Below are 72,089 nucleotides of genomic sequence, written 5' to 3' on the forward strand. Positions count from 1 at the left end.
AAGCAGTGAATAATTCAGTTCCTGCATTCAGTTCCTGTTTGATTACATGGGGGGGGGGAATCAGTTCAGTACTTCTGATTTGCTTGTAAAATGCAGCTGGAATCTCTGATTTGCTGGTGGCCTGTAACCCACCTGATGGGTCCCCCCCCCCCCGCCTGATTGCATCCTGAGGCAAGTCAAAAGCAAGGGAGGAGGCAGCTTCTCACATTTCCATCCTGCTGACAATTGCATGAAACTTAAAGCTGTTGATCCCCCCTGTCCTGAACAGCCTCCTTCACATGAAATCTAGGAATCTGAAACGGAGAACTCTGCTGGAGGCGTCTAGGAAGAGCTAAAAGCAAACTCTCCACAGAAACCTACTGCTGTTGTTCTCCTGCTGTGTGCCTTCCATTGATCAGTAACAGGATGACAAGGCCTCATTTTTTCAGGGCAAGCTTCCCCACCCCCTTAAAAAGTTGAAGACGTGTAACCTCAGGTCTTACACTTCCCTAATGCATTCATCAGATTAATCGTTTTGCTCCTTTAGTACCATATGCGAAAAGAAAGACTGCCTCTCTAAAGCAGTGGTTTGCTTTTGTCAAAGAAAATCAGCAAGATGGCTTGAAAACCTCTCAGCTGAGATTCAAATTTAATTCAATTCCAGTTAGGTGGGAAACATCTTTTGTCACATATAAGAACCGAAAAAGTTGCCAGAATTGCTCCATAATTAACAAAACAAACCCATAATAAGGATCTGGAAATTGAAGCAGATACTGTAGATGTGTCACTCCATAGAATCATAGAATGTTAGAGGCCGAAGGGTCCTTGGAGGCAAGAGTGGCTCTAGAGGGGAGGTTCACTTCTCCCCATCTCCTGCTCTCTCTTACCTTACTGGGCAGGAGGAGAGCAAGTTGCTCCCAGTGGTGAGGGACCAAGAGCTTCGGGACGTGCATGGAACAGCTTCGGGTGGTTCAGTTCAAATTTGAACTGAATTCTCTTCCCTGCCCCTCCTTTTCAACCCATTTATGTTGATAGGGTTCCGCCTTTGCTTGTAAAGGGGAATCCTTACCATATTCCTCTTTACAATCATGCCAAACCTGGCCTGGTTTGGCTCGAACTTGGACCGGTCTGGTTCGAGCTCAAACAGGTTGAACCGGTTTGGCACACCCCTACAAGAGCTATGACAACAAAGCTGCTCTTTCAAAAGTCCTGGAAAAGGTTTTTGCCTAGTTACTAGTTAAGATATAGGTTTCTAAAAAGTCTTTTTCAGAAGCCTCTGAAAAACTACATCTCCCAAGAAGCCCTGTACCTTTTCGAGGACTGCAGGTTTTTTTAAAAAAAAAGTGTGTGTGGGGAGAGTCTTCTGACAATGTAAACAAAGCAACACATATCACAGCTCCTGGTCCCTTACCACCAGAAGCCTCTCCTCCAGCCCAGTAAGATAAGTGCAGAGGCAGTGACAGGAGGATACAAGAGAAGGTCAAACTTAGGAGGCCAAACCAACTTTGCATAGATTATGCTAGCTTCAGCTTCAGCTAGACCTTTATCAGATGGTAGTTCAGTTTGGGTCAAATTGGACCAATTTGATTCAGAACCAGTTAAATCTATGAAGCTTTACACAGCCTTAGTTAATATTATCTTTGTCTCCATGCTCGCAATTCAGGTCACCCACACTCTGTGGCTACTATTTTCCCCAGGGGGAAAAACTCCGTTGATACCAGTGGCACTAATGGGATTTTTCTGCTGGGGCAAATAGCTTTGCGGGGCTCAAACTGAGGCATGTCCTCCTCCTCCACTCTTCCATCACCTCCCCTATGGAGAAACATAGTAGGAAGTGGCCTTATACCAAGTCAGACCATTGGCCTATCTAGCTCAGTCTTGTCTACTCCGACTGGCAGTGGCTCTCCAGGGTTTCAGACACAAGAGACTTTCCCAGCCCTGCCTGAAGATCTCAAGAACTGAGCCAGGGACTTTCTACATGGATGCAGATGCTCTATCACTGAGCTATAGCCTCATTCCCAGCCCAACGCCAGTTGCTTTCGACTTGTTGAATATTCTCAACAGCTGGTTGGGCAGACCAGAACCATATGAAACCAACATCAGACACTGGCATATCTCAACAATCTTGTTATTGCTAGAGTGAGGTCATTTTTTTGGTAGATGCTTTAAAAAAAACTGAGTGATGATCCTCAAGCTCAGGGCAATCATTACTTTTGGGATCTCCATCTGCTTCTGCTGTTGCCAAATGAGTAATTGAAAGCTTCCACAGTGAGTCATCACCTCCCATGCCAAGGCACCCCTTTGCAGTAGTGCTCTTGACAACTTGATATGGAGATCAGTGTGTCAGATAATGTCATGTGCTGCTGTGAAGTTGAGGAACATGATACCTGTTTTCGCATTCCGTTGAGAAAGCTTTTCAGAGCCAATTCTTGATTACAGGTGCTCCTACTCAGCCCAATTGTAAAACTTTAAGTGATCGTCACTCAAAATCTGTTTTAGTCTGGAAGTAGCACTTGTTGCTCCAAAAGCCTATAATCACAGCTCAAAGATTTGATAAGCTGCTGGAACAGAATAGCCGATTCCTCATTTCAGCATATGTGCCATTTTTGCAGTCTGCCACATCTTTGTCATTCTGTTTACTTAGAGAGCGCAAGACATGAATAATGAAAGGCTTCCATCACCTTTCTTTCCATTTCTGTGGTATTTCTGGTCAAAGTTTATCAGCCCCTGCTTTTTCTGGGATTTACATATTAAGGAAACTTCAGACTTAGTCATAAGATAAAGAAAGATGTCCATGTAAATGGGAAGGATTTCACCATCCTAAACCCTCCTGTCACCACCGCCTCAGTACAATCCTGCTGTCACCAACTTCTATTGATCCGAAATATCAATTCATTATTTGTCACTCCTTCCCGTCATAGGTGGTACTAAGGCATGGATGTGGTTTTACCCACTAGTGAGATGTAGGACTTACGTTAAAAACACACACACCAAGTAATTCAGTCCAGTGTTAATCAAACAACAATAATAATAATAATAAACCAAAGAGATTGAAGAGAAAAGCTAAATGGCAGGACTTAGTTCTACTTCAAATCAAATCTATGAACCAGGTTGCCTATCTTTTTGCCCAAGAACACTCACGCTTCTTTGGAGCCACCAGGGGCAGCATTTACAGTGCCAACCTACTATCCACTGCATCACCCCTTCATCACCCTACTGGGACTTGCTGTTCATTTTTCTCCCCTCCCCAACTTAAGCTAAGAATATCCATCTAACTAACTAACTAACTAACTAACCTAACTAACTACAGTAATGAACCTATTTATATGCCACCCCAAAACTTATGTCTCTTGTCGATTTTACAATAAAATGACTCAAATTGTTTTATATCCCTGTTGCCATGGCTTGGCTTAATGGCATAGTGCCATAGTCTGAGAGTATTCATGTGCTGCCCCTGATGCTTCGGCATCATGGGGTGAAAATGCTGATCACTCACCCACTGATGGGGTGGGAGTGTCATATTGCCTTCCATCTCATACCACAGAATATCCCAGACTGCCTGAGAGCCACTGGTATTTAAGCCCTTGAATAAAATAACCCATTTCTTCCTGTGGTTGGTTGGCTGTTCTTCTGACTGGCTCACATAGCCCTTCAGGACATATTCCTGGAAACCAAAAAGTACTTTTGGCAAGAGGGGAGAGCAGTGAAAACCTCACTTCCCTTGCACACACATTCTGCTGCTCAGCAACATGTTCACTGAGCTCTGAAGCAGCCTCTCTGTGAGTGCACACCTCCTACTCCACCCTCCTAATGCTTCTGTAGATGTCAGGCAATACATCTGCTCTGGTTCATCTGAATTTCAGATAAAACCATAACCACCCACCAACACAATCATATAAAACAAGCAGCCACAGGAGAAATCACCATGGTATTTTTTTTTCATAGGAGAAAATGTTTTTATGACTCAAGCCACTCTTCCATGGTGCCCTGGATGTTGGAATTCCCCTCCCAGACACCTGTGTGATATTGTGATGTCTCCAAAATTGTCCTTATCGAAATTTCTTTCCTTGGGTTATTTTGTGCTCTTTCCTAAGCCCTTTAAAAGTATCTGATATATGATGGACTCATAGATACATTGCTGCTAATAGGAAATCTCACTTCTAGACGTTTTTCTATGGGTGGCTTATATACACATCCTTCCTGGAACTAGACTGAACAGCTGCTGATAAAATGGATCTCCCATCTGAATAATGCTGTATATTTTATATCCATGGGACTGAAAAAATATTGTTGGAAGAATATAGTACAGCTCTCCAGAGCATCTCACATTCATTACAAGCTATAAAGTAAGTCCTTTCAGTAGTTCCAAGTTAGTGTTTTTAAATTTAGCTGCTTCTTCTTCTTTTTTTTGGCGTGTGCTTTATATGAAGCTCCAGACCGTTTCATTACTCCTTTTTCTGAAATGTTCTCGCTGTACAGTTTATGTCTATAAGAATAATGTACCTGCAGTTTTTAATCTACTCTACTATTTTTTTCCCCTAATAAAGGAGAATATGCTAGCACTCTGGGAAGACTATCCTGTCCTTTTTTTCACAGTTAATAATGCTTATTCAATTTATTTTTGTAATATCCTTTGTAACTTTCCACTTTAGATTAATATTGCTGCACCTTTAAAAAAGAGAGAGAGAGATTTCACATGACATTTTCACCAAATGTCAATAATCTACCACCAACTAACCTTTTTTTAAAAGAGCCTAAAACATGATGATAGAATAGTAATAATTATCTTAAGCAATGGTAGTAGTAATCTTAAGCAATGGTAATCTTAAGCAATGGGAGAGGAGAGCTGGTCTTGTGGTAGCAAGCATGACTTGTCCCCATAGCTATGCAGGGTCTGACCTGGTTGCATATGAATGGGAGACTTGATGTGTGAGCACTGCAAGATATTCCCCTCAGGGGATGAAGCCGCTCTGGGAAGAGCAAAAGGTTTCAAATTCCCTCCCCGGCTTCTCCAAGATAGGGCTGAGAAAGATTCCTGCCTGCAACCTTGGAGAAGCCGCTGCCAGTCTGTGAAGACAATACTGAGCTAGATAGACCAATGGTCTGACTCAGTATATGGCAGTGTCCTATCTTCCTATGTCCTATGTTCCTAGTGCTGTAATTCTGTTTCACTGTTAATCTACTCAGTGGCTGAAAGTTCCTAGCTACAGAATGGAATGAGAGATTCTCCCTTCCTTTGCAAGGAAGGCCATTTGGCAGTTAATCAATCAATCACATTTTGTAGAATGAGATTATAAAAATTGGGATTGTACCACTTTATGCTGTGAGTGGACAGGGAGAGACAATCTGTTTTTAACCTCACTGCCATTGCATAGTGTAGTGGCTCGAGTGTTGGACTAGGACTGGGAAGACGTGAGTTTGAATCACCATTCAATAATGAAACTCATTGGGTGACTCTGGGCCAGTCATGTATCTCTCAGCCTAACCTACTTCCCAGGGTTGTTGTGAGGATAAACATAACCATGTACACCACTCTGAGCTCCTCAGGGGGAAAGCAGGATATAAATGTCATACATACATACATACATACATACATACATACATAAAAAAGCTACTTGCACATGGTAAAACCCCAAACCCAAACCCTAGCACATCAGGGAATATGCTTCATAAGATGAGGCCTCAGGTGGAGATTTTGGAGCTGGCAGATGTGAGTGTCAACATGCCTCACCACCACACCGTCACTGCCATTGGAGAAGCTCTTCCAGACCAATCTGACCATTGCAAGATTTTCAAGGAGTGCCTATCCCAGTAGCCTTGTAGAATTGCAGGCAGTGGGACTTGGAATTTTTACTTGCTTTCAAAGGTATACTCTGTATTCCACTCCACACACACACACACACACACACACACACACACACACACACACCCCTTGCTCCAGTGGCCACAGGCCACCACTGGCCTCTCCCCACACTCCTTGCAATGGGTGCAAGAGCAAAAGGAGAGAAGATGAGGCCCTGACAATCTCCCTCCCTCCCCTTCTCTACACTACTGTAAAAGTTTGCAAGGGCTGGTTTTGAGAGGGGGCCACCCACCATTTGAGGCCTGAGGCAAGGCAGCATCTGGTGCTTTGCCTTGGGCACTTCAGTTTTTTTGGCTGCCGCGGCTCCTCATCTTAGGTTTTCAGATGTTGTTGGACTACAACTCCCATCTTCCCCAACCACAATGTCATTTGACAAGTTGGGGAGCCCCTGTACTATTCTATTGGTCAAAGTACACATCACTTTTAGATTAAGAAGGTGTTTTTTTAAGGAAATAAATAAATCTTGTTTTGTTTTCCTTTTAATTATGTAAACATTCATGGGGATTATTATTTTGTTGTTTTGTTTTCGTGAAGTAAAGGGGGGGGGAAACAGCTGCAGAGCCAGCCAAATGGCAGCCTGGATCCGGCCCCACTTGGCGGCCCTCTCCACATACGCCCTTGCGCATGATGTCACACACATGTGGGCATGGCTCAGGCTCCAGAGGAGCCCAGAGCAAACTCCCCCCTCCTGCCCGGGTTGCCAAGAGCCCAAGCAAACTCTCTGTCTGTTATTTCAGGCAGCACTGGCTGCCTGATAGGACATTTTTCCCTTTCTCTCCCTCCAGAGAGGGAGAGAAGGGGAAGACATCCTCTCAGGCAGCCGGCACTGCCTGAAATGATGAGCTCAGAGCTTGCTCGGGCTCTCGGCAGCCTGGGCCATGCCACTTTGCATGTGACGTCACTCCAGAGAGGGAGAGAGAGGGGAAAATGTCCTATTGAGCAGCTGGCAGTGCCTGAAATAACCGACAGAGAGTTCACCCAGGCTCTCAGCAGCCCGGGCATGGGAGGGGTGAGTTCACTCTGGGCTCCTCTGGAGCCCAGGCCATGGGGCTTCGGTGGCCCTTTTTATTGGTGGCCCAGATTCTTTGAACCTGTTAGCACAATAGTAGCTATTCCCCCGGGGGAAAATACATTAAACACATGATCTGCACACATGTGTAGGTTTTAAAACAGTAAATAACAGCAAGATCAGGACAGACTCTGGATTGCTACCATGGTGGGGAAAGGGGGCATTAACCCTACCCTTGCCATGGTCCAGATCATGCTCCCCTCATGGCTATTTGCCAGTTTTGCTTGGTGAATAACAGCTGTGAGAGGGGGATCATATTGGGATTACAGAACAGGGTGTGCTTAAAGCCTTCCCCCTCCACCGCCACTCTTCCACCATGGTCCATGGTGGACCATGTCACATTGTCACTCATCAAAATTAATGAGAAAATTTAGTCACAATTAACTCACTCCATTAATTTCAATGGGACTACCCATGAGTAATTTAATCTGGCTAAATTACTCCATTGTATGTGAGTGTGTGGGCTGTGTGTGAGCAAACTGTTATTCACCATTAAGAACCAAGCCCATGCTTTCAAAACACATGCCTAATGTATCAACTAGTTTGACAGTGCACCGTTCTGTGAAGTTATACCCAGAAAGTCCTGTATGTGTGGGAGCATTCAAAAATAAGACACCCCTTCCCACAGTCTTAGGTAATCCAGAATTCTGCTACCACATTATGTATAATGCGGAGATCTGCTATGGATGGATTTTGCCAGGGATGAAACCTTGACAAGTTTGTAATTCTAGCTACTACATCAGCTCTGAACTCTAAAGCAAGAAAAGCTGGAATAGTCATTTTATGCTGCATCATTTTGATATAACTTCATTTGAACTACATCCTCATCAAAAACTGTCTTTTACTCAAGCAGATCCTAACAGTGCTTAACTGAGCTACCAATTTCTCCCTAAGCTAACCATCTAACCCACTAATAGTTATTTCCACCAAAAATGCTTCGGTTATGATAGAACTGTGAGCAGCCGCAGAATCCCCCAGAGCATCACCAATCAAGGGAGGGCATCAGTCAATTTCAGGGGGAAAGGATGCCTCTTGCGATAGAGAACAGCTCATCTGAAAGAAGCATCAAAGCAAAGCAAAACCCTGGAGAAGATTTGTAGACAAACTCCACTTTATGTTAAAGAAATAAAGCTATCAAAACTTTCCAAGCAGTTGAATAATATACGCCATAAATTCTGTCTGCATTTCAAAGAGGAAACAAAAGTTGGAAAGTGCCAACAGCTATTCACTCAATTTCCTGAATTTCTTAACACACACACACACACACACACCACCTTACAAGATACTCTAGGAGGTGAGTCAAATGGGCAGTTGCTATCCAACACTTCACTGCACAGATGAACTCATACTGTGTCATTTCACACACTGATATTCATTCAGATGCACATAAACATCCACTTATCAGAGTTAAGGTCCCAACAAAGATGAGGTTATCCAAATTTCAGTCTCTCTCTCTCTCTCTCTCTCTCTCTCTCTCTCTCTCTCTCTCTCTCTCTCTCACACACACACACACACACACACACACACACACAGAGTCTCAGACCCATAGGCCCATTCAAGTACCCATTTATGTAGAACTGGAGCAGGGGGCAATTGGAGTTGTCTCCTCTAGCATTGTTTCTAACCTCTGCGCATTTGAGCATCCTGTTTGCATAGAGTGCACATCAGGGCTGCTCAACTTCAACCCTCCTACAGATGTTGGCCTACAATTCCCATAATCCCTGGTTATTGGCTGCTGTGGCTGGGGATTATGGAAGTTGTAGTCCAAAAACAGCGGAGAGGCCAAAGTTGAGCAGCCCTAATGCACATCCAAACACGCATAGCCTCCTGTACCCAGAATCTGATCCTTTCTTTTTGGAGGGTAAGAACCATGTGTATAGGCTCATTTGGGTGTAACTGCATTTGGGTATATCCATGGAGCCTCTTCAGACATTATCTCCACGCTTAGGCTGAATGCAGGGATAGGGGAACATAGGAACCTAGGAAGCTGACTTCTATCAAGTCAGACCATTGGTCCATCTAGCTCAATATCATCTACACAAATTGGCAGTGACTCACCAAGGATTCAGGTGGGAGCCTCTCCCAGCTCTACTTGAAGATGCCAAGGAGAGATCCTGGAACCTTCTGCATTCAGAGCAGATGCTCTACCACTGAACGACAGCCTAAGGAGAAGATTTAACAGCAGTTGGTGCTCACAGGTAGTCACTCATCTAAATTCAAGGCACAGCAGACCCTGCTTAGCAAAGGGGACAATTCATGCTTGCTACCACAAGGCCAGCTCTCCTCCCCAGAGAAAGGGGGAATAGGAGTGTGCCAGCTAGCCACTACCCATAGACCTTATGTGCTCCATAGCCATGTCCCCTGCTCTTACCCAGGCTCAGCATGTGTCTGCAGAAGCAAGCAATGAACTTGTGGTGAGTTTTCCTCCATGATTTCAGATGTTGGCCAGTCAGTGCTTGAGATCACAGAGAAAACTGCTACTCTGGCTCAGCACTTGCCTATGCAGCTAAATGCTGAAAATGGAGAGGACAAGGGGAATGGGCACTTGGGGCATGGTGACCTTCTCACTGAGGGACAGGGAGTTGAAGAGCCCTTTGCTGCATCCTGGCTCATGTGGCAGGGAGTCAGTGGGCAGCAGAGCCAATGTTGCTGACCGTTTAGGTCTAGCAAATTCAGCCCCTATTAAAAATGGATTGCCACACAGAGCCATGTAATGTTCTGTAACAGGAATGGGCTAACTTTGTTCTTCAAAAAAGACCAAACCTAAACCAAACCAAAAGAAGCTAGTATCCCCCATTGTCCAACCAGAGTGGAGAGCTGGTCTTGTGGTAGCAAGCATGACTTGTCCCCTTAGCTAAGCAGGGCCCACCCTGGTTGCATATGAATGGGAGACTAGAAGTGTGAGCACTGTAAGATATTCCCCTCAGGATGGAGCCACTCTGGGAAGAGCAGAAGGTTCCAGGTTCCTCCATGGCATCTCCAAGATAGGGCTGAGAGAGACTCCTGCCTGTAACCTTGGAAAAGCCGCTGCCAGTCTGTGTAGACAATACTGAGCTAGATGGACCTATGATCTGACTCAGTATATGGCAGCTTCCTATGTTCCTATGTTAGCTGGTTCCTCTGTCCGCTTCCGCTGAAGATCTTTAGGCTCTGTCCAAATGCAGAGATGTCCAGCTTAGGCCTTCCAGCTATTGGTGAGACAACTCCTATTAGCCAGTGTGGCTGAGGATGATGGGAGTTGTCGTTCAGCCACAGCCAGGGAGGTACAGTTGGGCACTCCAGGCACACAGGCTCTGTTGCCTAGCAACTGCAAACTGCCGGGAGAAAAAGGCTTGCCTCCATCAAAGGTTAAATGAGTTCCAGCTACTTTCCTGCCTTAGGGTCATCAGTCTTACTCCCTTTCTTCAGGCCAAAAGTAATGTTAGAGGAAGAACATGATTTGTACTTGCAAATTTGCTTTTTTATTTTTATTTTTTAATCATAAATAGCAGCTGGATCAAGTCCTGCATGGATCAGGAACATGTGGATTGCGTTAAAAATTTCCTCTCCCAATCACAGTTCTGATCCATGCGGGTCGTCCCCCCCCCCCCAAAATGCATCCAATCCAATCCGATTTGGATTGGATCGGCAAATTATCTGAGTTCTTCGATTTTCATGAGAAGCACTTGATAATTTCTGAATTAATTTGAGATAGCTTTTTTGTTGTTTCCACAACTCTAGTTCCAATAAGGAACACACATTTGCTGTGTAAATACATTACATTTTAAAATATACATAACCAATCTATTGGATACAAACCAGCCCATTTATGACTGAGGCTGAAAACATATGCAGTGAGACAGTCCAGACACACTTCTGCAATATAATGAACACAGAATGCAGCTCTGTCTCATTGAATGCAAGGGAAATAAGTATTTGCTTAACAGTCTGCTGGAAATTAATGGGACATGAAAGTGCTTAACTTTGACTGGATTATGCCCTGTGATACTAAATAGTTGCCCTGCCTTGTCATGAAAGCATTTTATTATATTTATCATTTTCTTTTTTCTTAAAATGTAACATTGCATTACATTTTGGATCCAGTGAATCTGGTTTACAGATTATTTTAAAAAGAGCTCCGCTGACATTTTAAAAGAAATAATTCCTCTTCAAGAAGGGCTGATAAAGTTGACCCCCCCCCCCTTGATCCCTATGTAAAAAATGAATTATGGCATGTAACAGCTGAAGCTGATTCTTCCTGGTTATTACTCTGCATTTTCCAGAAAACAAATATTACTTGACATTTAGACTTTTCCATGTATTCTTTTGCCTGCTGCATCCCCATTTTAAGATTCTTTTTAGAGAATCTTCTTAGAGAATCTTTTTCTTCACAGTGATCAGCACATCTGTATCTGGACTTTGAACTGCATTACAATAATCCTTTTCTCCATCAATTTGATAATATTTCACAGTAATCCATGCCATGCTGCAAGGCATGTGTTTATTAAATCTGGCCATCATTCATTGAATTTGTTTTCTCGGAGTGCGGATAATGTCCTTTTCCACATTAATTATTACAGGAATATTAGTCGACAATGTCCTTTCCAGAGAAAGAGAAGGGAGGGAGGAAGAAAAAGACTTTGCCAAGAAGCTCTTCTGTGCTTATCATTGCAACTCTTTTCAAAGTTTTTTTAAGGTGGAGAGCTGGACTTGTGGTAGCAAGCATGGATTGCCCCATTTGCTAAACAGAGTCTGCCCTGGTTACATGTGAATGGGAGCCTACATGTGTAGTGACCAGCCACCCATCCCCTAAAGAGTTAACTGGAAGTGAACCTTGTCCTGACTGACAGGCTGGTGAACTCCAGGGATCAACCAATCAGCACCCCAGGTCGGTGGGACCTAGAGAGCCATTGGGAGGAAGAGAGGAGAAGAAGCTGGGCTGGAGGTGCAGGGGGACACAAGTGGCCATGATTACTAGCTGCAGGAGAATGTCTTGGCAGCTCCTTAAAAGACAGTAGGGCAGGAAACTTGAATTCTCATCCAGGATTTGGCAAGATCAAGACAAACAAAGCCAGGACTATGGCTTTGGGGAGTTTAGTCTAGGGAAGAGCATCTGCAAACCTGCATGCAGAAGGTACCAAGTTCTCTCCCTGGTTTCTCCAGGGCTGAGAGAGACTCCGCCTGCAGCCTTGGACAGAGGAGGATTTAGTCACAGACCTTGGGGATCAGGTCCGTGGCCTCCTCTGTTGGGGGGGCTCCAAATTATTGGGGGGCCTCCCCAGAGCCCTACCGCTGTGCTCCTTTCCTGCTACCCCGTGCCACTGCTCCGTGCCTGCCGGGTCCCGCTGACATTTGTCATCCATTCCTCACCACCGGGGTGCGTGGGAGGTGAGTGGCTGAGCGGAGAAGGCCTCCCCCTGTTGGTAGTGACGGCATCAGGCCACAGATGCAGCGGCTGGTTGGCCTGTCAGTGGGCGTGCCTGCACAGTGAGTATTGAGCATGGGCATGCGATGCTTCTCACTGTGCAGGTGCGCCCGCCGCTAGGCCAGCCAGCCACTGTGTCTGTGGCCCACCACCACCAGCAGCAGTAGGAGGCCTGCTCCTCTCAGCTGCTCACTCCCCTCCCCACCCCGGCAGTGAGGAATGGATGACAAATATTGGCGGGGCAGTGGCAAGGTGGGCATGGGGAAGCGGCATAGTGGTGGGGCTCTAGGGAGGCCCCTTGGTCATTTGGAAACCCCCCTCCCCGGCAACAAAAGCAGCAGTGGTGGTAGCCACAGATTAAAAAAAAACAATGGGGGGCCTCGTGGTGGGGGTGGTGGGGCTTTGAAGCCCACCAGGGCCGGGCTCCTATTTGCCCTAGGTGCTCCACTGGTGTTGGAGAATCTGCTACCAGTCTGGGTAGACAGAGCATTCCAACTCAGGACTGAGCAAGATGGACTAACATTCTGACTCAGTATAAGGCAGCTTCCTGTGTTCCTCCTTGTGTCTTGTGTCATCTCATCTTCCCAGAGCATACTGTAACTGTAGTTATGTAACGGAGGGCTAAAGATTATTCTTGGTATCCTCACTCTTCCTAGGTAGAAGCCAGGAGACAGATATAGAATCCATACAGTGGGTGACCATTTTTCATCTATAACTTTATATTTCTCTAAAAGCCAAGATGGTGTAGTGGTTAGAGTGTTTGGCTAGAACCGAGGAGATGCATTCAACTTTCTATTCAGCCATACAACTCACAGGGTGACTCTGGGCTAGTCACTTCTCTCTCAGCCAAAACTACTTCACAGGATTGTTGTGAGGATAACCATGCACACTACTCTGGGCTCCTTGGAGGAACAGCAGGATAGAAATGTAGTGACTAAATACATAAATATAAATGGGTTGACTTACAGACCAGCGTTGTGCTAGTGCAATGAGAGAAGTAGTTTGCAAAGCTGTGTGAAGTTTCCGTGCTCCATGATGGTACACAACTGATACATGCAAGGTCACACAAAGTGCAACATGTCAGCATCTGGACAATTATTTGATATCTGGCTTGTCAGGAAGACCAAGATTTAGCACAACTTATGACAGTGGCTGCTGAAATATGGATAGCTAGCATGTGGAAGGAGCATAGTAACCTCAGTGAGAAATTGGTTGGTTGAAATGTGGGAAATAGCAATGATACAAAAGATAAGTAGTTCTATGAAATGGAGAAGCATGATTATACAAAGCATTTCCTTTCAAAGGAAAACATTTCTCCATGCTTTGGAGAAATCATGAACATAAGTATTATGTAATGATGCTTATATTGAGTAATATCTACTAAATACTGAATATTTTTGTGGGGTGCAATAGACCAGGGTTTGCCAATCTAAGGTCTTCCAACTGTTGTTGGACTATAGCTCCCATAATCCCCAGCTATTTGCCATTGTGTAGAGATTATGGGAGTTGTAATCCAACAGCAGCGATAGAGCATCAGATTGCTACAATAGATTTTTTGGACTCCATTTTCTATTTGTTTATGTGTGAAATACAACATCTTCTCTCTCCCCCCCTCTCACTTCTTTGTGATACTAGGCCATTTGCTGTATCATCCTAACCTGCCTCACAGGGCTGTAGTGGGAATAAGGTAGCTTAATCTCATATATACCACCCTAAACTCCTTGAAGGAAGAGTAGGATACAGATATGATAAATAATATTTGCAAGTTAAAGTACAACTTTGCTGTTTTTCAAAGCCTCAGCAGTATTGTTCGCAGCACACTTCATCATGTGAAATCAATAGCAACGAAGAATGAGAACATGTTTCTGTTGCTTGGCTGTTGTTAGAAATGATAAAGGAGCTGGCAGAATAGTCTTTGATTTATAAATATAGGTGGTTTCAGGTCAGCTCCTTAGTGAGAGTCCATATAGACTGCAGGACTGTAAAATGCACCAATAAAATTTTGAATTACAATGAACCTTGCTGTGAGGACAGCCTTCTTAAATGTAAGTTTGATGTTTCACAATTATAAAATATATTATACAGTATCCTGGTCCCCCCCCTTTCCCCTTTCAAGGGTCTTTTGGGGGCGGGGTATAGATGGACATTATTGTTAAAAATAATTTCAAAAGATTTTCACCCAAGTAGCCAGATGATTTCTAAAATATCCACGCTGTGTAATAACAAAACACCCACACTTGCCATTTCTAACAAACCACTTATTTCTTTCATATATATATATATATATATATATATATATATATATATATATATATTCGCTTTTCTCTGCTAAGCCAATTACCTCTGAAAGCATTTCATAGTGGACACATCACCTCTGCCTATTTCCTCTTTTCCCAACAACCTTTTTAGCCTACTTCCTTAAGGAAAGTACAGAAAGTACACTTATGAGATCACCCGGCATTGTGTGTGTGTACTTGTGTGTGTGCTTGTGTACATGCGTACATACGTCTGTGTCTCCATGTGTCCCAGTATCTACCTATGTGTTTGCCCTCCATCAACTTCGCAATGCTTGGACTAATATGAACCAAACTGGGTACAGTTGTAGGGACACATAGGGATAGCTCAGCGGCATAGTTTGTGATGATGTCATCCACCCCAATTCAAGATGGTAGACACATGAACATTTGAGGCAAAGGTGGGCTAACTTGTGAACTGCCTAACTGATTTGGAACAAATTTTGTCCAGTTGTAGCAATAGTGAAAGGAAAGTAGGCAGATTAGTTTTTAGCAGGAAAAACTGGTGTTGTTTTGACAGATACTTCCCTGATTTATAACTTTTGAAACCGTTGCCTGAACCTTTACTCTGTGCTAAGGCAAGTAAGACATGGCATTGATTGGCAATAAATTACAGCCACACTGGCTGAAGGGACGCAAGGATAACATTCTATTTCATGTTATCAGATGTTTTATGCTATTTTCTGGAGCCGTGTTCAGGCATGATAAGAAGCTTGGTCACATACAGCACCCCAATAGCACACTCTGAAGCTCTGTCCTGCATTGGTGTGTTCTCTGCCCCCTGCTGTCCACAGTTACAGTGTTTCTCTGCAGAGATAAAGAGCCTATCTAGATGGAAAATTGTGCCACCTTGAATGTGGATATTGCTGGCCATATAAATGATGTATGTGTAATTCCATATTTTTCTACCATGAATAGCCCTCAAATCCACAGAAAAGGTAGAAAAACAAATATGTTTGGATTTGCGATAGACATTGGCAGAGAGAGAGAGAAAAGAACTTTGATTGAAATGTCTAGAAGTATGCTTGTTGGCTGAGGTCTGGGAAATACATACTGGGGAGAAGCTGTAATGACTGCGATTTATTTGCAGAATAGACAAGTTCCAACTAAATGAGGAGTCTGAACTGTGGAATGGGACAAAGCCTAACTTAAAGCATATTAGAGTATGGATGCAAATCATATGCATATTTTCCTAAAGAACAAAGAAGAAAATTAGTTTGCAGAAGTGAAGAAGGAATATTCATAGGTTATGCACTGAATAGCAAAGGCTACAGAATACTTGATCCTATCACAGAGACTGTTACACTGCACAATGTTTTATATTTTGATGAGAGGCAAAAGACAAATGCCAATGTGATGTCTGATTCTGACCTATATTTTCCAGTAAGTAAAAAGGCTGAACATCAACCTTAAAAAAACATTTTAAAAGCAATTTCTTTAACTCCCCCCCAACCCAGAGTCCATAGGATCTTATCAGAATTTATATATGAAACAAAAATTAATCGCCCATATTTCCATTTCTTTTGTGGGTTGGGTGGTAGCACCCATCACACTGTACCACTTTGGTGTCCCTAGGACCTACCCATGGGGAACAATGGGGTGATTCAAGCTCCCCATTGTTCTCTATGGGCAAAACAAGCAGAGTGCACTGTGCACACATTTTGCAACCCTGCCTTGAAAAACAATACTGTTAAGCCGCACATAGTCCCTCCCAACACAGAACAACACATTTTGCCAAACACATAGTCGAAAGATGGCCAAAGAAGAATCATTGACCCAGAATCCACTGCCAGCCACAGTGTCTGCATTGCAGTAGTGTCTCTGGCACAAGTTGATCTCTTACACACAATTATGACTCTGTCCTTATTTGCAACAGCTGCCACAGCACACTAGCACCCTTAGTAGCCAGCAATCACAGCCATAAGCTCAATTACAGGAACATCTTCAGCCATATTTTGACTGTGAGTACACTTTGCAATGCAGAATGCAGATTTCAGAGCAGGCCAGAGCAGAAAGTAATGCACATGTTACTCTCAAGGACAGACATGGAGCTCATCACAGCAATCACCAAGAAATATCTCTCTCTCTCTCTCTCTCTCTCTCTCTCTCTCTCTCTCTCTCTCTCTCACACACACACACACACACACACACCTTTGAATACCTTTTGAAATCCCCTCCTTTCCCTCTCCTTTGTCAATCTGAGATTAAGCAAAATAATTATAGCAGCAATAATATACTCAGTGCTGAGAAAAGAAAACCACATAATCAAACCTTCCTACCTCCTGATGTATCCTCTTCTTGCATAAGGGCTCTCTCTTTCTGCCTCCCGGTCCCTCTGAAAACATTTTGAAATTACCTCCAAAAGTATATTCCCTCCTTCATCCCTCCCCCCAGCCAATGGGGGCACAGTTGCTTGCGCCAACACCAAGAAGTAAGGAGATCTCAAGCCATTCAGAAACCATGGCCAGAAAACCAATGAGCAAGGGGGGGAAGCCTGCCAAAATGGCTACACAAATGGTGTGAATCGATTTATGCTGAAATGAGGCTGATTTGATTCAACCTCTAATCAGCCTCTTCATTTAAGGTAGGGATGCACAACTTTGGCCCTCCAGCTGTTTTTGGACTACAATTCCCATAATATTCAGCCATAGTGGCCAATTGTCAGGGATTTCGGGAGTTGTAGACCAATACCTGCAGGAGGACCGAAGTTATGCAGTCCTGATTTAAGGGGTGATTTGATTCACAGCCAAATCCACGAATTGCACCTGATTTGGTGCAAATTATTTGCACACAAATTGAATTGCACATCCCAACTTTCTTTGTCTTATCATTTGCTGACTTGAATTCAAACTGAGAGGTTCACCCTCTTGCTGCATAATAGACTATTAGCCTGTTTATTGTTTTCTCAGCCTCTGTTTAGCAAGTAATAAATATCAAACTCTTATTTCTCAGTTACAGTTGGCTTCCTGTTCAATTACTTATAAAGGATAAGTAATTTCTCAGCAACAACATCAAAAACCTGGTTTTTGCTGTGTTGAATGTGCAGGTAGCGCCTCTGTGCATTGGATTTCAGCAGGAAGACACTTAGGTTCAGGTATCTGCGGGAGGTGTAGATGGGGCAATGACCTGTGGGTGGGGAGGGCCCCCCTCCTCTCACTTCTAGCCCCTCAGCTGCTGCTGCCACTGCCACTTCAAGTGCCCACTTTCTCCTCCCTGCCCAAGCAGTGCTCCCTAGTCCCTTGCTTTCTTTCCCTTCCTTCTTCTCCTCCTGCTGCTAGGGGTGTGCACAAAACCACCTGGCCCATTTCGGTTCGAGTGTGAACCAAACCCGAACTGCACCGGGCCTGTTTGGTTTGGGCCCCCTTCAAACCCCCGTTTGGTTTGGTTCGGGAGGGGGTCATCAAACAATTTTGGAATTTGTTTTCTTTTTTCTTTTTTCTTACCCCCTCTGGGGGGCTTCTTCGAGGTGGTGGTGGGGTCTGCGGAGGGTCCCCCCCACTGGTCTTCCTTTTTGTAAAAAATTCAGGCTCCTTCGGCCCTTTCCAGGCTTATCCCCTAGCATGATGGCCATTTGGGAGGCTGCCGCGCCTGTGCAGTGGGACCCTGTGCAGTGGAAATAGGCCCAGAAAGGGCCAAAGACGCCCAAATTGGGTGATTTTTACAAAAAGGAAGGCCAGTGGGAGGAGGGGAACCTCTGCAGACCCCCACCCCCACCTTGGAGAAGCCCTCCAGAAGGGGTAAGTTAAAAAAAATAAAAAAAATAAATGTTTTTCAAAATTGTTTGATGAACCACCAAATGGGTGTGTGTGTGTTGTTTGGTCTGGGGTTGAGCCGAACCGGGGGTGGTTTGACTCAACCCTGAACTTTCAAACCAAACTGGATTGATATCGAACTGGTTTGGAGTCGAACCTGTTTGCGCACCCCTACCTGCTGCCACTGTTGGCTGTGACTCCCGCACATACACTCTTTCTCCTCCTCCTCCTTCCACCACCAAGAGAGTGAGCAAGAGGCAAGCCAGGGGCTGGGGCTGACAGTGTGCATACAGCCTACACTCACTCTGGATTAAATAAAGTGTGGGAATCCATTGATCCAGCCACCACAAATGTTCCAATTTAGGGAGCTTAGAAAACTGTACTCTTGGATAGATTATTGCCACAATCAGAATATCAGTGCTCTCTCTGCAGACAAATGCTGTAACTATAGATCATGGGTCAATCAAGCATTAGCATGGGCATGAGGCTTTGGAGCCCCTCTTGGGGACATTGCACGTGGGTAAAAGCATCCCTGCTTTTTATAATTCCTGACAAGGCTTCAGTTTTCCTGATTACCATTTTGGTTTTGGACAATTCCATGTCAGTTTTGTTGAGCTGTTTCACCACACTGCACTTCATTTCTAGAGCCAGATTCAGACATTAAGCTGTTCGAGTGTGCAGATGTCCGTACACTCATACAAGTGTTTGTGTGAATGACTGTACCAACCTGTGTTCATTTTCAAAGTCAACCTGGATACAGGCCCTTCAGATGCATAGTATGGATAGGAAGCGTACTTCTGCACCTGCATTCAGCATAACATGTGAATGACTGTATCTGTGTACAGATCTGTACCTGTGTACACTGAATACTCATTGTACAAGTGTTGGATATAATGTGTGGATGGGCCTTCGGTCTTCAATTGAGTCTGTTGACTTCAGCAACAGCCAATGAGGGTTTGGGGTCTAGATGAAATCTTGAACAGCTGCTCTGTGGTGAATGAATAGGGGTGTGAGTAGAATGCCCCGTCTTTCTTTTAGGCACCAGGAGGCAGAGGATGAGGTGGGGGTGCAGCTAGCAGCATGCAGGAGCATGGTTGCTAAATGGACATTTGAATCAACATCTGAAAGTGGGATTTCAAGTCAATGACAGTTGTTGGGTTCCCTGAGGGAAGTAGGGCTGGATATGCCAAGATGGTCCATTCTGAAAACATGGACAGTCTTGACATATCAGAACCTCCAACGGATGTAGAGATTCACAAAGTGATGGGGGGGGGGAGCGTGCGTCGCTGAGGTGGTAGCCACCTGAGATGTTGCCGTGATGTCTCAACCCACACTTCTTGTTTTATTGTTTATTGATTTCATTTGCCTGGGGCCTTTTTGTGATGGAGAGGCATATAAATTTTCTAAATAAATAAATACATGTGTATATGTATATGTGCTGGAGATGTGACTCCATAGTAGTGACTTGAGGTAGAGAGTATAGGGCTGCCCCCTTGTTCTTTCCGTACGATCAATCACTAACTGTCCTGATTGGTAGACTGATACTCTTAGGCCACTCCCTTCTTCTTTGTTCCCTCTGTTCTTTTTTCTTCCTTCCACCATGAGCTAGCTAGTACTGTACTGTCACAGGCTTTCTATCTGTGTAAAGGTAAAGTAAAATGTGCTGTCAAGTCATTTTTGACTCCTGGTGCCCACAGAGCTCTGTGGTTTTCTTTGGTAGAATACAGGAGGGGTTTACCATTGCCATCTCCCACGCAGTGTGAGATGATGCCTTTCAGCATCTTCCTATATCACTGCTGCCTGATATAGTACCAGCGGGGATTCAAACTGGCAACCTTCTGCTTGTTAGTCAAGCATTTCCCCGCTGTGCCACTTAAGGTCACAATCTAAGTCTGTACCTTCTTAAAACATACCTTACTTGTTTTAGCCCTTAAGCAATTGTCTCCAGATCTACTCCCTGCATTCTGTTCTCATCAAACTGAGTTTCTCTGCTAAATAAGAGGTTGACTCAAATTCGCCCATACAATATGTGTACACACACACATTCACACAGGGTTGTGGGCCTTTGATTGTTATATTAGTACTAAGAGATGAGCTCATGGAAAAGTGCATCCCACAGCACTGACATAAAAATGCTTAAAGAGCATCTACAGGTTGCAATGAGTATGCTACAAACCTGGGGCTTGAGGAAGGGGGATAGGAATGCAAAGCACTGCCTTTCCATCACCTAAAAAGCCTCTCAAAGACCTGCAGAAGATAACACGAAGCAAAAATGTTGAAAGAATTTATTAACTCCCGCTATTTCTCTTGGAGATGACATGCCAGCATCAGCAACCAGTGGTGTGGAGAAGCCGCCGCCCGCTGAAGCCACGCCCCCTGCAACTGACAACAGACACACCCTGTATCTGACATCAGATGACATCAGGTGTGTGGCCATATCTGCAAACGGGTGAGCCCATTTGCGAATAAACTTGGGCCAGCGCCACAATTGCAGGGGCGCTTTTTCTCTGCTTGGAAAGGCAGAGAGGTGCATTCCTGGACAGGCTGGGAACCCAGCACTGTCTGCAGCGTCTCAAAAACAGCTGGGTGGCTCCGTTTTCGAGAAGCTTCAGCCCATGCTGGGTTCTTCGCCTGGCCGGGAACGCCCCCTCTCTGCCTTTCCAAGGAGGCAAAAGCATTCCCGGCTGGGCGAAGTTTACTTGCAAATGGGGTATGTGGCCCTGTTTGCGAATGTGGCCATGCCCCTTGCATATCAAGGGGCATGGCTGGGGTGCCAGGCATAGTCATTGAAGCATAGCAAACCAAGTTCTTGGGGGGGGGACCCCTCCATGCAATGGAGGGGTTTAAGTTATTCATAAATGATCTAGAAGTAGGGGTAAGCAGTGGCCAAATTTACAGATGATACCAAACTCTTTTAGGTAGTGAAATCCAAAATGGATTGTGAGGATCTCCAAAAGGATTTCTCCAAACTGGGTGGATGGGCAACAAAATGGCAAATGCGGTTCAGTGTTGGTAAGTGTAAAGTGATGCATTTGGGATGAAAAACCCAACTTTAAGAATATGTTGATGGGATCTGAGCTGTCAGTGACTGACCAGGAGAGGGATCTTGGGGTCGTGGTGGACAGCTCGTTGAAAGTGTCGACTCAATGTGCAGCAGCTGTGAAAAAGGCCAATTCCATGCTAGAGATCATTGGAAAGGGGATTGAAAATAAAACTGCTAATATTATAATGCCCTTATACAAAACTATGGTGCGGCCACACCTGGAATAATGCATACAATTCTGGTCACTACAGCTAAAAAAGGACATTGTAGAACTGGAAAAGGTGCAGAAGAGGGCAACCAAGATGATCAGGGGCCTAGAGCACCTTTCTTATGAGGCAAGGCTACAACACCTGGGGCTTTTTAGTTTAGAAAAAAGATGACTGTGAGGAGACATGATAGAGGTCTATAAAATCATGCATGATGTGGAGAAAGTGGAGAAAGATAAATTCTTCTCCCTCTCACATAACAGGGGTTCTAACCAGGAGTCATCCCATGAAACTGATTGCCAGGTAATCCAGGACCAGCAAACGGAAGTATTTTTTCACACAACGCATAATCAACTTGTAGAATTCTCTGCCACAAGATGTGGTGAGAGCCAACAACCTGGATGGCTTTAAGAGGGGTTTGGATAACTTCATGGAAGAGAGCTCTATCATGACTACTAGTCAGAGAGCTATAGGCCACAACCTGCCTCAAAGGCAGGGTTCCTCTGAGTACCAGTTGCAGGGGAGTAACAGCAGGAGAGAGGGCATGCCCTCAACTCCTGCCTCTACGTTTCCAGCGGCATCTGGTGGGCCACTGTGTGAAACAGGATGTTGGACTAGATGGGCCTTGGGCCTGATCCAGCAGGGCTGTTCTTATGTTCTTAATGGTGGCTGCACCCCGGCAGCAACAAGAGCATAATACAGGCACAGAAGAGGTGTGAAGCTAGGCTGAGTGCTAGGCAGTGGAAGCTAGGGTTGATATAGAAATCTCTCCCCCAATCTATAATGATGAATTTTCTCCAGTTTCAGCTCCATTTTTGTGCAGCCTTTTTCATTCATTTGAAGCAGCTCTGACCACAGATTCCTGTGTATATGTGGTGTTTCTCTCTCCCACTGAATGAAGCAGGAAGGCTTATGCAAGTCGAGACATACAGTATTGAATGCACCCAGAAGGAATGGTTGGGTTTGAGTGATGGCACGTTATACTGTATAGAACTAACATTTGGTTCTGAGGGCTGGGCTGTCTCTACTATCTGCACTTTTTAACAGATAATCATGAAACACAGCATGGAATTCATCAAAGGAATTATTCTCTCTCTCTCTCTCTCCCTTCCCTCTCTCTCCCATCCTGGTCCCACTAGTAATGGCATTGGCACCTGTTGTGTAGCTTCTCCCTATTCAGATCTAATCAGCACCAGTCTCATCCTACAATCTAATCTAATCAAGTAGACAGGTTATAGACTAAAGTGACAATTTGGCAATCACCTGCTGCTAAAGGTATGTATGCATTTGAACAATCCTATTGAATTTTTTTCTCCTTTACCTTGGGTAAAGCCTTTTCCATTAGCAACCTGCCTTTAAATCAACTTTCTAATTAACATGAGAAAAGATTCGCAGCACGGACTTCTAAAACCATTATAACAAGCTTCCGTCCATCTGTGTGATGGCAACTGCAGCCATGAGCACATGTAAGGCTACATTATCGCACCAAAAACCTCTTTTTGGACAACAGCTGAAGCCGGAAAACAGGCAGTATCAAGCAGTATCCTTGATTACTTAAGCCCTATTCAGACATGATGTTGTACCTGCGCTCATTTGACTGTACACACACACACATGTTTTTGTGCGAATGACTGTGCCTCCATACATTTTAGAAGTGCACTTGGATCCAGGCCCCCTGAAAAGCAGGATATAGATAGGAAATGTACTGCTGTAGAAAAGAACTCAACACCACATGTGAATAACTGTAGCTGTGTACAGATCTGTAACTGTGCAGACTGCACATAGAAGCCCTCTTTGGACATGAGGCAAAAGACGTCACCGACTCCCAATCATGAAAACACCCACCATCTGGCATTTGCCTCTTCAGATGTAAGTGTGAACAGTGCACTGCCAGGAATGAGTAACTGTGATCAGGAGTGACTTCTGGCCCCACTTTAGATGCTGTACTGCATGTACCGCATCGTTAGTATAACGTCTGAATAGGGCAAGGTTGTATGAGGGTTGTTCACTGTGGTTGAACACTCATGATTAGAGAAGGGGCTCTAAAGGGGCGAGGGGAGGAAGCCACAAAATGCTTACCACCCCTATACATGAGCAGCCCTCCTTTCTTGGGTGGGCGGATTGCCCACCCAGATGAGCACTGGCTGCTGCTGGTAGCTCAGAGGGTTGGGGTGCCAGGACGCGACTCCCCATGTCACCCACCCCCTGGAGCTTGAATAATGCACCCCATGAGTGCTTTATTATTAGACTTGACCCCTCCCCGAATCTGCTAGTTGTGGCTGCTTGCAACCACGGCTGATAGATGATCCCAAAAATGAGATCAAGGGAGCGCTTTCCCCCTCAATCTCGTTTTACTGGGTGGCTTCATAGGGGGGATTTGCAGCCATGGCGCCACCGGATCAGGCCCGATCCTGGTGGCACACGCATGAGTGCAAAGCCAGGCTGGGCTCCCTTAGCCCAGTTTTGCACACACTTGTGAATAGCCTCAGTGTGTGAAAAGGCTTAATATGCAAGGCTGCTCCAGATGTTAGTCTGAAGGCTCACCATACCCATGAAGGGGGGATGAAGAGAGAGGATGTCCTGCCCCCATTGGATCCCTCACCCCCATGCCCCATTGCTCACGGGTCCAATGGGGCTTGTCTAAAGAGGGAAAGGTCCTCTCCATGGTGGCAGTTGGAACTGTGATTGCGAGGGTGGATGAGTGACACAGCGGGGGTGGAATTTCCTCCTTCACCCCACCACTCATGGGTATGGTGAGCCATCAGATTAACATCTGAAGGAGACTATGGATGCTGAAGAAGTCTACAGCTCCCCTTAATAATATTTGGAAAGCTGTGTGTGTGTGTGGGGGGGGTCCTGAATCATCCCAGGACATTCCAGATCCTTTCCCTGAATGTTCAGCTTCCACTGGATTGTATCCTAAGTACTCAAACCATGAGTGGAAGAAGATCCACAAGCACAAGGGAAAAGAGGCCATTTCCCCCAATGTCTCTTTCCCTGTGCAGTCCCTTTCTCTCCTGAAATCTGTTCTTGGGGGCGGGGGTCTCTGAACAAGGATAGCAGATGGCACGGGGGGGGCAGTAGCGGGAGGGGTGGATTCATCCCTCCCCTTGCACGAGCGAACTTGTGCTGCAAACACTTTGGCTACAACCCAATTTTTTGAACTGTGTGCTTCTCTTTTACATGAAGAAATATGGAAAAACCCACAGGCGCCCAGCACATCAAAACTGGAATGTATCACAAGCAGGAGAAGCAATTAGGGATGTACACAAATAAATTGTTTTGATTTGCTTTGTACCCAAATCAAATCACCCCTGATTTGTTCTGGGTCTGAATCTGGCCCCCACCCGCCCTGAATCACACCAGATTTGATTTGTACCCGGATTTTCCGAATCTGAATCCAAATTGATTTGGGGGCAAAAAAGGGGTGCTGAGGGCAAAAGAGTAGGGTGGATGGTAGTGCCCAATGGCTGGAAGCTACCAACCCACAGAAATGGGGCAAAGGGGTGATTTTTAACATTGTTTTTGAAGTTTGTGCATCTTTAAGCTTTTCCCCATAGGGAATAATAATAATAATAATAATAATAATAATAATAATAATAATAATAATAATAATAATAGTTATTATTATTAATTCGATTTCTATACTGCCCTTCCAAAAATGGCTCAGGGCGGTTTACAGAGAGAGATAACAAACAAATAAGATGGCTCCCTGTCCCCAAAGGGCTCACATTCTAAAAAGAAACATAAGACACGCACCAGCAACAGTCACTGGAAGTACTGTGCTGGGGTTGGACATGGCCAGTTACTCTTCCCCTGCTAAATAAAGAGAATCGCCACGGTAAAAGGTGCCTCTTTGCCCAGTTAGCAGGGAATGTGGATTTCAGCAGCCTTATACCTCCGCTGGGTGGGGGGGGGCACCAGGGTGACCCAGAGCAGATTGTGGAGGGTGGTAGTGCCCAATGGGTGGAAAGAAGCTACCACCCACATTTCAAAGAAATTGGGCACAGGGGTGATCTTTTACAAATTGTTCTTCATGTGTCTTTTCCCCCTTAGGGATTAATGGGGATTTCAGCAGCCCCATAACTCAACTTGGGGAGCACCAGGGTGGCCCAGAGCTGGTTGCTGTGTAGTGCACATGGGGTGCCAACCACCCCCAAACCCACAAGCCCATGGGGCACTGGGTTTTGTTGTTTCAATTATGAAGTGTTCTTCTGAGAGTCTGAAGTGTTCTTCTGCGAGTGGATTCTATGGTAGGAAATGAGAGTGGATTCTATGTTCATTCCTCATTTTGCACCAAAGATGATTATGTATGAACAAAGATGTCCATTCATCATCTTTGTTGCAAAATGAGGAATGAACACAGAATCCACTCTCACTCATTTCCTAACATAGAATCCACTCTCAGAAGAACGCCTCAGACTTTGAAACAACAAAACCCAGTGCCCTATGGGCTTGTGGGTTTGGGGGTGGTTGGCACCCTATGTGCACTACACCACAACCCACTCTGGGCCACCCTGGTGCCCCCCAAGTGGAGTTATGGGGCTGCTGAAATCCCCATGATTCCCCCTGGGGGAAAAGTTTAAAGACGTGTGAACTTCAAAAATCTTTTAAAAATCACTCCTTTGCCCAATTTCTTTGAAATGTAGGTGGTAGCTTCCTTCCACCCATTGGGCACTACCATCCACCACAACCCTCTCTGTGTCACTCTGGTGCCCCCCAAGCAGTTATAAGGCTGCTGAATTCCCCATTATTCCCTATGGGTAAAAGCTTAAAGATGCACAATCATCAAAAAGTTGTTTAAAATCACCCATTTGCCCAATTTCTTTGAAATGTGGGTTGTAGCTTCCACCCATTGGGCACTACCACTCAACCCACTTGGACCACAAAATGGAGGTCTGAATCTCCAAATTTTGGCGGTCCAAATCTGGGGCGATTTGTTTTGTACCTGAATTTTGGCAATTGAGCACAGGGGTGATTTGTTCTGTCTACAAATCACCCAAACCAGCTAGATTTGGGTACAAGTCATTTTGTACCCAATCGATTCGCACATCCCTAGAAGCAATGCACTTGACGTTACAACCTGATTTTATTCACAATAACATTTACTTTGTTAAAAGAGCAAATACCTAAATACATGTAATACAATACATTTAAATTAATGATATTAACATTATACTTCACTCTGTTGAAATTATGTAATAAATAACTTTAATTTAAATATATTAGACTGCTTTTAATTAGGATCACGTTGACTTGAGAGACACTTCCACAGTGTCCTTCCATCATAAAATTTCTGGCTGCAGGCTTTGATTGGGCATAAGAGGGAGATTTCTTCAGCCATTCTGTTTCGCTGTGAAGATATTGCAGAAACCCGCACAGTGGCCCCATTAGCACATAACACCAAAATGGAATTGAATGGGACAGAGGTTGGAATTCATGTATGTCCGAATGTGTAAAACTACAGTTTCTCAGCAAAAGTGACATAAGGTTTTCCTCTCCAAACTCCAGTTTGAACCTTCAGTTTGTAGTGAGTCTTGCTGCTACATCTTGAGGTTTGAAGGCTGCAGTGTTATGTATGAACACAGGTGCTGCCATAATTGGTGTTTTGTGCTGTTTATGGAACCAAAATCATTCAGAGGGTGGTCCAGACCCACCCAGGAATATGCCTACTCCATGCTTCTTGCTGGCTGCCTCTGCTGAGCATTCTGAAAAGGGCAGTAAATTCCAAAAAGGCACAATCACGCTTGGCACAGCCTCTTGAAGATCGTGGCCCATAACTGCTGCCCTGTATATATTCTGATGCCTTTCCTGTAGTTTGGTGATGCAAATGCTACGGAGTTTGCTGGGATGTGGCCTCAACTGACCAGGAAGAGTGAGTAGCTCCCCTACCCTGCAACTGGAGGTTGCTGGGCTATGTTTGTAGGAACACCTGCAATGCGATTCACAGTTACAAAAATTAACCTCGGGTTCATCTACCTGCAGTTTGCCATTGCGTGCAAATGGGGCCAATGACAAAAGGCCATGGCTGAAGCCGTTCCTGGAGATTTTCCCCCACCCATTATTCCCCCCACCCCAATATTTTTCACAATATCAAGCCACTTGAAATCTTCAGGATTGCATTCAGTAGCCACCTGAAGATGGATACTGACTCCTGGAGACTTCAGGTCAATCTTGGAGAGTTTGCAACACTAGGCAGCCCAGGCAAAGTTGGTTAGTATTTACACACCAAAAATAAACACACCATAATTCTCATATAGTACATAATTAACCCCATGGGTGGTTGTTCCTAGCCCCCCGCCCCCACCACTCAGTGAAGAAATCCCTAATTTTCCAAGTCTTTGCAAATAGCAACACAAGTCCATTGATCCCTGGCCTTACTCACTTCTTAAGTTTAGTTTGCACCAGCAGCAGATGAAGTGGTAGAACCACTCCTGGACTGTGCCACTCCCTACTACAGAAGGATTGAGATCAAAGGGTGTGCAGGTGGAACCCATATTTTAAGTAATATGTTACTAATCGTTGCTTTCAGTAGATCCACGGCCAACATATTCAAGCTTCTGAAAAAAAAGTTTAAAAAGTAAACGTTGTTATCATAAACAACAAAAAAGGCAGCAAAATTGGTCTTGGACTTCAGACAAAAGGCAGGAGGCAGCATGTTTGCATGATCTTTAATATTTTCAACACTCCTTACAAAATGGAAAAACCAGATGTTAGAGAAAACATTTCTAGTTCTTCTCCTTGATATGCTAATTTTGTATGCCCAGGGATTGTTTTCTCCATGTGGAAATATTTGATATATTTGTACACATATATTATATGCTGCCTTTTGGACAAGTTCCCACAGGCAGCTAAAGGACAAAACAAAAACGCAAAGTTGCAGTAAGAGAAAAAGAGAAAAATACAGAAGGGGCAATCAGATGTTAAAAGCAGGGGAGGGCTCTTTTATGAGGTGAGATGAGATGGCCCCCTCAGACAGCAGATCACTGGGGCATCAACAGGCGGGCAAGATGCCATCAAACCAGCTCTTTGGAAATGATCTGACTCTTGTAGGTTTTGCAAGGAGTGCCCCTTCTCACACTCTTTGCAAAGCTTGCAAGGGCACAAGGGGAGCAGACAGGGATGCTGGCAACCTTCCTTCTTTCCTCCCTGCTCCCCCAATGCTACTTTCAGAGCTTACAAGTGTCAGTATTGAAAGGGGGATGGCCCCCCAATAGGAAGTGCAGCAATACCTTGGGTTGCTTCTGATTAAAAGCCTTGAGAAAGAGCAGAAGCTTTACAGCCCGCTTCAAAAAGGGAAGGTGGGGTCAGGGGCATAGTGAGGGGAGAATGGACCTGTGTTAATATGCAGAACACAGGCAATCTGTACATGAGCGATCTCTCCATCCATGGTGGTACCCACCCTCCCATGGTGATGCATGTGATTGCACATGCTCACACACACACACACACACACACACCACTCACTGCCACCCATGTTTGCCTGCCCCCTTAAGCTGGTCACCCACACCGCTGGTGTTCCTGCTGCCACTGCTGCCGCCATCCGCTGCTGCCTCCATCTCCTGCTGCCCGGCTCCCAGACCTTCCATTGGCCCATTGGGAGCATGTGTGTACCCTCCTTCCATTGGTTGGGATGGAAGAAGTTAATGGAAGGAGCTAATGGCAGGAGGATGAGCCTGGAAGCTGCGAGTGACTGAAGGAGGAGGCTGGCAGAAGCAGCGGGAGCCTCAGCCAGGGGGAAGGGAGAGCTCTGTGGCTTCTCTCAGACATTTGGCAGCTCCCAGGTGCAGGGCACGATGAGTTCTTTGGACTAATCTGCCCTATTATAGGTCTGCCCCTGACTGGGGGGAGCCCCCTGAGGAGAGAATTGTTCAATTGTGACACCATTACCAATCACAGAACCTCCCACTTGCAGTCTAAAGTGATGCAATCTAATTATCTATCTATCTATCTATCTATCTATCTATCTATCTATCTATCTATCTATCTAATTTATATACTGCCTGCTATGTGTATCTCTAGTCAGTGCACCAAATTTAAAACCACAAATGTAAAACAGAGTAAAATAATTAAAACAATTTCACAGAATAAAAAATTAAAAACAATTTCATAGGATAAAAAAGTAAACAGTTTAAAATTAATTTCAGTTAAGAGCCTGAGAAACAGGTGTGTCTTGAGGGACTTTCTAAAAGCAATCAGAGATGGAGATGCTCTTATTTTGATAGGGGGCATATTCCAAAGCCCCGGGGCAGCCACAGAGAAGGCCCGGTCCCAAGTTGCCACCAAATGAGCTGGTGGCAACCATAACAGGACCTCCCCAGGTGATCTTAATAGGTGGCTGAGTTCATGACAAAGAAACAGGTTTGTCACTTCATTTGTTTGTGTGAACAAGTCTAAAGTTGAAAGATGTGTTCTGAATCTGGAAGGTCACATTTTTGATTGTAGGTTGGTGGTAACTTTTATTCTCTTCCCTCACAAGCTCCCCACTGCTGCAAATGTAGGTTCCACCCACACAGCATTTGATCGCCCCTATCCCTAGTTTCTCCTCACAAATTATTAACCAAAAGACTTCAAATAACACATCAAACTTAGAATGGTACTCTGATAAGGAAGCATAGAAATATAAATAAACTGAGCTGTTTGCCTAGTCCTAATTTTGATATTCCTGAACTGGGGTTATATGTAAATAGGAACAGAAGTTTCTAAATCACACAGCCTCTGATTTAGGACTTAAAAGAGTGTTAGAAAAATCTTTACAAGAAATGATCATTAAGAGGAGCCTTGTCAGAGGGATAATGATCTGGTTTAAAGTTTTAAAAGCTCTGTAAGAAATTAAAGCTCCAAGTCTTCAATAATTAGATTATTCAGTTTTGAGGGAAGGTCATTTGAAGATGACCAGTGGAAATCATTGGACTGCAGGCTGCACTCATCAGGGAAAATTGGACAGTAGGGGAATGTTACATTTACTGTGACTCACTATGTGAAGAACGGGGAATAAAAGAAGAGTTGTATTCAACTCAATTCAAAATCACTACAAGAATAACGAACTTCTGGAGTATTGCAATGGCCTACACAGAATGTGTCATATTATCATATCAGTGTCTTCACCTGCACATATCTGAGTGTGGTGTAGTGGTTAGAGTGTTGGACGATGACTGGGGAGTTCTGTCAGAGGTAAGTCAGACATTAGCCTCATTCAGTTGTAAGCAAAAAGAGATGTTGTACCAGTGTGCAGCAACTCAAACAGGGCTAGAAGTCCCACCCATCACTGCAGCTGCCACTCATGCTTACAGCAGCATTAAACTGTTCAGACATCATGTTGTACAGCATATATATTTTTGTGTGAATTGCTGTAAAGGTAAAGTGTGCCATCGAGTCGGTGTCAGCTCCTGGTGACCACAGAGCCCTGTATTTTTCTTTGGTAGAATACAGGAGGGGTTTACCATTTCCTCCTCTCGCACAATATGAGATGGTGCGGTATAGGTGTTTTCCAAAGTCAGGGAAATAACATACCAGCAGTGATTCAAACTGGCAACCTCTGGCTTGCTAGTCAAATCATTTCCCGCTGCGCCATTAGGTTCTGTGTGTCTGCACCGGTGTTCATTTTAAAAGTGAACCTGGATACAGGCCCCTGAAATGCATGGTACAGATATGAAGTGTACTACTGTACCTGTGTCCAACCTAACATGTGAATACCTGTATCTGTGTACAGATCTGTACCTGTGTACACTGTACATTTTTACACGTTGTTGAACATAACATGTGAATAGGGCTGTTCAGACATTATGGACCAGTTCAAATGATACCAGCCCCACCAGCCCTCAGCACACGTGAAGAGGGTGGGAACTTGCCAACCCCAAAACTCTGTTTAAAGAGAGGGCTGTGGCACATGTAAAGGACCGATTCAGGTGAATGCCCCTCTCTCATGACTGAAGGATGCCCCAACAGTATGATGGGATGTCCTTCAGTGACGTCAGGGCGAGTGTGTGTTCAGTGCATTCCTGCCGTCTCTATGTGTCCTGAGGTTACTGGGTCCGATATTGTTTGAACCAGCTCTATGTTGTTTGAGTGGGCACATGTTTGTGTGAATGACTGTACCTGCAGTCATTTTACAAGTGAACCTGGATCTAGGCCCTTCAAATACATTGTGCAGGTAGGAGGTGTACCTGCATTCAACATAACATATCAATAACTGTTAACTTTTGCAGATCTGTTCAAGTTACATTGTACACTCATTGTATCAGTGCTGAACATAATGTGTGAATAGGGCTATAGTGAGTTCTGGTGTAGCTAGAGATGCTGCCAACATCTTATGGCAAATTGCAACATACTCAATGCCTTATTTTTGGCTGGATATTCCTTGAGATACTGAGGTGGGTCTCACGATCAGTGAGACCCGCTTTGGATGATACTGCTGGGAGAGCGGGCTAAGCGAGGCAGTAGCCCTGGCTGGCCGGATAGGCTGCCCAATCGATTGCCGGGTCTGTGACGGAGCTGGTGGGGGCTGGGGGGAGCGAGGGCCGATCGGCCCCCGCAAGCCCCTGCGAGCGCGCAGGGCATGCTAGCAAGACCCCCGGAGCTGGGAGGGGGCTTTCTGCCTCCCTTCCGGGGGTCTCCTCATGACTAGCCACGCAGTGGAGCGGTGCCGTGGCTACTCACGACCAGATAGCTTGGATTTGTGGAGCACTCACTCCTCAAACCTGGGCTAAGAGGAGAGCTACAGAAGCGGGTTACCCACTCAAGAACCACTGGGCTCGCAGCCGAGCCCAGTGGTTCTTATGATTGGGAAAGATCAGGCTAGGCTTTCCCAGCCCAATTTTCCCCGATCGTGAGAATAGCCCCACTTTTGACCAATACGCTTGAGATTTGTGATTTTATCCATGAATTTTGTCACTCCTGAACTGGGGTCTTAAGGGCTGAAATGAAGTAAGATAATACATAGTTAATGCTCAAGAAATATACTATATGCCTAAAGCATTTGCGTTTGGGCAAATGAGAGCTGATTTCATTCAGAGGCAAAGATGGATGGACTCAGCTGTGACTCTTATCTGCTAGCTCCCAAAAGACCTGCGGGCAAACTGACAAACAAACATTTGTCCCGCCACAACCGTTTCCTGCTACATACAGGTCAACAGAACATGAGTTTGTTAGTGGGAACATCTGGTTATTCCTGAATTATATATCAAAGTAGCCCATGTAGAGTCAACATTTTTTGGAATATCAGCACAAAAGAATGTAAATATACCAAGGCTTCTGACTTCTAGCCAGATTATAGAGTATTGCAATCTTGATTATAATTTATTTATTGTGTTGTGCTTTTTCTCCAAAGCACATGGACCAGCTTGCAAATATTTTCCAGCTGGTCTTCCCTCCAGGCACCTTAGAGGGCCAAAGATGCTTAGCTTCTGCAGCAGAATGACTTTGTCTCAATTCAGACCATTCTCTGGTCCCCCATGATAATTCCTAGCATTTATATGGTGATTTCAAATGTTCAGTGTACAATGGCTGACATACTGCGCAAAGTTCTGCGTGCATTTTAATGAAACATGCACACAGTTGTGCCAGAGTGCTGTTATGCAAACTGCCAAAATTGCACAAACAGTTGCAAGATGAGCAGCCAGCCCATTGTGCAACTGTGTTTGCAGAATTTTTCATTTTCCTCAAGGGGTCTCTTGCACATCTGCACACACATTCCACTAAAATGTTCATTGAGCATTGCGCAGCATGTCAGCCATCGCCCTGAAATCCTAAGAACAGTTCTACCAGGTAGGCCAGTATTATTACTACCTATATGAAAATTGGTAGGGTGTGTCTGAAAGACTAGTGTCTTAACAGGGCAAGCCTATGCATTTTTTAAGTCCCGATGGCCAAAATACTGACTGATGCAACACTTGTCCAATGAACAAAGTTGCACTAGTGCAAGGTTGCATAGCTGTGCAAAAACACAGGGATGCCTGAAATTGCATTCTTGCACTTCTACTCTCTTGCACTCTTGTGAAAGAGTTCCCTGCAGAATATATAGTAGGAAGCTTGCCACAGGTTGTGCACTTTGTTGCACAAACACAAACAAGTTTGCACTAGCACAACACTAGTCTGGAATTCAGGCTCCAGACTTAAACAACTAACTTGTGCAACAGCCTTGCACCTGCACAATGTCCTTGACCAAATGCAGCATTAGTCAGGATTAGCCACCACGTTTAAAGGGGTTTAGTCCTATGTATGTATCTATACAATTATGTCCTCAGTCACCCTTGTACATTTGTGGCTGAGGTAAAATTTGAACCCAGACTGTCCCACAGCGACCCCTTAGCCATTCTACATCAGCTGACTGAAAGAGTAAAATATGATAAAACATGTTTCTATTAAAAACTGATTAATCGGTCTCATAGATGACACAGCAAAGCTCTTACCTGATTACTGCTGATTAACAATAAAGATGTGTTTGCTGGGTTCATCTCGCCTATTTAAAGTTTTTTACAGCCTCTATTTCTGCTTTAGGCAAGGCCTGCAGAAATTGTGACACACCAAGCTAATCAGAAGCACCTATCCTAGTGATCTCTCAAGCCTGTGATGGACCATCATACAAAGACACTAATCAGACTTGAAGAGGGCAAGTTGGATTCAGTCGCATCCCTGCCAGCCACCGACTGCTGTAGCACGATAACCGATTACATGGGTGGCCCTTTAATGAGGCCCAGTAAGGCAGCTGCCTCAGGAGGTGGATTGTCGGGGTGGCATCTGGGCAGTGGGATTCCTCCTGCAACTGCTTCCTGCACTGCCTTGTCTCCTTCTTGCTGCTGCTGCTGCTCTCACTAGAGCTCATTACCAAGAGGTGGCACTGCTCTGAATCTTCCCCAAGCTGCTGCCTATGAAAAGGAGGGAGCACGTGGGAGTGCAAAAGGAAGTGTGGAGATGCTCTAGCTCAAGTGTCTCCCACTCCATATTTCCTCTTCCATCACTGCCTCCAATGTCTCACCTGTCTTCTTCTCACTGTCCCTAGTACCCGCTGTTACTGAAGCACCTTTTTGCCAAGTGGTGGCACTGTCACTGCTCAGCAAATAGTTGCTCTGTGTCATCATTGTCGTCGTCCTCCAAGCTGCTGACTATGAAAAGGAGGAGAGAGCAGAAGCGGAAATGTGGGGACTTATGGAAGCTTAGCATTACACCACTGCACTTCGGATTTCCTCTTCGGTTCCCTCCCTCTGCCCCTCCCCTTTTTGTAGCCTGTGATTGACATACAGAGCAAGGAAGTACCACAAATATGGATATGATGCACATTTATATACCACTTCTCAACAAAAGGTTCCAGTGCAGTGAGAGAGCAGATGAACGGAACTTCCCAACTAAATGCACTGGTGCAGTGGGGAAGGGGCAATTTTTGATGCCCTCTGCTTCTCCAGGAAGTGCTCTGCCCCACCCCAAAATATGTCCCCGAGGGCTGTGCAGCCCTTAGGAAGGGGAGGGTGTCAATAACTTCTCTGTTGCACGAGTGCAGTTAGTTGGGAAGTTCTGTTAGTCTGTTTTCTCACTGCACCAATCATTTGTGTTCTTTATATCAGTCAATATCAAGCTGAGTTAGGAGGTGGCAGTTACTGCTGGAAGGAAGAAGGCTGAAGAGGAAGGTGAGAAAATGGCAGGGTGTGTGTGTGTGTGTGTGGCATTTGGTCTGCTGCGACCCCTAACCACTGCTGACTGTTCCACAATCAGCTTTGCATGTGCTCGTACTAGCAGCATAACTGTCTACAAGGAATACTCAATAAAGTATTCATTAGCAGTGAAGAATCCAGATTCATTAGCAATGGAGAGCTTATTACAGAACACTTATTTGTGCATTCTGAAGCTAGCTGAACATATTGGTAGGCCGGTAACTGCTGTCATGCTGCTGGTCACACACAGGCCATTCAAAGAGGGGCAAGATGGTAGGCTGAATTCATTAGGTCCACCTGGGACTCGCAGTTTGCCAAGGAGCTGCATGAATTAGTTGAGTGGCCTAGAGTTAGCATGGTCATTAAGAACAAAGTGGCTTTTTGAGCACACTGTCCTGTTAAGTTCTACAAACTGCACTGTTGTGCTGTTTGATAGCAATTCTCCTACCAGATGGAGATTTGAACATTCTACTGGTATGCCCTACTGGCTTGTTGGCCTTGAATCCATTCACCCCTTCCCTTCCTCCAACAGCATTTGTTTACAGTAAGATGCCCAAGTAAGATGGAAGCATGTTGCCAGAATATGCCACCCTCCACACACTTTGAAATTTAGCCTCCACCTTGGCCTGCTCAACTAAGGCCCCCAGCTGTTTTTGGACTACTACTCCCATAATCCCCAGCCACAGTGGCTAATAGCCAGGGATTATGGGAGTTGTAGGCCAAGATCTGCAGGAGGGCCAAAGTTGATCAGCCCTGGCCTAGTGCCATGTGTACTTAGCTGGTGCTTTGAGGTTCAGTCTTTATTTCAGTATGAGTGTCTGGGAGTTTGTGCATGTGTGTGCCTATTCACAGTCATCGTTCCCTGAACTGCTGGTGCTTGGCGGGGCAGTGACGGGGAGAATGAAGGTATCACCTTGGTCCAGGCACCAGGGCCAATATTCCCTGCCCTGTTACACCATAGTGGAGGAGAGCTGGCTTTGTGGTAGAAAGTACAAACTGTTCCCTTTGCTAAGCAGGGTCCACCCTGGTTTGCATTTGAATGGGAGACTACATGTGAGCACTATAAGATACTCCCCTTAGGGGATGGGGTTGTTCTAGGAAGAGCATCTGCATGCTTGCATGCAGAAAGTTAGAAACATAGGAACATAGGAAGTGGCCTTATAATGAGTCAGACCATTGGTCCAGCTAGCTCAGTATTGTCTAATCAGACTGGCAGTGGGCTTCTCCAAGGTTGCAGGCAGGAGTCTCCCTCAGCCCTATTTTGGAGATACCAGGGAGGGAACCTTGAACTTTCTGCATACAAGCCTGCAGATGCTCTTCCCAGGGCAGCTCCATCCCTTGAGGGTAATATCTTACAGTGCTCACACTTCTAGCCTCTCATTCAAATGCAAACGAGGATGGACCCTCCCTAGCAAAGAGGTCAATTCATGCTTGCTACCACAAGACCAGCTCTCTTCCAAGTTCCAAGTTCTCTTCCTGTCATCTCCAGATAGGGCTGAGAGAGACTCCTGCTTGCAACCTTGGAGAAGTCTGCCAATCTGTGTAGACAATACTGAGCCAGACAGACCAATGGTCTGACTTGACAGAAAGCAGCTTCCTATATTCCTAATTTGTCCCAAATGGAGTCTTTTGCCCAGACCAAGCTCTGGTCAAATTTAGGTCTGCATGGCTGGCTGAGGCAAAATCTGGATGGGGATGTGCATTGGGCACAAGCAGTGCACCAGGCTAGATTGGAACCTACCTAAATTTAGCTCAAACCAGTTAACTAACCACAACTGGACCAGTGTAGGGTCAGGCAACACTGGCCCAGTTGCCTTGAAAAGGCACTCTTCCCCTTATGAAGAGTTTCAAACCCTGTTTGACAAAAGGGGTGGAAGAAATCACTGAAAGGAGATATGCACATTGGAAGGAGAATAACAACATTCACAACACACACACACATACCCTATTTTCATCGACAGAAACTGAAATTGCCAGCATGAAATATTATTTCATAAAGCAGTTGCATAACTCACCTTTCATAGTGAGTACATTGGCAGAATGAAGATTGTATGACCAAGTGGTATGTAGGCCAGCAATTGCACCAAACAGAGGGTACAGACATGTAGCAGAAAGCAAGCAAGCAGTGCCCAAATAAATGAAGAGATAATATATTTCTGCTCCCCCCCCCGCCCCTGCCTCATATATTATAGGTCCCATGGTGATCAGTTCCTAATGAGACGATCTGATGATAATTCACAAGGAAGAACCTTCCATACTGAATGATAGAGTCTGTGTCCAATACTGCCTCCCCAAATCTCTGGAAGGTCATTCTGTTGATGGCTCTTCTGTACTGTAGTCGCGCCCAGGACCTGCTACACAATGTACACTACCTTTAACCATGGAGCTTCATTTACTTTTCCAATGGCTAATTGCTATTGATTCTGTGGCCCCATTCGAATGTGGCACCAATGCTGTTAAACAAACCTGTGGTTAATTTCTGAACTCAAGAATCATGCTGCAGATAACTGAGCAACTCCAGTTTTGTTACTTCCAGCTGCTGGCCAGAATAATTCCTCCCTTTCCCTAGTCCTCCAAGGTTCCATCCCAGCAATCTCCATTCTGTTCGCATTGCCAGACTGTGGTCATTGTGTCAGCATGTCAGTCATCCAGCAACTATTGGCCACAATGTGAGAGGGGGTGTGCTCTGAGTGATCATGTCTTCTCAGCATCAATTGCCCACCCTTAGCAGGGAAAAGAAATATTAACTCTTTCCTGCCACACCGTATAGCAATGACTTTCTCGGAATCCCTGAATCACACAGCCATGCATATGCACAGTTAGTGATACACCAGGATGGCATGAGCTTTTCCAGATGCGAATGGGATCTTGGGGGAGAAACACAGAAGACTCACTGAGAAATGGGAAGGAGGGGCAGTGGTAGGGTGGGTGAGAGAAGGGATGGTTCAATAGAATTTATGCCGTGACATAACTGCACAGCTGCTACCAGCACCCAAGGCAGATCTCATGCACAGTAATTGTAGTGAGTGGTTCTTGGACCTGTGGGCTCCTGGCAAAGTCAGGTGAGCACCACTTTTGGTCAGGAGGATTAATCTGGATTCAACACAACATAGTTTAAAGAACAGGTTGGCTTGATGGAATTAGTGTCGGCTCTCTGGATTTGAAAGGGCAGTCATATCTAGTAGGGGTGTGCAATTCGGATTTTCAGTGATTCGGTTCAGGACCCGAACCGAATCACCCCTGTTCTGTTTTGTGCCCGAATATGGGCCACCCGAATCACCCTTGATTCATTTCGGATTCGGATTTAATCTGAATCCGAATCGATTCGGGGGGGAAGGGCCCAGGGGCAAAATTTAGGTGTGGGGTGGTAGTGCCCAATAGGTGGAAGCTACCAGGCAATTTCAGGGGGATTGGGCAAAGGGCGGATTTTGGGGGAATTTTTGAAGTTTTAGTGACTTTGGGGCAGTTCGGGGCATAGCATGGGATCTGGGCAAAAAGAGTGGGGTGGGGTGGTAGTGCCTAATGGGTGCAGGCTACCACCCCAATTTCAGGGGGATTGGGCAAAGGGCTGATTTTTGGGGAATTTCTGAAGTTTTCATGTCTTTGGGGCAGATTGGGGCCTGGGGCAGAATAGTGGGGTGGGGTGATAGTGCCTAATGGGTGGAGGCTACCACCCCAATTTAAGGGGGATTGGAGAAAGGGCTGATTTTTGGGGAATTTTTGAAGTTTTTGTGTCTTTGGGGCAGTTTGGGGGCAGAAAGTGTATCTGCCCCAAAAGGGTGGGGTGGAGTGGTAGTGCCTAATGGGTGGAGGCTACCACCCCAATTTCAGGGGGATTGGTCAGAGGGCTGATTCTTTGGGAATTTTTGAAGTTTTGGTGTCTTTGGGGCAGATTGGGGGCAGAAAGTGGATCTGCCCCAAAAGAGTGGGCTGGGCTGGTAGATAGTGTCTAATGGGTGGAGGCTACCACCCATCCCCAGTTTCAGAGTGATTGGGCAGAGGGCTGGATTTTGGTGAATTTCTGAGGTTTTTCTTCATAAGGTGCAGTGTGCTAGATTGATATTCATAGTAAATGAGAGTGTGAAAAAGTGAAAGTGGGGTCATGAGAGTTCTTTAATTGAAAAAAATCTCATTTGGTATCATTGAATGAAAATTCACACCTCAGAAGTTTTTCTGAAGGGATGTTCCCTTATTTTCTGAGGTTTGACTTCTCATTCAATGATAGCAAATGAGATTTTTTCAATTAAAGAACTCTCATGACCCCACTTTCACTTTTTCACACTCTCATTTACTATGAATATCAATCTAGCACACTGCACCTTATGAAGAAAAACCTCAGAAATTCACCAAAATCCAGCCCTCTGCCCAATCACTCTGAAATTGGGGACGGGTGGTAGCCTCCACCCATTATGCACTATTTGCCAGCCCACCCCACTCTTTTGGGGCAGATCCACTTTCTTCCCCCAATCTGCCCCAAAGACACCAAAACTTCAAAAATTCCCAAAAAATCAGCCCTCTGCCCAATCCCCCTGAAATTGGGGTGGTAGCCTCCACCCATTAGGCACTACCACCCCACCCCACTATTCTGCCCCAGGCCCCACTTTCTGCCCCAATCTCCCCCAAAGACACAAAAACTTTAGAAATTTCCCAAAAATCAGCCCTTTGCCCTATCCCCCTGAAATTGGGGTGGTTGCCTGCACCCATTAGGCACTACCACCCCACCCCACTCTTTTTGCACAGATCCCATTCTATGCCCCTGAACTGCCCCAAAGTCACTAAAACTTCAAAAAATCCCCCCAAATAGGTCATGAGCCAAATCACCCGAATTTTTCAGCCCCGAAATTCGGGTGATTCGGCTTGGCCCCGAAAAATATCGGGGGACATCGAGGGTGATTCGGTTCAGCCCCGAATCACCCGAAATTGCTCATTTCAGGCACAGATCGATCTGTGCCCAAAATTTTTTGCACATCCCTAATATCTAGCTGCTGTACTCTAAAGACATTTCCAGTATTTTCAGGGCCAGCCCACCCATTAAAGTGAGTGAAGTGCCTGCTTGGAGTGGAGACAGCCTGGGTCACGTGGGACTCAGGGCTGCTCCCCCCCCCCCACTCACCTGCCTGCTCTCCTGGCAACAGCAAGTGGTGAGCAGGAGATTGAGCACTCAGCAGGCACCAGGGAGCATGTGCCTGCCCTCCTCACCACCACCGGTTAGGGTTAGGTGATGGGGAGCATCCACTTGCTCGCCCATCCGTCCTTCTCACTGCCACTACCCCCACCTGCTGCTTTTGCAGCAGGGGCAAGGAGGGCAGGCAGGTAGGTGAGCGGGTGAGTGTTCCCCATTGCCTCTTCACTGTGACCTCCACCTCTGCTGCAAAGCAGCAGGGAGAGGCGGCGCACCAGGCAGGCACATGTTCCCCATTGCCCACCTGGCACCCACCCTCCTGCCTGCTACCTGCTGTGGTCAGGAGGGTTCCTTGCGTGCCTGCTTCTTCCTCTTCTTTCCATGGAAGCTTTCACATTCTTTTCAATAGGAATTCTAAGTAGGCGCCCTCCATGCAAGGTACCTCACTAAGGGGTGCATTGGAGGGTGCCCAAGTAATCCTAGCATCAATTGATTGTAGCACTAAAAATCCCCCAAACCAATCCCCTTCACCTCAGAAGCAACACAGGTTTTTCCCTTAAAACCTCTCTGAACCCTTAGTTCTCCTATGGCAATTCAGACAACAATACAGAACCCCTGGGTTCCTAGCCTCCCCCTACCTGCCAGTACGCATGTCCCACTGTGGATTTATCAGTGCCATTAACCGAAAGACACATAACACATATAAAGGAAGATTGTCTTTCTTTAATTAACTGAACAAGAACAAGGGTACCTCAGGTGTGGTTAAAATGGGATGTGCAAACCAGCTCAAAGTCATGCTGGTTCACCATTGAACTGGGCTGGCTTGAGGGTTCTCCCTCAAACCGGACTGGGCCCAGTTCAACCTTGAGCTGAACCCCACAGGCTAGCTTGAAGCTGGTGTGGGGTTCAAAAGCCTGGGGTAATTTTGCCGCCTTTGTGGGTGCTGCCATGGCTGTAGGGGGTCTCTGAAGCTTCCCTTCCTCCTTCCAGCCTCCCCCTGGTTTTTTCTGGGTCAGTTCAGCCCATTTTGGGGCCTTTCTGGCCCTCTCCCAGCTTGCATCGGCCATTTTGAAGGCCACCGCATATGTGCATGGGCTATTTGCATGCCCAGGGTTTGGGGGTGCACAAAAATGAAAATGCCAGTCTGGTCCGAGTCCATACATCTGTTTATGTATGTGTGTAAGTAGGGTTTAATATCTCCTTATCATAAAAACTGAAATCATTTCGTATCACTGAAATGATAACGTTTGAGAACTCTCTCCTGCTGTCTCCATCTTTTCTTCCCAGCCTTTTCTTACTCAGGAACACATTAGGTTGAAAGAAAGCAGGGGAAAGCAGGCTTAATTTGATCTGGCTCTGTCCCTGTGCAGGAACTCTAGGGATTCATCATCCCTGTTGCAAGCAGAAGCATCAGGAGGAGTGAGGTGATGCCAGAAGCGGAGCATTCACTCTGAGAGACAGCCAGTGAGAGATGCGGCTGCCCTAGAACTGATGCATTTCTGAGCTGCTGGGAGTTAACCTCTATGGTAGCAAGAGGAGCTTCCACACAAAACCCAAGGTAAAGTGGCCGCAGAATTTGTATGACACAATGGTGCCTTGGAAACTCCGGTTTCTATAGCAAAACTCACGATAAACCTAGACATTCAGGTTTGGAGGCAAGCACAGAGGTATGTTTGGGTGATGGAACTGCAGCTTCACACACTCGATCAGGCCAGGTTCAGACATAGCATGTAACCATGGGTCCATGTCCCCTTCTCCCTGTTCTCCCATCTGCATTTGGATGTTGGGGAGAGGGGCCTCCCTGCAGTCAGTGAGACTGCAGAGAGGCAGAGGAACTGGCTGTGCAGGCCTCCTTCTTAACAGAAAGACAGCCTACACAGCCAATTGGGCCAGAGTGAGGGAGGAGCTTCCTCCCTCAACTCCGGTCCCATCGGGCTGAAACTGCAGTGCCAGCCATCAAACATAGTGCTGGCACTGCAAAACCAGACTTAAGGGTGGTGAAACTCTACTCTGATCAAAGGTGCAGAGTAGAGTTTGGTGAGGGAAAACACAAGTCCCTTTTTGCCCTGAACTCCAGTTTGCTGAGTTTGGACATGCAGCTTTGGAAACTGGAGGAGAAGGGACCTCCAGTTTCCCAGTACATCCGAACTCAGCCCCAGAAACATCTCCCTCAGCTATGTTTACCTGAGGTTTGCCGTGATGTCTGAATTGGGCCTGTGAATGTGTCTCATTGTTTTTCTAAAGTCCTTAAAGCCAGTGGACATTTTGCAACACCTTATGGAAATATTATTATTATTATTTATTATTATTATTGATGATGATGATGATGATGATGATGATGCATCTGGCCTGCACCAACTGTCAGTGCATTTCTCTGGACAATTCTGAATTTAGGAATATGTGAGAGGAAAAGTTATGTTTATTTTTTAATGTTCTAAACTGCTTCTATGGTTTTGTTAGTTATCTGCACTATACATTTCCTCAGTCTCTCATCCAGAGGTGTGGGAGTTTTAATTACTTTCCTTTCACTGGATCAGTGTGAATAACATAAACCACTTGGCTACAATCCATTCCAGGCTTTTTTGCAGAGTGGAATAAAAAAATATTTCTGCTCTCTGCCAAAATTCAGCAGAACTCGGGGGGTTACACCCATCATTACAGATAAAATTTAATCGTGGATATCTCTACCAACCATTATATTGTTTGATAGTGTTGCTAGATTAATTTTTGCATTGGTTTGTAAGTATGCATTGGTCTTTAACATTGCATGGTTGCTATTAATTGTCTCTAAGGTCACAATCTTACAAATTGCCATATTTTAACTCTGACAAGTGGTGCCCACTTTCCTCTATGTTCTATCAAATTCCCTTTAACTTAAAAAATAATACTGCCCCATTCCTGGAATTTAGGTCAGGCAACTATTTAAAGCAATTACAGCTGGACAAAAAAGAGAATAAAATATCATGCATATAACTGACATATATACCATTTTCTTGTATAACTAAAGCGAAGTAAAAGTCATTTTTAAATTCAAACATCTGTTGGGCTGTGTGCGTAGTGGCAACTGGTAAGGCAATTCACTAGATGAAACTATCATCAGCATTTCATGGAGGGGAGGAATTCTTGCCCTTACCATCTGGTGCTATGAGGTGGTGCAGGAGGTAGGGGATGCTGAAACCAGCATCATGCAAACACACATTTCCTGAAAAGACAGTTGCCCATGCCAGGCAACTTCCTCTTGCCAACTCTCTACTTGCATGGTACTGGCTGCAGCATCCTCTACTTCCTCTGCCTCTTCATAGCACCAGATGGTAAGGACAGGAATTCCTCTTCCAAGTTAAATGCTTTGCAGAAGACTGCAACCAGTCTCAGTCTTTATTAGTACAACCAATGGCCAGAATCACAACCATTTTGCTGAATGAATTGCCACCGCAGCTGCTACTCTCCCTGCAACAGGGGCACACTCAAGCCCAATTAATACATTATGCTGTATGAGTGTACCTGTGTTCATTTAAAAAGTGAAACCTCATACAGGCCCTTCAAATGCATGGTACAGATAGGAAGTGTACTTCTGTATCTACGTTCAACATAACATGGGAATGACTGTATCTGTGTACAGATCTGTACACAGATCTCAATCTGTGTACAGATTGAGCATAATGTGTGAATGGGACTTCACTCTGACCCCAACTGTAAAAATAATGTCATACATTCGGTGGACACTCACGTAGATTCCCATTTGTGTTACTATTATGTCCCTTGCCAAAGGGGCTCTGTAACTAATGGGGACTTGGTGAATGGCAGATTTAAGCCCAGCCTTTGATCAAGTCCATGTGGGGGAAAGAAAATTGCTAATTAATTCCCTCCATGTTCGCTCAACAACGACTGTCCCTCTGGTATCGCTGCCACCACGTCCACTTTTTAACAGGGTTTAATCCTTCCTGGGGTGGGTGAAATTCCAGAAAAACCCTCTTTCTTTTACCAAATGGGAAAATACAAAACAACCTCCCACGTGTAGCCTACACATGAGGAGAAAACCTCTGTAGTGTGCTACTGAGCAATCAAACTTGAGGCATGTTTGCACCAGAGTAAGACCCCTTTCTAGCCCCCCGCTTCCCGAGTTGAAAATTCACTCAAAGAGGCTCGTTAAAATTGTAAAGGACCAAAAAGAAAAATAACCTTTATTCAAAATACTACAGACGGCTTCAGTTTGAGGCTCTCTCTCTCAGCTTCAGTTACAGGTAACAGCAAACACTCAGTACTTTACAAAATTACTTCCAAAAAGAGCACTCCAGTTGATAGATGGAGTGGTACACTTTAAAATCTTGGTTACCTAGTTGCAAAGGTAATTCAAAAAGCACCCCCAGTTGTACGGAACCTTTAGAAGCACCTTTAAAGGTTACAGAGACTTTTGCAGTGCCCTGGATGGATAAAAATGGCACAGGTACAACATTCTTACATTATAGATAGAACACAATAGACCAGTTGTAAGTATCTGCAAAGCACTAAAATAAGGAAATCTGATGCCAGCTACCTAACACATGGTTCCCTGGCTAAACCCTTCTCCGAAGCCAAGCCCTGACTTTTACCCTGAACTCACCAAAACCATGGTAGAGACTTCAGGCCCCTGCAGAGTTCCTGATTGCTTCCATGGCTTGGCCAGCCAACCTGTTGCTTCCCCTCCCTGCCTCCAACTGCACGAAAATAAAGGACCCCTTCACTTCCTGCCATCAGGCCCTCTAGGTCCCGGTCACCGTGTGCTGAGCGGCTGATCCCCAGAGGACAGCGTTCCCTTCTGGTTTACTCTTTAGGATAAGGGAGGGGCCAATATCTAAAGGCTCATATCAGGCATCTTCTCTGTCAGACAACTACACAATATTACCTGTATCGGGGAGGGGGTCTGCTTGCTCTCTACTGCATTTAGACTGTTATTAGCCCAATAAATATATGAACCAGTCCAAGAAGGTTTTGCTGCCCTTCCAGAAAGTGCTCAGATCCATTTATATCAGTGCAGGCTGCACCATTGGTTTCAGCTCTGGAGCTGATGAACAGGACATAGTTACCTCCTAATGGCCCTTCAATGACCCTCCCTTCATCACCCTTCTACAGTGGCTCAACAGGCTGTGATTATGGTATAAGAAATTAACTGGACTGAATGATAGCAGATGAATTGTACATGACCACTTCTTTGTGACACAAGACACATCATTTGAGGTTTTTCTACAGCATCAGATGTCTTGAGGTACTAAGGTGATTTGCCCATAAGCAAACATTCTGTCTATCCTGAAGCATGGCAATGCACCTCTTTTCACTTAGCTTTCAGGAGAACACTGCCCTCTTGTTTCGATGAAATATGGTCCTTCAGAACTTTGCCACCATCATCCAAGAAGGACATGCAATCTGGAACTTGGTAATACTCTTCACTGAAAGTGCATATTACCATAGAAGATATATGGCCAATATCAGTAAAAACCACCCTGCTAAGAGCAGCTGGTGCTAAAAACAGATTATTTTAGTAGCTCCTAAAAGCTCTCCTGAACTGGAGATAAGGATCTGCCAGAGTTTCCATTACACATTTAATGATACATTTCAAAAGGTTATAATTCATTCCCTTTGAGCCTCTATAACTCATTGGGCTAAAACTTGTGTAAGTTTTTAGATTAGTAACTTTTTCCTTGCCAGAAATTCTCCTCATGGTATTTACAGGGTATTTAAGGGAACACCTTCTCCATTACAAGCCCCACCACCTACTGAGATAATCCAGGACGTTTGCCTGCAGACTCCATCGGCTGGTCTGGTGGCTATTCAGGGGCGGGCCTTCTCTGTTGCTATCCCAAGGCTTTGAAATGAGCTCTCTGTTGAAGTAAGTACCTTCCTATCTCTGACCACTTTTAAGAAGATACTTAAAACACATCTGTTCACCCAAGCTTTTAAGTAGACCTTAATGTGAATTAACTAGATTTTAAAGTGAATGGTTTAAAATGTTTAAATATTTCAACTGCTGTTTTTGTTACGTTGTGTTCATTGTAAACTGCTCAGAGACATATGTTTGGGGCAGTATGCAAATATACTAAATAAATAAAAATATAAATGGTTACATATTGTTATGCACACTCTTCACTTCCTTGAGTGGCAAGAAAGCTTATGAGTGCTAATAAAATACAGTAGGATGAAAACTATCATATTTTAAATATGAGTTGATATCCATAGGTTTCCTGAAGACATCTGTGTGTAAAATCCCCCCAATATTGGTAACTTCAACATCTAAAAAACCAATACTATCCCTTTCATAGGTCAGCTGGAATTTAATGGAAGAGTGGATAGTGTTCAGATTCAAATCTTAACAATTCAACTTTCATCCCCAGAATATTTGTAAATAAAATATGAATTTCATCTATTTGTAAATGAATATTTACAAATATTCAGGCTGGACAATTGGTGAAAGTGAGTAACATGTACACTCGTATAGGAATATAGGAAGCTGTCTTATACTGAGTCAGACCTTTGGTCTATCTAGCTCAGTATTGTCTACACCAAGTTTTCTCATTGTTGGCCCCCCAGATGTTATTGGACTTCAACTCCCATAATCCCCAACCAAAGGCTGTTGGGGGTGGGCATTATGGAAGTTGAAGTCCAATAATATCTGTGGGGCCAACATTGAGAATCCCTGGTCTGCGTTGACTGGCAGTGGATCTCCAAGGTTTTCAGCAGCTGTATCTGGAGATGCCAGGGATTGAACTGTTGACCTTCTGCATGCAAAGCAGGTGCTCTATCACTGAGCTACAGCCCCATATAAAGTCCTACAAAATGCAGATGCTGTACTCACATACAGTGACCCTGAGAGTATGTTTGGAAGCTCCACCCAATGCCAATACTCTCCGAAACCCCACCTCCACTCTCCACACTTACTGAATTTTTATGAAGAGACAAAACACTGTATGTGAGGTGCAATTCCTGTTGTTTACTTATAGAGAATCAGAAGTTGGGAGCATGCACAACTCCAGAAGATGGGTGGAATGCTTGTCCTACCAGTTAACCATTGTCAGAACTAGTTTACAGAACTGCTACCATGATGTTGATTTTGGACCCTAACTCCATTCCTGGTTTATTCAGCCCCAATCACAGGTATCATATGAATTTGTATTGGAAAGATATATTAATCATACCAATGCAGATAACACTGTGCTTTTCTTGGGAGTGCTTGTATCTTTCAACAGAGGAAAATGTTAATGAAATGCATATATGATCTTTCCCTTGCAATCTGCCATTAAATACCATCTCCCTCCTGACATCCTCCAATACTGTGCAAAAAGGGTGATAATTCAGCACAGCAACCCATTACAACAGAACCTTTTCAGATAACAATTTCTTCTGATTTGCCACAGAAAGCTGAACATTGGGAGATCAATTTGCTTTCCCCCCCTTTTCAGTGATTATAAATGTCAGAAGATCTCAGACCTTGAATGTTGAAATGAAAAAGATATGATTGACTGAATACAAATACTTATAAATGCCCAGATCTTAGAGAAATAATGTCTTATTCATTTTTATTTTTGAGTTTGCAAACTGAGCCACATTTTGTTAAAACCAAAGAGCATGTCTTCCCACATGAATCATGGTGTGGAAACAGAAATCCACTAAGTATGTGGAAATAAGGTTGTCACCCAATGCAACAATTGGCTTGGCCTGCGCCTGCACCTTTAACAATTTATTTGATCCAAATAAATTAGCAGGCAAGTTTTTCATGACATTGAGACAAGTTTTTTAACTTACTATTGTTAGCTGTTGGTTAAAGGCACAGAAGCAGAGGCTTGTAAATTTTTTGGCAAATCTATGTGAAAACTGCTTAAAGATATATTGGCTGCATTCGGACATAGCACAACACTGGAGTTAAATGGGAGCAGAGGATGGAACTCCATTATGTTCAAACACATGCAACTGTGGTTTTGAGCCAAAAGTGACCCGTGGTTTGCCTCTCCAAACTCCAATTTGAACCTTTCGGTTTGCACAAAGGTTCATCGCTGAAACCTGAGGTTTGGCTGCCGCAGCATTAAATCCAAATATGGATGGCACCATAACCGCGGTTCCATGCAGTTTCTGGAACAGCAATCATAGAGACAGTGATGCAGACCCACCTGAGATAGCACTACTCTATGCCTGCAATGCTTTTCACTGGCTGCCTCTCTGAGCACTCACTCTGCTGTCTCTGGTCCAACAAAGTAGTTGCTTGGCAACAGGTACACCACTGTGTCCTAGCCTAAGCTTGTCAGCCTGTCAAATGACAAAGTCACACAGGGGCATTCTCTCTTCCTACTCTCTCCCTTGCTCCCCTCTCCTGGCAAGCAGGAGGGGGAAAGGGATGGGATGATAGGATGGAAACTAAGAGCTTTGCTCCCCAAAAATGTAGTGACAAAGATGTATCCTCATCAGCACAAGCACTCCAGGAAGAAACATAAGCAGGGCACCCCATCAGAGCACTGGGATGGAAACATATGACTGGGCGGGGATACCCAGGGTTGGGTTTAATGGGCAGTCCCAACTAGGGATTCTTGAATGGCTAAGGTCTATTTTCCCCCCACAATGATTTTGGGGGAGGTCCCAGCCCCTTCCACTGTGCAGTCCCTAGGCTTACTCATGAGAAGAGCCAGGCAGCAGGATCAGCATTGCCCCAGTGAATGCAGCGATTTTACATATGTGATGATGATGGATGCTGATCCTGAGTGGACCACTTACTCACGAGAGGGTAAGGCTATGGGGATACCACCTCACAACTCATGAGAAGAACTGTCTGTGGGGACAGGGGTGTCAAGCCAAATAGCTAATCATGTGCAATGACATCCCCTTCTCCCATGGACCGCTCGCTCATTAGAGTGGCAGGCCATGGGGGCTGGACGACAGATATCACTCAGTCAGGTTGATCTATATAGGAATGCCATGGGGATGGGTACCCCAGAAACTGCTCTCCCTGTCTTGGCGACTACCACCAAGAAGCTATCAAAGTATGCACTCTGCCAGGCCGTTCGCCCATTTAGACATGCCCACCCTTGCTTGTGCCCCCAAACAGTGACCCCACTCTCCTGGGGTCTCTGGAAATTGGGGCACCCCCTCCCACAACTACCCATGGTGGGAGATCTGCATATGGTGCAATGCCAATCTGATACCTGGAATTGTGAATAAGAGTAGAGAACTTTGCCTGCACTTGTCTGCACATGCGGTGAGGCTCTGACACATTGCATGAGAAAATCTCCTTTGGGTCCACGTGAGGAGGGGGTTGCAGTGCAAATAGTTCTATCATTAACAAGAGAGAGTGTGGGGCCAGTTAATGGGTTAGCTCAATTCAAGAGCGTGCAGTCTGATGGAAGACTGAGGGTGATTGACCTTAAGGTCCTCCCCATTAGACTGGCCCTCTCATGAGAATGCTAGTCCACTGCCAACAAGCTGCCAGGGGAGCAGGACTGTGATTTAGTCTGCATGGGCTGCTCTCCCAGAGTGAGCCCTCGCAAGAGCATCCTTGGTCACAGTGAGCCAGACCCCAGGATCCTTTGCCCTCCCGCATATACATATATACCCTGAGCCAGCTTTGGAAGGGCGATATAAAAATTGATTGAATGAATGAATGAATGAATAAATAAATAAATAAATAATAATAATAATAATATCCCCTCCTAGGAAGTCACCATATTCCCTTACCTTTCATGAGTAACAGGAAAATAGTTCCCTTCAAGACCCACCCCCCCACAAAAATTCATGCTTGTGTGGAACGGTTTTGTTTGAGGGCTCTTAGGAGGGCGGTATTAGGGGTTTGCAAAACTGGTTTGAATCTAACCTGTTTCAATTTGAACCAGCCCGGTTTGAACGTTCAAGCTCGAACCAGAATGGTCCTGCAAGAAGGGTGGTGGTGGTCTGCGTTCAAACCAAACCGGGCCTGGTTCAGATTGAACCAATTTGGCCCAGTTCGACTGGTTTGGGATGGTTGTAAAGGGAAATCCAGTGAGGTTTCCCCTTTACAAGCATTGGGGATCCCTACCCTAGTGACTAAAGTTGCATTTTGGGTTGAAAAGGGTGGGCTGGGGTGGCAGGCGGGAGGTCACCTTACCCACAGTGGCTCCACTGTGGCAGCTGCAGTAGGCTGGCAGTGGTTCCTCTAGGCCCCGCCAGTGCTCACCCCCATCAGCGCAGGCCAGCATGCATGCAGGTCACTATAATGGGCCAGAGAAGGCCTGAATTGGGCTGCCGTTGGCCCAGGCTACTCTGGGGAAAGCCGGTGGGGTGGAAGCTGCCCCTGTCCCTGCTACCGCTAAAAGTTGAGTTAAGTAGCTCTGACTCCCCTCCCACTCGCTCTCTAGCTTTAGGGAAGCCCCACTTCTACTTTACTGGTAAAGTGGAATTCTCACCAGATTCCCCTTTATCAGTAGACTCCTGAACTGGTCCACACTCTGGTTTGAACTGACCAGACCGGGTTGGTTTGTATCCAGTTCAGATTCAAACCAAACTGGAAAAAACGGTTTTGTGTACACCCCTGTATAAAAGCACATTCATTATGTAGGCTACAGTACTCCTATTCAACATTAATCTAAAACCACCCTGTACAAAGTAAAATGAAGGCTGAATTCCTTCTAATGAACACTTTCGAGAAATCAGGCTGTAATTTCCAGTTTAACATGTACTGTGCATCATGTTAAGTAATATTAACAATGACTAACCTTCTTTCAGGCATTGCTCATTGATTATGCAGCAGCACGCCGGGATAGGCTGGTGTGCCTTTTGTCAACACCACAATGTGCTTTCTTATTTTGCTCTGTCTTAAAATGGGAACCAATTTGTTCTAGCAGAAGCTCAATTGCTATTCTTTTGTTTCAAGAAGCACAATGACAAATAGCATCTTAGTTGGCGATCCTGGTCATGCCACGATTTTGTGGGGAATGAGGTCAAGCGTAGCATATGCAGTGGAAACTGAGACAGAACCCAGCCCTCCTCTGCATAGGGGTGTGCATGAATCTGAATCCAAATCAATTTGGATTTTTAAAAAAGGGTCCCGGGGCAAAAAAAAAGTGGGGGTGGTGGTAGCAACCAATGGGTGGAAGCTACCACCTAAATTTCAAAGGAATTGGACAAAGGGCTGATTTTTAATGAATTTTTAAAGGTTATGTATCTTTAAGATTTTCCCCATAGGGAATAATGGGGATTCCAGCAAATGTATAGCTTCACGTTGGGGGCACCGGAGTGGCCCAGAGTGGGGTGTGGTGGGTGGTATGGTGTGGGCCCTGTTGGACAATATTTTATTGGATTGGATCCAATGAAATATTGCCCTAAAGGGTCCAGTCCAATCAGAGAAAAGGGTATCTACCCTGTATCGGACTAGATTGGATCCATGTGGAGATGGGGAAGGGCTTACCTGGGAACAGTGCAGTTTACATTCCTTCTTTCTTGTAACTTAAAAATGCTGCTTTTGCTGTTTTAATTCTCCACTTTTCTCCCCGGCAGCTGGCCCATAATGTCCCAGCAGAAGGAAGCAAATCATGACATATTTTTCCCCAGTGCATTACTGGGGGCCAGGAATTGTCCACCCCATGAGTGCAAGTGAAAAGGAGAGCCCACCATGCTGCCACCTGTAGGGGTGCCTCCACACCCCCAGTTCATCGAATCAATCCAATGCACCTCCACTATCAGATCAATGAAGGCAATGCATTGTCAACTCTATGCACTTGGTCACAAAAACATAGAAAGGAACACAGTAAGTCAGACCCTTAGTCCATTTATTGTCAGTATTGTCAACACTGACTGGCAGTGGTTCTCCAAAATTTCAGAAAGTTGTCTCTCCCAGCCCTATTTGGAGATGCCAGAAAGTGAACCTGGGACCTCCTGCATGCAAGCAGATGCTCTAGCACTGAGCTACAGCCTCATCCCCTAAGGGGCATAAATTAAAGCAGACAGCGCTCACATGTAGCAGGGCAGTTATTGCCCTGGGTTTCAATTGCCCAGGGCATTTCAATACCACCTATTGAAATGCTATATAAATGGGCAATTCATGCATGCTACTGAGCCACTTAATGGTGCAGTGGGGAAATGACTTGGCTAGCAAGCCAGAGGTTGCCAGTTTGAATCCCTGCTGGTATGTTTCCCAGACTATGGGAAATACCTATATTGGGCAGCAGTGATACAGGTGGAGGCTGAAAAGGCATCATCTCATACTGCGTGGGAGATGGCAATGGTAAACCCCTCCTGCATTGTACCAAAGACAACCACAGGGCTCTGTGGTTGCCAGGAGTCAACATCAACTCGACGGTGCACTTTACTGCAAAACCAGCTCTCAGAATTGTACTGGACCCTTTGGCAATTCACAGCCCTACTGTTATCTGCTCCTGGCGGGAACAGTCTATGTATCCAGGATGTAGGACGCAGGGAGGAACGGAGGACCTCATGTTTTCATGCCATGGCTAGCATATTGCAGTGTGCCTAGCATGGCTGGCATCTCCACATCCTATCTTCCACACACGGATAGCAGGATTGTTCCCCTTTTACTTTTACAGCATTTGATTTTTAAGCCCTGTGCCTCCTCAGCAGAACAATCATCTTCCTGGGAAGTTCTCGGCTCTGTGGCCTTCAGAACTGCAGTTCACTTAAGTGAAATAGCGGCATTAATAATTACCTGTACTTCTGTGGAGTTTGCTTTAATATACCTAGTTAATAATTAATGTCACTCACTTGATATTTCCAAAGTGATGCTATGAAAGGTTTAATGATTTTACTTTAAATGGCCCACCGAGGTCTCGGGAGCTATTATAATAATTAATGCCTGGCTGTGAATTTGAACATGTTTCAGCTTACCTTCTTCTAACATGCCCTTCAGATAAATATTGTTTACAATAGCAATGATTAATCAAAATGATAACGACATCTCTCTGTTTGTAAAGCAGGTGCTTACAAAGGGAACTTTAGCTTCCCCCTGCCTGGCAATAGATAAGAGAAACTTGTGGCTAAGGCAAGCAGCACAGAAACCAGGTAGAAGTCACTCCTCTAAAAGCAAGTGCTATCACAGTGATGTATTTCTGCCTTCAGGGCTAAGGTTCTGCCATTATAGTGATATAAGATGCACTTCAGGGCAATGCTCATAGAAATGCAGGGATGCACGTTAGCTTTCCAAATAGGGCTTGTATTTTCTCAGCAAGATTTAACTGTGCCTCACATCATTTTGCTGATATAATTGTCCCATATGAAGCATCCCTAACCAAACGTTAATTAGCTCTGTGTCACATGGGGAAGTGAATCTCTTGTCTCATTCATCATGGCTGAATGGGAGAAAGTGTGTATCCTTTAGCTTTGGGCATTGAATTCTTGCATTTGTGCTGGAAACACTGCCCCCACTCCCCATCCCCATATATGAAATGGGGGATGGCATCAGCATTAATCCATCACTGGGCATTCATTCATTCATTCATTCATTCATTTAACATGCTATAGACCACCAAAACCTATGTCTCTGGGTGGTGTGAAAGGGGAAGGTAAGGTTTCAGGGGATTAACTAGGGATTTGGGGCATGCTCTCAAAAGCCACCATTTCATTCTACAGATATCAAATGAAAAACAAATGAAGGAGCACCTGCACCTATATGAACCTGGCTGGCAGCTGTAACTATAATTAGAAGGTCTGCAGAGGTTAGGCCGGTGTGGCAACCTTGTCTCCTGGATGGTCAATTGGCCCCTTTTTTGAGCTGACTGGCAGGGCCTCAGACAAGCAGCCGAGAGAGGGTTGCATCACCCTTGATTTCCTTCTGCTGGACAATGTCTCCTTTAGGGATGTGCAAACTGGCTCAAGTTAGAGCTGGTTTGAATTTGAACTGGCTGAGTTCGAAGGATCGACCTAGAACCAAACCAGATCCCATTCAGTTCTAGGTCAAGCTGAGCTGGCTGTCTGGGCCCAGTTCAAAGCCCCTACTGCTTTAAGTAAAATTGCTTGACAATTCAGTTGCCCTACTTTAAGTAAATTGCTTAAAAATTTGTACTCACAAAGGCCACGGTGGCTGGGGGTGGGCAGAGGCAGTTCCCCGGGATTCCTCCAGCTTCCCTACAGGTCCCAAGGGCTGGGCTGGGGCTAGTCTGGGCCTTCTTCGGCCCATTTTGGCCATCTTTGGGGCTCCGCGTGTTCATGGAGGCCATTTGTTTGACCTTCACACACGTGTATAGGCCATTCGCCAGACCCAGGTCATGGTAATGGCTTGTGCGCATGCATGGAGGTCAAACAAATGGCTGCCATGCATGCACAGAGACCCAAAATGGGTTGAAGAAGGCCAAAATGGGCCAAAGAAGGCCTGGAACAGCTCCAGACTGTCCCTGGAGCAGCCCTTGGGACTCATGGGGAGGACGGTGGGGGTCGGGGGAGCCACCACTCCCCCCGTAGCTGCTGCTGTGAGTATGAATTTTTAAGCAATTTTACTGCACAGTAGGGGCTTCCAACCAGTCCCAAACTGGCTCAGATCTGAACTGATCTGGGGCCTGGTTCAGGAGGTGGAGGAGGCAGTGTCAAGCTGGTCTGGTCCGGTTCAAATCTGATTTGGATTCAAACTGAACTGGGAAAACCAGTTCTGTGCATGCACACCCCCAGTCTCCTTCCTAGCCTGATCTCTTCCCAGAAGTCTCAGGCTCCCACTAAGGTCAGGCCAGTCACCACTGGCCACTGCCCCCCCCTTAAATAGGGAAGTACAGTCCCCATTCTTTGCCCCTTCCCCTTCCTCTGCCATATATTTCCTATGTGTTTCTCCCCCTTCTCCCCATGCTTGCCCTATTGCTTTCCCTGAAACTCACCTGCTTGGCCCTGCCAGACTTCCTCCACTTGATGTCGTCAGGTGGCATTGTTATTTCTCTTCTCCCAAGTCCTCTGCAGCCATCTACATCAGGCCACCCATGGATCAGCTTGCTGCCCTCATGCTCTTCCGGTGCCTAACTACCTCTGTCTGCTGGCTGTTCTGGTGTAGATGGTTTCACAGGCTGCTTGATTAATTGATTGTTGCTTTATGTCTCATTTTTGTATAACAGTAGGGTAGTTCTCATGACCGATAGTTGCGTAGAAGGAATATCCTGCCAGGCTCCAAGTCCTGTGTGCACTCTCGAGAAACTGATGTATGTAGGCAAAAATCAAGGCAGGAGGGGGAATTGATTCCATCATCTGGGCAGCCATGAGCTGGGTAGGACATGGTGGCCAACCCACCTTGTGTACCCAATACTGCATCAAGGGTGGAGGGAAAATCTAATCTGCACCCAGATTGCGGCTAGCACATAATAACCTATATGATGAAATTGTGTGATGGTTAGAGCATAGAGCATTGGACTAAGGATGGGGAGATCCAAGTTTAAATCCCTGTGTGGAGGACCCCGCTATCCCACCAGACTAACAAGTGTGGGGAACAGCCCTCTGGTTCTGCTGACTCCTTCATGGCTGCCACCAAGTGGGCTTTTGGTAAGGCTGAGTCCACTGCAGCAGCCCTTCCTGGAATTCAAAAAACCAAACCTTAGTAAAGTGGAAAGGCCTATAGGCATGGAGTAGAGACAATCAACAAGCTCTATTATATTAACAAGAAGTTTTTACTAAAAACAAAAGTTCCAATTAAAATATTACAGAAAAATCACAAAATAAAACTCACAGAGCAAGTCAGGGTAACTAACAAGCTCTAGGCTTTTTAACACTGCTCAGTTCTATCTATATTTTCCTTCGAAGTCTCTCTTTTCTTCCTCTGGCTGGCTGGGCAGACTTCTTTGTCCAGGGGATAGCACCGGTCTGGAGCTCAATCCAGCCTGGCTACTTTCCCACTGTCAGTGATTTCAGCTCTTGGTCCTGGCTTATGGGCTGGGCAACTCCAGCGGTCTCCAGTAACCACCAGTTCTCTGCTCAGTTGCCTCCCAGGTTTCTTTCTCCAGTTGTTCTTCCAGGCTTCCAGCAGACTTTTGCCAGCTCTTTTTTCTGCAGACTCTCTCAGCCTGACTTGACTGGATTCCAGCAGCTCAAACTCAGCTCCAAAACTCAACTGCTGCTCCTCGATTCCACTGAACTTCTTTCAGCAGACAGCTTCAGACTGAATCCCTCTCAAACTTCCCCAGTATATTCAGCTCAGCCAATCAGAACTCAACAAACATTCCCTCCATAACTTAAAATCATTTCCCCTCCAAAGTCCAACTGACAGATTTGCCAAAACCAAAAGTGAAACAGAAAAACACAACTGAACCTTTGACCCTGCACCTTCTTCATGCATAGGGATTTGAAAACACAGAAATCCTATGTGCGACAATGCAGAGTGAAGAATTTATACAGTTCATAATTCATGTGAGCTTATTTACACACACACAAACCCAGGTGATCTAGGCCTCACTCCTTCACACCCTGTTCAGCCACGAAACTCACTGATGACTCCGGGCCGGTCCGTGAGCTCTCAGCCTAACTCACCTTGCAGGGTTGGATAAACATAACCATGTACACACCACTCTGGTTGCCAGAACCGAAGGGGTATACTCGTGGGTCAAATGGGCCCTAACCTAAGCTCCTTGGAAGAAGAGCCGGATATAAATGTGAAAATAAATAATTTAATTAAATGTAACTAAATTAAACTTTCCCCATCTCCTGCCTAGATTTTTGCCAACAGATGGCCATTTCTTGGGAGCACACACAGGGCTTGGTGACGGCTGGACGTCCCTCTTACCTCGCTTTCAGTTGTGAAAACAAACCCAATGTGTGTTTCCTGGCTTTTTTTTGTTTTTTTTAAGGATTATGTTTTTAATGGAATTTTATTAAGCTGCCATGAAAGCCATTTGGCAAAGGCTGGCACACACATCGTTTAAACAAATAAACAAACAAGCATTGCAGGTGTGAACCCACTCAGATAGGCAGAGGCGTAACTAGGGAAAACGGCGCCCGAGGCAAGCACTGAAATTGCGCCCCCCCGCCGCGCCCCCCTGCCGCCCCCCCCAACATACAACTGACTGACACACATGTGTTTTTTCCTCACAACAACCCTGTGAAGTTGGCTTGTATCTCAAACACCAGAATTATGATGCAATGAATGATGATACATCCTACATTACACTTAGGTTTTTCCTCACAACAACCCTGTGAAGTTGGCTTGTATCTCAAACACCAGAATTATGATGCAATGAATGATGATACATCCTACATTACACTTAGGTTTTTCCTCACAACAACCCTGTGAGTGACTGTATGTATTTTAACAAAACGAAAACCAAGGACTCCAGAGTAATTTGAGGGGCTAGGGTGATAGTGCTAAAGACTCCTTATTCTCCCGCTGTTAAAGAAAGACTCCCCTTTTCCAAAACCGTGCGCTATTTACACCAGAAAAGGTTTCAAATGGACGGGGAAGCAGCGAGATTGAAGTGGGGGGGGGCAGCCCCAAGTTTCACCAAGGGGTTGGGCTGCTGCTGCTCGTAGATCATGTAAGGCTGAGATGCAGAAGGAAGGAAGTGGCAGAACGGGCGGGGAATCGGGGATTGATAAGAATAAGAAGACTACACGACACGACAGAAGAGAAAACACACACCTTGTTGTGACCACCCGCCCGCCAAATCTGCCCGCCCGCCGAATCCTTTCTTGTCCGTGCCGCTGGGTGTCCGTGTCCTCCTGCCTGCGCCTGCAGCCCCAGCCACGACGCTCTCCTCCGCGACCATGCCACGTGCAGGCGAGCCGAGCTGGGAGGACGGACGCACGCACGCATGCGCAGCGCGACTCGGCACGCCAGCCAAGTCGCGCGTGCGTGACTAGAGACCCTCCCTCACTCTGGCTGGCAAGCCACTAGAGGGCCTCTTTCTGGCTGGATATAAGTTCCGTCGCAAGCCAAGGAAAGGCAAGAGCATGGAACTAGATGCCTGCCGGAAAGCCAGGCCAGCAAAGCAATGGGGGGGGGGCGTGGGCGTGGAAGGGACCGCTCGTGGGGGAGGGGGCACCAGAGAAATTTGTATTTCAAAATTTGTATTTCAAAAAAAATTTTGGGAACTGGTGGCGCCCCCCATGTGACCCGCAAAGATGGTGCCCGGGGCACGTGCCCCCCTGCCCCCCCTATAGTTATGCCTATGCAGATAGGTTGCCTCAAGTTCCATTTAGCCATCCCTGTTAACAGCAATTGCTACACCTATTGTTCTGGATATCAGTCGTCATTAAATTAAATTTATTTATTTATTTATATCTCTGGAAACTGTGTTGAGAACTTTTGTTTAAAAATGCTATATAAATATTCACTGTATTCTTATTTATTTATCTTGTATTAAATGATGTGATGTTTGTCATCTATGTGCTTAGTATATTTTGGAGAATGGTAAATGTGAGTTTCAGGTTTCAATATTAGGAAGTAATTTAATTTGCTAATATTAGAAGACGTTTGTCTTGCATTCCAGGTATAACACACATTTCACTGTGTGTTGTATGCAGGCAGGCATTAGTCCTGCATGTAAGCAGAACTGTCTTCATTTTTAGAATATAACCTTAGCCTCCAGGAGTAAACCTTAATCTATGTTCTTTGCCTGCAACAACAGAGATGGCCTCCAGGGCAGAGCTCTTATCTTGGCATCCTGATCCTTCTGCCTCCAAGGAAGGTTAATGCCTGTAGCACACAACACCTATCACTTTCGTTATACATAAATGTCAACTCCAAGGTAGGATCTGACGCCTTTGACAGAACTCCTTGCATCATCATTGCCTACTCATTTTTCTCCCAGCACGAAGTGTGAGTACCTTTCTTGCTGCAGGATTTTTTTTTAAAAGATGGCTCGGAAGATGCTTAATCTTGGAATTATATACTCCAGCATGATTCTTCCTGAGAATTCTTAAAGCTCATCATATTTTGAATAAGAGGCCACCTGCTAATGATGTTCCCTGAATTGGAAATATCTCACCTTCATCTCCTGCTCTTTCTAGTCTTATATTTTAAAGCATCAGGCACCACAAAAACAAAAAGATTAAAGAGTCTTAAGTCTCATTCTGAGACTTTTCCATACAGAAATAAGGACTTCTGAGGAAGGAGGTGAGCATACCAATAAGCCACCTGTACTGTTGTTAATGCTGAGTTCTTCCCCAGGGGTACTTTCTACTAGTTGCTAGTGAATGATTGTCAAAAGCCAAAGAGTGTGTTCTCTACCAGAATGATTTCTTGTTTTTGAAGATAATATAGTGCTTTGCAGAGTTCTGTCATGGAAAGTGAATGCACAGGTCACTTGTTTATCCTCTGTTACAACTTCCTCATTAGGGACATGCAGAATGTTCTGCGGGCGGAACATTCCACCTTGAAATGGGCCATTTTGAGTGTTCTGAGCTCGAAACAAAACACCCTTTTAAAAGGGTGCCTGTTTTGAGTTTAGAACAGAATGGCCTGTTCCAAGGCGGAACATCCCTGACCTGTTCCGAGCGCCATTTTATAATACAAAATGGTGCTCTTCTGGCCTCTGTGCATGCGTGGCAGCCATTTGCATGGTCTGCACCATCTTACAAATGGCTGCTGCACATATGCAGGGGCAAGAAGAGTGTCATTTTGGATTCCAAAATGACATCCATGCATGCACAGAGGCCAGAAGACTGGAATGTTCCATTCAGAACGGGGTCATTCTGTTGGAACAACTGGCTGTCCTGGTTGTTCTGACAGATTGATCTGGATTCTGAGCTTGGAACAGAATGCAAAATTCATTTTGTGCACAACCCTGTTCCTTATAATATGGAGACTATATCAGGTCATTCACAGGTGTTTCTATATATAAAGGCTGTCACTGGATTAAATGCATTTTAGTTGATTGATCATCATAGCTCTCATTGATTAATTGAGTAGATTTGTTAAACAATTGCATATAAATTATAGATGGCAAATATGTCTACAATTTTTTTAAAAAATTTAAAAAAAAAATCAGTTTTCATTACATTACTTTTTGTAGACATCTTTGCCATTTAAAAAGGTTTTCTGCCAGGAATGTTAAGAAAGCAGTGACTGATATCGAGACTCTTACTCAATAGTACTACTCAGGAGTTACTCTAAAGAACTGCTTAATTTCAATAGGACTATTCAGGAGTCATTTTGTTAGGTATGCCTAATAAAGCACCAGTGCAACAGGAGAAGCACCAGTGATTCTGAAGAGTTCCAGACTAACTGCATTGCTGCTAGTATGTGTGAAGGAATTTCAAAGACCTCCCCTTCCCCTGGAGGCCCTCTTCGTCACACAAAAACATGTCTCTGAGGACTGTGTGACTCTCAGGGACAGATTTTCAGGTGGTACAGAGCACCCGAGGAAGGGGAAGTTGTTGCAATTTGCCCCCACAACTGAGCCAACCGTGGAGTTGCATAACTGATGCTTGAACTGATGATTGATAAACTGGGGTTTTCCTGGAGAACATAGGGTTTACTATTCTTAAAAAAGGGGATGTTAATATATTTAAAGAATATACTCAGACATCATAGCATTTTATACATGCAGCTGCTTTATGCTGAGTCAGCCCTCGTTAACTGATTGTTTAAACTGGTGATTGAACCAGGGACCTTCTGCATGTACTGTAAGGCATGTGCTCTACCAGTGAGCTATAGCTCCACTCTTAAATTATTTATTGATTTAATATATAGCCCATCTTTCCCCCCCTTGGAGCTCAAAACAGTATACCAGGGTCCCCATATGTTGCTGGATTACAACTCCCATTCTACTACTCCATTCCAAGCCACAGTGGCCTTATGGGAATGATGGGAGTTGTAGTATAGCAACATATGGGGACCCAAGAATGGGAGCTGCTGCAGCATACCCTTGGAATTCCAAGTGGTCTCCCATCTAGGCACTGACCAGAACCAAAATTGCTGAGCTTTAGCAAGGTGGTTGTATTATGTGTCTTTGGGCTATGCCCAAGTGCTGAATTCAAAGTCTGTCCTTAGTATTAGTGTTCATTCTGTCTGTATACAGTACTAAACTTTTACTAATCAATTGTGTCATGCCCTGCCTGTTCTGCTGTCCTGCATCTTGCTGCCCCTTGTGGCAGCCTGCTATATTGCAAGAAGACTCCTATGTTTCTGGACCCCTGGAAAAATCCCATCCTAGGGAATCACCAATGGTCTTTCCCTATAAGCAGAAAGTAAAAAATATTGCCTGGCTGTGACAGCCTTTGTCTCAGTATCAATGTTCTTTTGTGCTGGTGCCTTTGTCTATCTGATTCTCCTGATGATCTGCTCAGTGTTATCCTTGTTGTGTTCTTGACTCTTGGATCCTGTCTTGACCCTCTAAGACAGGCATCCCCAAACTGCGGCCCTCCAGATGTTGCTGAACTACAACTCCCAGCATCCCTAGACACAATTTTTTGTGGCTAAGTATGCTGGAACATGTAGTTCAGCAATATCTGGAGGGCCGCAGTTTGGGGATGCCTGCTCTAAGATTTTTCAGGCTCTGGGCTCCTGTCTTCTGTCTTGACTCTCTGGCTCCTAATTGCCAACTCATTTTACTCCCTTGTGTGTTCCTGGTTCTCAGCTCCTGACTTGACCCTCCTGGCTCCTGACTGTCAACCAAGCTTGACCTCTGTATGTTTCTGGCTCTCAGCTCCTGTCTTGACCGTCTGGCTCCTGCGGGAGCCATGATCCATGGCATGTTATTGATTCTTCCAGTCCCAGATTGGGTCTTGTGTGCTCTAGAGACCACTGCCCATAGGTCAGCATCTGAGAATCAGGATTTCTGGGCGATAGGTTCTTGGGTAGCATAGAGGCTAAGAGTTTCAACTCACAGCACCTGCAGTTCATTTCTCTTCTACTATAGACCCACTAGGTGATCCCAGGCAAACTAGCCCTGTTAGCCTTAGCCTCTCCATCCGGCATCTGCAATGGGAGGGTAATAATACTGGTTTACCTTACAGAGTTGCACGGATTACTGCAAGATAATGGCCTGGTTCACAGAATCAAATGAATATAGGTTTGTGTATTTTTTTAAAATCTATCTATCTATATATCTGTCTATCTATCATATTTCTATACCACATGATATGTACATCTCTAGGCAGTGTACAAAGTTTAAAACACAATATAAAACAGAGTAAAAACATTTAAAAATTTACAAAATGCAATAAAAACAGTCTGATAAAAACAAATTTAAAATTGATTTCAGTTAAAAACCTGCAAAAACAGTGCGTGTTGAGGGTCTTCCTAAAAGCAAACAGAGAAGGAGATGCTCTTATTTCACCGGGGAGCTTTTCAAAAGTCCAGGGCAGCCAGAGAGAAGGCCCGGTCCTGAGTCGCCACTAAACGAGCCAGTGGCAACAGTATCAGGAATTCTCCAGAAAATCATAATAGGTGGCATGATGAAGAAGGCACTCTCTTAAGTAACCTGGACCCAAGGTTTAATGTTAGTTAACAACATTAGTGTGATTTTGTGAACCCAAACCAAGATAGATAGATGGCCTGAGATGAATCTGATGTTTCCAGCCTTGGCATGAGTTCATATATCCCTGCTAATATTGGTAACCCACTTAAGCCTAGATTTGAATGCTTGTGTGAATGAGGCCAATGTATGTTAATGACTTTGAACATTTGAAAGGACTGTATAAATGACTTGTGTTACTAAGTCAGAAAGACCATCTGCTTCTCATGCTCTCCTGCCATTTAGGAACAACATGATATCTGAACAGATGAAGCACAATTATTTGCTTGATATTTATTTCTCAAAGGATTCATGGATAATCGGCATGCAAAGCAGCAAAGTAAATGGCAGCAAAATAAATCTGGATTTGTTCCCCTCATTTCATTTGAGTAATTCCACCTTTATTCTACACTTACAGACAAAAACAAAAATAATGAGAGGCTATAATAACCTCACTGCTAGAGACTGACGAATACCGGAACCATGAATGCACTTAAGCAGGAGACAGTTGCCTGAAATTAAAGGAACATATTTCCAAGGAAACCTGTTGAAGACAGGTATAAAACTGCAATGCTCACATAATTGAATCAAGATTCAATTTACAGACTTGTCCAATAAGTAGAGTTGTATGTATTCTGTGACACAGTGACCAACAGATTGGAAGAGGTCAGTCTACATACTCATACCAAAGAAAGGAGACTTAACTGATTGCACAAGCCATTGCACAATATCCTTAATTTCACATGCTAGCAAAATAATGCTCAGGATAATTCAACGCAGGTTGGAGCCCTACGTGGAAAGGGAAATGCCAGATGTTCAAGCCGGTTTAAGAAAAGGCTGAGGCACAAGAGACATTATTGCTGATGCACGCTGGATAATTGAGAAAGCCAAAGAACAACAAAAAGAAGTCAATATGTGCTTCATTGATTACAGAAAAGCCTTCAATTACACCGACCATGTCAAGTTGTGGAATATCCTTATGATATTCCAGAACATTTCATTGTTTCATGGGCATTCCAGAACATTTCATTGTTCTCATGAGAAACCTATACACAAGACAGGAAGCCACAGACCAGACGGAATATGGTGAAACAGTCTGGTTCCACATTGGCAAAAGAGTAAGACAAGGCTGTATATTTTCTCCTTATTTATTCAACTTATATGCCAGACTGAGAGAAGCTGGATTGGAAGAAGATGAGCATGGTTTTAAAGCTGGAGGAAGAAGCATCAATAACCTGTGCTACGCTGATGACACCACTCTGATAGCTGAGAATGTGGATGATCTGCAAGCTCTAGTAATGAAAGTCAAGGAGTGAAAAAATGGGACTACGACTAAATGTAAAGACTAAACTAATGACAAGCGGTATAGCAACCAGCCTCAGAATTGATAATGAAGACATTGAAGTGGTGGATAGCTTCTGCCTTTTAGGATCGACCATCAAAAGTAAACGGTCCAAAAGTCAAGAAATATGCCGCAAACTAGCACTTGGTAGGGTTGCAATGAAGGTCTTGGAAAGGATATTTAGATGTCATGATGTGTCTATACCTACAAATATTAGAATCGTTTGGACAATGGTTTTTCCTGTGACACTCTATGGATGTGAAAGCTGGACTTTGAAGAAGCAAGATAGAAGAAGTATTGACACTTTTGAACTTTGGTGCTGGAGAAGACTTTTGAGGATATCATGGACAGCCAGGAAAACAAACAGATGGCTGTTTTAGCATGACTTGGAACATGCACATAAGCAGTTCATGATCGGTTCCACAACTGGCCCCCAGCCATGTCTTGGCTGTTATAACTGAGCTCTTCCACTTCGTGGCACCAATAATGTTATCAGTTTTATTTCTGTGTACTCCATCTGGTGATGTCCATGTGTATAAGCACCGCTTTGGTTGTTTGAAGAATGTGTTAGCAATGAAGAGATCACTGGCTTGGCAGAAACTAATAAGTCATTCTCCTGCTTCGTTCTGTTTCCTAGGCCATACAGTCCGACTGTGTATTCCTCCTTACCTTTTCCAACTTTGGCATTCCAGTCTCCAACCACCAGCATAACATCTTGCTTGCATGTTCTGTCAATTTCAGACTGAGCTTGAGCATAAAACTCATCAACTTCCTCTTCTTCTTCATCAGTCGCTGGGGCATAGACTTGAAGAACTGTCATGTTAAAGGGTTGTCCATGAAATCTAATTGATATTAGTCAGTCACTGACCGCATTGTACCCAAGTATTGTCATTGCTATATCCTTCCTGTCTATGAAATCAACACCATTCCTCCTTTGGTTTTCATGTCCTGAGTAGTAAACGGTATGATTTTCTGACTGAAAGTGTCCCATTCCAGTCCATTTTAATTCACTGATGCCTAAGATGTCAATCTGTAGTCGATTCATTTCATCTTTCACTGTGTCGAGCTTTCCCGTGTTCATGCTTCTTACGTTCCATGTTCCCATTGTAATTCTGTCTTTGCAGCTTTGGATTTTCTTTTCCCATATGGCAACATCAGCTGCTAGATGTCCAAAAGGCTTTAGTCTAACCACATCATAAACACCATCAGTACTCTGAGAGATCCTCAGCTCTTCCTCAGTAGTACATGGAGTACCATCCGACCTGAGGGGCCCATCATCTGGCACTACATCAACAATCATTCCATTTTGTCTATCCATGTGGTTTTCTTGGTAAAATACAGGAGTGGTTTACCATTGCTTTCTCCCACACAGTATGAAATGATGCCTTTGTCGTTGTCACTGAAGTGCTCGTCCGCCTCCAGCACCTTCCTATATCACTGCTGCCCAATATAGGTGCCTGCTTGCTTTAGCTGGGCAGCTGGGATGACCTTTGCGCTTTGGGTGACCCTACTGGGAGTATACCTCCTGGCGTACTTCACTCATCCCTCCCAGGAACACCTCCAACCACCACAATGAGGCAGCATAGCAGGACTTGGGTGGGCTTTACTAGCCTTTAAAAGAGCCCCCAACGCATATCTTTTTAGCCTGGCCTTTAGTGATTACATAAATGATTTTAGACTGGTTTTGATTTTATTTGTTTTTAATGAGTTGTTTATTTTGTTTTTATCTTTTTTTTATATTTTTGAGTCACCTAGAGCCATCTGGGTGAGGAGGTATAAACATCTAAAAAATGAATGAATAAAAATAAACAAACACTCCCTAGATGCCCCTGTTGCCCCCACATTCACAGTTAGCCCTTCATTCTGCAGACAATTGTTGAATGAGGAGTGGCAGGGACCATGGCCATGGACAATGAGGGCACCAGGGACATGGCTCGCTGGCATGCTTCTATTCATCATCTGTGGTTGGCAAACACTCATTTGGGGCTCAGGCACTCTTTGAACTGGAAGTTGGCAATCTTTTCTATCCACCACCACCACCGGAACTGGATTTTCTAGCCAGGAATGCCACAGGAGCTTCTGCAGTCAGAGGAATTGTAAGGATTTTTATACATGGTGTAAATAGAAGTCAAGTAGCTCTGTCAGTTTCCTCCATGCTCAGATTAAAATTCTGTGCTCAGATTCCTCCATGCTCTGACATATTTTCGGGTGGCACAGGGGGCTTCCTGGAGAAAGGGAGGCATCAAAAACTGCTCCTTCCCCACTGCAACCAGTGAAGATGTTTGGGAGGTTCTCTTAGACTGTTCTCTCACTGCACTGTGCTTCCTTGCTCCGAATGGCAGCCATCATGATGAATGTTACAGCTTCCATTCTAACATCACATAAATAGACTCATTTTGTTTTTTAAAATATTATTTAACAAATCTTCTCTAGTTTTATATTAGGCATCATTTTAGATAAACTCAAAATATCACACTTTGATATTTTGCTTCGCCATTCATCAACTGAAAGCCACTTATTACCCTTCCAGTGTTTAGACAATACTAATCTGGCTGGGAACATAATGTTTATAAAAGAAGAGCTTTCTAAAAGAAATTATATATTCAGTTATACCTAATAAAATGAAAAATTCAGTCAAAGTGGAATAGTTGCTTGTATAACTATTGAAACAATTCATCTAACATTATATCCTATAGGGCACTGTCAACAGAAGAAAAAGAACCCCACCCAAGCCACATTTTCAGCAAATCGCAGTGTTTGCAGCATAGGCTTTTAAAACAACATTATGGGAGAGTAGCAATGAAACACAGGGTTGAAATATTTATAATCATATTTATAAGCTGTTTTTTTAATGATAAAACTCAAGGCATTTTACACAGGCATTCCAAGTAGCCTCCAAGACATACTTAGCTTCATTTGTTGAGGATGCCCCAAAGGGTGCACTCTCAGTAGGTCATAGGAACATATGAAACTGCCTTATACTGAGTCAGACCATTGGTTGCTCTAGCTTAATCTTGTCTACATTAGCTGGCAGTGGCTCTCCGAGGTTCCAGGCGGAAGTCTTTCCCAGTCCTACCTGGAGATGTCAGGGATTGAACCCAGGATCGTCTGCATGCAAGCAGATGTTCTACCACTGAGCTTACGGCCACATTGTCTAAGGGTCTTACAGCACACAGTGCTCACATGTAATCACCCATCCAAATGCAAAACAAGGTAAACTATGCTTAGCAAAGGGGGCAATTCATGCTTGCTACCACAAGACCAGCTCTCCACCCCTTCATAATCCAGTGTGTTGGGTTCTTTATTGTTTGTACCAGCTTAGTATAAGAAGGTGTGAGCTATGCTTTGCCAGGAAAGCCTCCACATATTTTTAGAGCAGTTGAAGCATTTCAACAGGTTGTAAGGAAATTTATAAGTGAATAAAGGCAAAATTGAAATGAAGACATTCTATATAGAAGAAATGGTGGAGGGTTAGTAGGAAATTCCAATATTTGGCTTCCATTTGTCACATAATGATTGCAGAGCACATATTTTAAACAGGAAATAAGCCTCAACTCCTCCACCCAACATCTCCTTTGACCAGGTCACTGAATTGCGCAGCCTGAAAACTGACTGCATTTAAGATACATTATAAATTAATGAGCCATAACGAGCATGTCTTCAACACCATCTCTTAAAAGGCACTGCCTTTACCACATTGCCTTTGAACTGCTGTAGACCTATGATACGATATGCAGAGCAGACAGCTAAATTATGCTGACTGCTTTGTAAGTCAATTCCAGATTTTTCAAGGACAGAGATAAGGGAATAACCTGAACCAAACAAAACAGGGTATGTAGAAAGGAGACAGAATGTTCCAATTAATAATCATGGCCAAATAAAATTAAATGATCAACTGGTATTTCTAAGTCTTGGGAGTGGGGAGGGGATACATGAGCGTGACTTAGCAACAAAGTGCCCTACATGTTAAAAAGCAATTGTTTTCTCCTTATAAATTGGACAGGAACAAAAATCCAAATCTCATAGAAACCATTAATTTTATTATTTTAGCAGTACATGCATGAACAAAAATTGAGGGCGGAAAAACGAGCTCTATTTCCTCATGACTGGTTTAAATGTAGGAAAACCATCTGCCACAAGTTAAGACATAATGCCAGAATCAGGTTTTATAATTTTTGTGCTGCCTGGCTATTGAAAATGCCACTGATTATGATGAATTTTATTCATTATATTTTGAGCCTGACTCCCTCGAGGCTCGTACATCTGACAATTCCATTTTAATCTCACAAAAGCTGTGGCTGGGAAAGAGTGACTGGCCCATGGTTGTTTAGTGAACTTCATGACTGAGCAGCTGTACAGTCCTCTAAACATGACCTGAGTTCAACACTAAAGTTGATTTTGGTAAGATGTCTGTCTTTAAGAGTCTCAGGTATTGCACTGTGAAAGGCAGAAGTTTAAGATATCCGCTAGTAGACTGGAGCCATTGCCTTAGGTATTGTGGAATGAGGGGGTGATTTTCAGAACACCAGTTCTGGGAGACTGACATTCCGTTTTACATCATTGCCAGGTGCACAAATAAGGATTGCTAGCCCGACCGTTATAAACCTTCTCTGTGCAGCCCAATCTTATGCAAGTTTACTTAGAAGTAAATCCTAGGCCTGCGCCGTTGTGTCCAGAGGCGGACTTAGCCGCAGACCTTGGGGATTTGGTCCGTGATCTCCTGTCTCTGGGGGGTGGCCTCCAAATGTTCTGGGGGCCTTCCCAGAACCCCGCCGCTGCCCCATGCCCACCCTGCCATTGCCCTGTGCCCGCCACCCAAGTTAAATTGCTTTTTAACTTTTTTCAATCGCCGCTGTGTGGTGGGGACGGGGGCAGCTGGCGAGGTGTGTGGGCACTTGGTCCTGCGGAGACCAAGGCAGGGGAGGTGGCAACGGCAAGAGCTCCTTCCTTGAGCCCATCTGCTTCACAAATGAGAGGATGGGCTATTTTTGGCCCATTTTGGGGCTTTGTGCATACAAAGAAGAAGAAGAAGAAGATTTAACTTGCCTCCGACCCCCACCCCCAAGCAAGTGTGGGGTGTGTGCTCTGATGCCTTTTGGGTCCAGGCTCCAAAATTACCTAGCTGCAGCCCTGGCTGTATCAGTCCGATATGTCTCTCAGACCGACATGACCTTTGTTGGGTGTTGTTGTCGGGAGTTCTGCAGTGACAGCAGGGAAACTTCAAAAGTCAGAAATAGATAGATAGATAGATAGATAGATAGATAGATAGATAGATAGCCTAGGTCATGACCCTAGCCACCCAAATGGCCAGGGTGCTTGCACGGCGGCCTCCAAAATAGCCACTGCCACATAAGGAAGGGCTAGAATGACTCCAAAATGGCCCTCAAACAGCACCATGGAGACCAGGGGAGGCTGGTGGGGGGAAGAGGAACCACTGGAAACCTCCCTGTGCCCACAGCAGCACCCCCTGGTGGTGGTGAGGGTTTTTTTTTAAAAAACAACAACCTTTTTTTAAATTATAGAACTCCTGAACTGTCTCCAAGCCATTCCGACGGTGTGGGTGGGGCTCAACCCCTGCTAAATGGGCAAAGAGGCACCTTTTACTGTGGTGATTCTCTTTATTTTAGCAGGGGGAGAGTAACTGGCCCTATCCACCCCCAGCACAGTACTTCCAGTGACTGTTACTGGCGTCTATCTTATGTTTAGTTTTAGAATGTGAGCCCTTTGGGGACAGGGAGCCATCTTATTTGTTTGTTATTTCTCTTTGTAAACCGCCCTGAGCCATTTTTGGAAGGGCGGTGTAGAAATTGAAATAACAACAACAACAACAACAACAACAACAACCTGAAGCTGAACTAGGGCCAGTCCGGCTCCAGTGCAAGCCCTGGAGCCAGACCAATTCAAAGGTGAACTGGCTCGAGGTCGAGCCAGTTTGCACAGTCCTATTCTAAACCATCTGTGTATGTCGATAAAACACGTCATAAAGGCAATCTAGATGTGATGATGTATATATTAGGGCTGTGCAGTTCTGTCAGTCCAGCTGGAATGTTGGACCCGATATGCTCGCAGTTGGGCATTATTGGAATGACTTCAAATACTGTCAAGGATTCCTGGCAGTTGGAACTTTGGAAAGGGCTCCCCATTGTCATGTTTGAACTCAGTCAGAGTTCCAATATTTCTGATGGACTCAAGTTAAATGGCCAGCAAGCTGCCAGTCATTTGAGAGGTGGTGCACTGGCCATTTAACTGGAATCCAACAGGAATGTCAGGAAATGTCTGCTTTCTAATCCAACCTGTCCTGACTTGACAATTTGGGGTGACCATGTTGACCTTTCCAACAGTTTCTCTGATGGGTCAGATCATATTGGATCCAACATTTCTTAGGCCGCATAGGCATAATCTATCTATCTATCTATCTATCTATCTATCTATCTATCTATCTATCTATCTATATTTAGAAGGCTTAGGTGATCCATGGCAAATGGTTCATTGGATGCCGTGCCCACACAGTGCTTTACCAATCTGAGGTAACAGTGCAGGAGCACCGTGGTGATTGGGCAGTGGGAATTCCACATACAGATATGGAAGAAGAGCCTGTGATGGATAAGGTCAGTTGGAATGCAGCTGTTACTGGTGGGGAGAGAAGAATCTCGCTCTATAAAAGAATAGTGGGCAGGGGTTGTGAGGGAGGAAAAAGACCCTGCAGGAGAAGGAGGCTGCCACTGTGCAAATTAGATAAGAAAACAAGATGAACAAAATCTGTTAACTCAGGAAGGAAGGGAGAGAGAAAGAGAGAAAGAAAGAAGGGAGGGGAAGAGCAAGAGGAGGAGGAGAGAGAAAGAAGGGAGGGAGAAAGGGGAAGGACGAGGGACAGGCCTGGGCCTGTCACAGCCTGAGGAGAACAAGTGGACATGGTGGCAGCAAGGAAGGGCCCAGTCAACCATCGCTGCTGCTCGGAGCTACAGAGGCCATTGACAGGGAGAGGCAGGCAGGTGAGGGATGGGCTCGAGCCTGTCAGTGTCCTGAGAGGAATGAGCAGCCATGGCAGCAGTGGCAGTGAGGAAGGGCCCGGTCACCTGCTGCTGCTACTCCTGCAGGGAGGAGAGGCGCAGGGCTCAGGTGAGGGTGGCAAGGTCTCTGGGGTTAGGGGGCTGCAGCTTGGCCAATCAGCATCAGCGATGCTGCATCCATGACCAAAAGGGGTGAGAGAGATGGACCAATGGGATGGAGGAGCAACCAAGAGAGGTGAGGGGGATGGAAGCAATGTGATGGAGGAAGAGGAGTGCAGCTCAGGTGAGGGTGGAGAGAAGGGTGGAGGGGGTTAAGCTAGTAGAGATTATTTTTATTTGGTGTTTTAACAGTGGAGTGCATGTGTGCACCAATAAAACATCACACACACACACACACACACACACAAATCTATAAGATCATATCCAGATTGCTTTGTTTGCATTGTTTTATTAATATATTCATATTGGCAACATGGGAGACAGATGCACATGTACTGAAGGAAATGAATGTTGTTTTCTGAATTTTGCAAGCTCCACTTTTGGAATTAATTTTAGAAAACTATCCTCATGTAAGCAGGAAAAGAAGAATAGAAGGAGAAGAACAGAAACAGATTCAGGGAGGTAAGATAACTTTTCTATACAAAACAACAATAAGCCTTTTCCCTTCAAACAAACTAACAGGAGGAGGGCAAATTGTGAGGGGCTGGTTTCTCTTTAAGGGAGAAGGTCCTGTGTGTGTGTGTGTGTGTGTGTGTGTGTGTGTGTGTTGGTATCTTGACAGGGCTAGCATTTGCCAGGGCTTGCTTTGGGGGCTCTGTGGCATTTAGTTGTTGTTTCTCTCTGCCTGGAGGGGGGCAGAGGGAGGAATCAGTTAGGGCTACAGTGAGTCACACCTGGTGGGAGGGGCCACATTCCTGTGAACCACATTCTTGTATCAGTTTTGACCCTACTCTTTATGTAAGAGGTGAAGGCCTGAGAGCTTAGCGAAAAGAGTTTAGCCA

Source organism: Hemicordylus capensis, chromosome 4 (assembly GCF_027244095.1).
Source record: "Hemicordylus capensis ecotype Gifberg chromosome 4, rHemCap1.1.pri, whole genome shotgun sequence".
Taxonomy (NCBI): domain Eukaryota; kingdom Metazoa; phylum Chordata; class Lepidosauria; order Squamata; family Cordylidae; genus Hemicordylus; species Hemicordylus capensis.